We start from the raw sequence: 65,000 nt of genomic DNA, 5'->3' as shown, positions 1-65,000 counted from the left end.
CTCACAGACTCACCCAGAGCAACCTCCCGCCCGCCCTGCAAGCTCCATTCACCGTGAGTGCCCTGGCCGGGTAGGTGTCCCACTGCACAAAGACCTATCAGACCGCATTTCTTCCATTATTATAAGTAGCCATACATTCTTTTAGGACCGTAGCCGTAGGGTACACCTCCAGGCACAGTTGCGGGGGGGGGGGGGGAGAGGAGGGAAGAGGCCATTCTTCACGTATCGTTGGGTAGCACCGGGGCAGGGGAGGCAGTTTCCTCCTGCTCCTCCTCGTCCCCCTTCTCCCTGGATTTGCTTCTTCCTGGTTTTTTCTTTATTCCTCTCCCAGTTCCCCCTTCCATCGTCTTGACGGATTTGGATGAGACGTAGACATTTTCTATGTCAGGCTTTACTCATCCCGAGGGAGGAGGAGAAAAGTAAGCCGCCTACCATGACACAATGGAACGGAAGCTTGTGAGCCACTGACTGCTGTGGCATTCTGACACTTGGTGTTTTTCAGGACATTCTATATTTCCGCTATCCCACTAGAATATATCCCCTTGATCACTCCCGTGTACCCCCATCCCAGCTTTTTCGTGAGCCACCCTCAACGGCCGTGACAATGTGGTGCGGGGACTCCCTCCGTCTGGTGCCTTACACTCGCACATTTGGGGTTTCGTATCAGGATAGCAAAGTGATCGCCTTTCAATAACCTGGCTGGCCACGGTGGCTCATGCCTGTGACCCCAGCAACTTGGGAGGCAGAGACGGGAGCATGACTTGAGCCCAGCAGCCGGAGACCAGCCTGGGTAACACGATGAGACCTCGTCTCTACCAACAAAATATAAAAAAAGAAAAATTTTGCCTGGTGTGGCAGCATCTGCCTATAGTCCCAACTGCTCACAAGGCTGAGGCAGAGAGGATCACTTAAGCCCTGGATTTGGAGCTTGCCGTGAGCTACAATCAGGCCAAGGCGGCCTGGCTGGGAGAGGACAGAGTGAAAGGAATCCTGTCTCAAAAAAAAAAAAAAAAAAAAAAAGACAGAAAAAGAAAAGAGGAAAGAAAGTAAAAAGAAAAGAAGACCGACGACACAGCTTAGAAGTCTCGGTGTTACCGAAAACTCGGCCGCTTGCCCACGAGGCAAATAGCGAGGACAAGCTGTGTGAGGAGGAAGGAAAGAGGGAGTCTATTTGGCCGGTAAAGGAGGAAATCAGGTAGACCTTCCCATCTCAAACCCCCAAACTTCCCGAACAGAGGGCTAGGCAGAAATAGAGAGCTTTTAAAGGGCGCGGGAGGCGGGGGATGGGGGTGGGTAGGGATGGGTGGGGGGAGCGTGTGGTTCTCAGCTTTAGCAATGATTGAGGTTAATGATTTCAATGGTCCAGGCTCTGCCAAAAGCAAAGCCTGTGAACTCTGCCGGCCACCCACCTGGGGGGCAGGGGACCACTTGGGAGTTTTAAGAAAAGATTTAACCTGCCGTGGGGACATAGGCCAGACTACGAGTTCCCAAAAGTTGGGGGGGTTGGGGGAGGAGAGCGTAAAAGGACAGAACATCTTTCTGTCCCTTTTTGGTTTCTTCTTTTTTCCCCCCTAGGTGCCAAAAGATATGAGCCCGGTGCCGAAAAGAAATAGGTATGGGCGCCCACGTGCACACGCAGAGATATACGATCGAATACGTCGTGTTCACAGTGTTTCCGAGTCGAGGAAACTGGAAGATGATGGGGGAAGGATCACGGGCAACTTCGTATTTCTTCCAGGACAGGAAAATGGACCCGAAGAGAAAAACGCATCGTTCTCGGCGTAGGATAAAACGCTACGTCTTGTTATATAATATGAGGCATTCTGTGATTTAAATTTTTATCCGAGATGATATTCAGTAAGCCTACAAAACAAGATAAAAGAGAGACGAACACAAGGGTGAAAAAAAAAGAAAAAAACCTAGGGGCACAGGCCTATGGTCCCGGGAGGAGGCAGGGAGCGGGAGGAGGGGCGCCTCCCGCAGACAACAGGGCGGGTGGGCGGAGAGCCGCCAGAGGCGAGGGCTGCCTCGGGCGGGGCCCAGAGCTGCGGGCCCAGGAAGAAGGGAGTGGGACCGGTCGTGCTCTACTCCCCGCCGCTGATCCGAACCACGCCCCGCCCTCCAGCCCCCACCCCGCCCCGGGGAGTCAGCTCTTAAACTCCCAACGTCACCTGGCTTTCCGCGATCACGATGGCTGATCAGAGTGGCCGCTAGGTGACACCCGACAACCGGTGCCAGTGTCAGCCTGAAAAGAAGGGACCCTATGACGGGGGTGGGGAGGGGTGGGGGTGGGGCGCACAGTGGGCGGCCCGGTCAGCTCCCCTTCCTCCTTGGAGCGGATCGGATCATCTGGAACTTTATCCCGAGAGGAGAGAGTGACACTGGGTGTGTGCTAGGAGCCGGCGGGTTGGGACGGGGACCTACCCGAGAGGGAAGTCGAGTACAGGGAGTTTCACAGTTGACCCACTGACGATCTCAAGGCCCGGACAGTAGAAGCGTGGCAATATCTGTCACCGTGGAATGAACACTTGGCACCAAAGACCTTTGTCTTTGCTGGCCCCCTGTGCCCAGGGGGACACGTGGCCAGAATCTGACATCCTAAATGTCTTCTTAGAAAGAATTGGGGGGTGGGGGTGGGGGCGGGGGAGAGAGACAGAGAGAGAAAAGAAAGGGGCAAGAAACGGCTGCCACGAAACTATCAGAACAGACAAGCGATCGATGGGGCCTATCCGGTTAAGTTCTTTCCCTACCCAGAGAACGACTTAACATAGCTGGTGTCACTGCAGTCGGGCCACGTTCCGGTATATGCATGTACACCGACACACACACAGACGCACGCACACACACACACACACACACACACACACACACACACACAAACACACACACACATAAAATTAGTCGGGCATGCTGGCGCATGCCTGTAGTCCCAGATACTCGGGAGACTGAGGCAGTAGGATCGCTGAAGCCCAGGAGTTTGAGGTTGCGGTGAGCTAGGCTGCCACCACGGCACTCAGTCTAGCCCGGGCAACAGAGGGAGACTCTGCCTCAACAACAACAAAAAAGAAATCCCCCAATCGAACAAGGTATAGAAAAATTATGGTGGTGGTCGTGGTGGTGGCGGTGTGGGGGTAGGGGGGCGGGGGGGCTGCTGGTGTGGGGGGGTGCCGGTGCCGGTGCAGTGGTCACCGTCCTACTACTAAAAGGGAGAGCAGAATCAAGTTCTGGGACATAAAGTTCATACTGGAGCCACCGGTGGAGCGAGGGAATGTTTCTTCTACAGGACCAGTATTTCCTTTGCTGCCCCCTCCCCCAATGCCATAAATAATGTGTCGATGAGGACGTACACACCGTTGTCCCTGGTTGTGGGTCGGGGGTGGGGGTGGGGGTGGGGGCGGGGGCGTCGCAGGGGGTAAAGTCAAAGCGATGTTTTTGTAATAAAGAGACATACGGCCCCCCGGGATACAGGCTGGGGACTTCACCCGTCAGCTCTAGGGAGTAACACAGGCAAGCAGTGCTCACCGTCAGTCTTAACTAATTAAAAAAAAAAAAAAATAGAAAATAGAAAAAACGGCCGGGCGCAGTGGCTCCCGCCTGTAATCCTAGCACTCTGGGAGGCCGTGGCGGCAGGATCGCTCAAGGTCAGGAGTTGGAGACCAGCCTCAGCAAGAGCGAGACACCGCCGCCGCCCCGCCCCGCCCCTCCCCGTCCCTACAAAGAGAGAGAAATAAATTATCTGGAAAATTAAAAATAGATATAAACAACCTTAGCCGGGCACGGTGGCACGTGCCGGTATTCCCAGGTATTCGGGAGGCTGAGGCAGAAGGATCGCTTAAGTCGAGGAGTTTGAGGTTGCCGTGAGCTAGACTGACGCCACGCCACTCTAGCGAGGGCAACAGAACGAGACCCTGTGAGAAAGAAAAGAAGAAAGAGAAAGAAAAGAAAGAGAGAGAGAGAGACAGAGGGAGAGAAGGAGACAGGGCGAGAGTGACAGAGACAGAAAGGGAGGGAGGGAAGAGTAGGAGGAGGAGAGGGAGAGGGGGAGAGAGAGAGAGAGGGAGGGAGGGAGGGAAGAGAAGGAGGAGGAGAGGGAGGGGGGAGAGAGAGAGAGAGGGAGAGGGAGAAGAAGAGGGCGAGGGGGAGGGGGGGGAGAGAGACACGGGGGAGAGAGAGAGGGAGAGAGAGGGAGGGAGGGGGGGAGAGAGAGAGACAGAGAGAGGGAGGGAGAGAGAGAGAGAGAGAGAGAGAAGAAAACTATTAAAAATTCGGTACCAGATCCATCGGTCGGTACTCTGAAGCGTGACGATCGGGTGTTCCCGTGCACGTGTGAGATGTGTCTTCTCCCTCACGCCGCGTTTCTCACACACACACACCCACCCACACACACACACATCACCCATGTGCCGCGAAAAAAGCAACAAAAAGAGAGAAAGAGATGAAAAAGGGAGAATGGAAACAGGGAAAAAAGAGGAAGGAAGAAAGAAGTTTTGAACAAAAGAGACCAAAGTCACAGCGAGAAGGAAGAATACTGAGCGCGGAGCGACACCTAGTGACCACACCGTCAAGGGCACACTACGGCCCCAATTGGCCAGAGACATCTGGTGGACCCCAGGGCACTGCGCGAAGGGAAGCCGAGGGCAACCTGTGGCGGACCCGGGTCACGGCGTCTGCAGGCGATTACCAGGCGGCCACAGGAGGCCGGGGAAACTCATTCTCAGCGGGGGGTGGGGGGAGGGGAAGTGATCGCAAAGTCACACCCGACAGATCCCTTTCCAGTTCATAAACGTGGTGATTGCGTGTTCACACGCACGTGTGAGGTGTGCCTCCTGCTGTGTCGGCACATCCCCCGCGTGACGTGAAACCATGATTGGGGGGGGCGGTTTGCGATGAAAGTCACGCCAGGTCCCCGGGAGAGTTCGTGAGCCTGATAACTGCGCGCGTGCGGAGGAAAACAGGGGGCGGGGGGGGGGTTGGAAGCGAAGCAAGGAAGAAGGAGCGAGCGAGCGAGCTAGCGGGGGGGGGGGGGGGGGGCGGGGACGGGGCGGGAGGAGGGAGACGAAAAGAAAAGAGTGGAGAAGTCCGCGAGGACGGAGCCCTCTGGCGGTGACCGCTGGCATAGCGTCGAGGAGCCCGGCCCCGGCCGCGGTCCCGCCGAGACTGAGTGTGACGGGGACATCTGGTCGACCCCGCGTACCGCGGCGTCCGCGCGCGGCGCCGGCGGGGGGCGCGAGCGCGGAGACAGCGGGTCCCCGCCGTCCTACCCTCACGGGGGCCCGCCGGCCTCCTGGTCGACCCCGACTCTCGGGGGAAAGAAGGGCGGGGGGGACCGGCCGGTCCCCCGACCGGAGGGCCACCCCTTCCGCCCCCGCGGCGACGGAGAGGGCCGCGGCGGCCAGACCGGCGCGGCCCCTCCCCCGCCGGCGCCTCGGTCGCCCCGTCTCCCCCACCCACCGACCATCGCGCTCCTCCCGGGAACCCCGGTCCCAGCCCGGAGGACGAGCCCCGGCGGGTCGCGCGGGGAGGAGGCCGCGTGGTGGGGGTCGGGGTCCACCCCGAGGCGTGACTCCGGGCGCGGCCTGGAGGGGAGGGGAGGGGAGGGCCGCCCCCTCCACCTTCCCCGGCGCCCCCGACCGACACACCGCGTGCCCGCGCGCGCACCCCCCCCCCCGCCCCGCCTTAGCCCTGGCGCGGGAGGGGCCGAGGCAGCGCGGAGGGCCGGAGCGACGGGAGGGGCCGAGGAGGCGGTGACCGACGGACCCGGGGAGACCCGCGCCCCGAGGGGCCGCCGCCGGCCGGCCGGACGCGCGCGCGCGCGCGCACCCGCCCGCCGGGACAAACCCTTGTGTCGAGGGCTGACTTTCAGTAGATCGCAGCCAGGGAGCTGCTCTGCTGCGTACGAAACCCCGACCCAGAAGCAGGTCGTCTACGAATGGTTTAGCACCAGGTTCCCCACGAACGTGCGTTGCGTGACGGGCGAGGGGGCGGCCGCCCTTCCGGCCGCACCCCGTTTCCCAGGACGAGGGGCGCTCTAACTCACAGACTCACCCAGAGCAACCTCCCGCCCGCCCTGCAAGCTCCATTCACCGTGAGTGCCCTGGCCGGGTAGGTGTCCCACTGCACAAAGACCTATCAGACCGCATTTCTTCCATTATTATAAGTAGCCATACATTCTTTTAGGACCGTAGCCGTAGGGTACACCTCCAGGCACAGTTGCGGGGGGGGGGGGGGAGAGGAGGGAAGAGGCCATTCTTCACGTATCGTTGGGTAGCACCGGGGCAGGGGAGGCAGTTTCCTCCTGCTCCTCCTCGTCCCCCTTCTCCCTGGATTTGCTTCTTCCTGGTTTTTTCTTTATTCCTCTCCCAGTTCCCCCTTCCATCGTCTTGACGGATTTGGATGAGACGTAGACATTTTCTATGTCAGGCTTTACTCATCCCGAGGGAGGAGGAGAAAAGTAAGCCGCCTACCATGACACAATGGAACGGAAGCTTGTGAGCCACTGACTGCTGTGGCATTCTGACACTTGGTGTTTTTCAGGACATTCTATATTTCCGCTATCCCACTAGAATATATCCCCTTGATCACTCCCGTGTACCCCCATCCCAGCTTTTTCGTGAGCCACCCTCAACGGCCGTGACAATGTGGTGCGGGGACTCCCTCCGTCTGGTGCCTTACACTCGCACATTTGGGGTTTCGTATCAGGATAGCAAAGTGATCGCCTTTCAATAACCTGGCTGGCCACGGTGGCTCATGCCTGTGACCCCAGCAACTTGGGAGGCAGAGACGGGAGCATGACTTGAGCCCAGCAGCCGGAGACCAGCCTGGGTAACACGATGAGACCTCGTCTCTACCAACAAAATATAAAAAAAGAAAAATTTTGCCTGGTGTGGCAGCATCTGCCTATAGTCCCAACTGCTCACAAGGCTGAGGCAGAGAGGATCACTTAAGCCCTGGATTTGGAGCTTGCCGTGAGCTACAATCAGGCCAAGGCGGCCTGGCTGGGAGAGGACAGAGTGAAAGGAATCCTGTCTCAAAAAAAAAAAAAAAAAAAAAAAAAAAAGACAGAAAAAGAAAAGAGGAAAGAAAGTAAAAAGAAAAGAAGACCGACGACACAGCTTAGAAGTCTCGGTGTTACCGAAAACTCGGCCGCTTGCCCACGAGGCAAATAGCGAGGACAAGCTGTGTGAGGAGGAAGGAAAGAGGGAGTCTATTTGGCCGGTAAAGGAGGAAATCAGGTAGACCTTCCCATCTCAAACCCCCAAACTTCCCGAACAGAGGGCTAGGCAGAAATAGAGAGCTTTTAAAGGGCGCGGGAGGCGGGGGATGGGGGTGGGTAGGGATGGGTGGGGGGGAGCGTGTGGTTCTCAGCTTTAGCAATGATTGAGGTTAATGATTTCAATGGTCCAGGCTCTGCCAAAAGCAAAGCCTGTGAACTCTGCCGGCCACCCACCTGGGGGGCAGGGGACCACTTGGGAGTTTTAAGAAAAGATTTAACCTGCCGTGGGGACATAGGCCAGACTACGAGTTCCCAAAAGTTGGGGGGGTTGGGGGAGGAGAGCGTAAAAGGACAGAACATCTTTCTGTCCCTTTTTGGTTTCTTCTTTTTTCCCCCCTAGGTGCCAAAAGATATGAGCCCGGTGCCGAAAAGAAATAGGTATGGGCGCCCACGTGCACACGCAGAGATATACGATCGAATACGTCGTGTTCACAGTGTTTCCGAGTCGAGGAAACTGGAAGATGATGGGGGAAGGATCACGGGCAACTTCGTATTTCTTCCAGGGCAGGAAAATGGACCCGAAGAGAAAAACGCATCGTTCTCGGCGTAGGATAAAACGCTACGTCTTGTTATATAATATGAGGCATTCTGTGATTTAAATTTTTATCCGAGATGATATTCAGTAAGCCTACAAAACAAGATAAAAGAGAGACGAACACAAGGGTGAAAAAAAAAGAAAAAAACCTAGGGGCACAGGCCTATGGTCCCGGGAGGAGGCAGGGAGCGGGAGGAGGGGCGCCTCCCGCAGACAACAGGGCGGGTGGGCGGAGAGCCGCCAGAGGCGAGGGCTGCCTCGGGCGGGGCCCAGAGCTGCGGGCCCAGGAAGAAGGGAGTGGGACCGGTCGTGCTCTACTCCCCGCCGCTGATCCGAACCACGCCCCGCCCTCCAGCCCCCACCCCGCCCCGGGGAGTCAGCTCTTAAACTCCCAACGTCACCTGGCTTTCCGCGATCACGATGGCTGATCAGAGTGGCCGCTAGGTGACACCCGACAACCGGTGCCAGTGTCAGCCTGAAAAGAAGGGACCCTATGACGGGGGTGGGGAGGGGTGGGGGTGGGGCGCACAGTGGGCGGCCCGGTCAGCTCCCCTTCCTCCTTGGAGCGGATCGGATCATCTGGAACTTTATCCCGAGAGGAGAGAGTGACACTGGGTGTGTGCTAGGAGCCGGCGGGTTGGGACGGGGACCTACCCGAGAGGGAAGTCGAGTACAGGGAGTTTCACAGTTGACCCACTGACGATCTCAAGGCCCGGACAGTAGAAGCGTGGCAATATCTGTCACCGTGGAATGAACACTTGGCACCAAAGACCTTTGTCTTTGCTGGCCCCCTGTGCCCAGGGGGACACGTGGCCAGAATCTGACATCCTAAATGTCTTCTTAGAAAGAATTGGGGGGTGGGGGTGGGGGCGGGGGAGAGAGACAGAGAGAGAAAAGAAAGGGGCAAGAAACGGCTGCCACGAAACTATCAGAACAGACAAGCGATCGATGGGGCCTATCCGGTTAAGTTCTTTCCCTACCCAGAGAACGACTTAACATAGCTGGTGTCACTGCAGTCGGGCCACGTTCCGGTATATGCATGTACACCGACACACACACAGACGCACGCACACACACACACACACACACACACACACACACACACACAAACACACACACACATAAAATTAGTCGGGCATGCTGGCGCATGCCTGTAGTCCCAGATACTCGGGAGACTGAGGCAGTAGGATCGCTGAAGCCCAGGAGTTTGAGGTTGCGGTGAGCTAGGCTGCCACCACGGCACTCAGTCTAGCCCGGGCAACAGAGGGAGACTCTGCCTCAACAACAACAAAAAAGAAATCCCCCAATCGAACAAGGTATAGAAAAATTATGGTGGTGGTCGTGGTGGTGGCGGTGTGGGGGTAGGGGGGCGGGGGGGCTGCTGGTGTGGGGGGTGCCGGTGCCGGTGCAGTGGTCACCGTCCTACTACTAAAAGGGAGAGCAGAATCAAGTTCTGGGACATAAAGTTCATACTGGAGCCACCGGTGGAGCGAGGGAATGTTTCTTCTACAGGACCAGTATTTCCTTTGCTGCCCCCTCCCCCAATGCCATAAATAATGTGTCGATGAGGACGTACACACCGTTGTCCCTGGTTGTGGGTCGGGGGGTGGGGGTGGGGGTGGGGGCGGGGGCGTCGCAGGGGGTAAAGTCAAAGCGATGTTTTTGTAATAAAGAGACATACGGCCCCCCGGGATACAGGCTGGGGACTTCACCCGTCAGCTCTAGGGAGTAACACAGGCAAGCAGTGCTCACCGTCAGTCTTAACTAATTAAAAAAAAAAAAAAATAGAAAATAGAAAAAACGGCCGGGCGCAGTGGCTCCCGCCTGTAATCCTAGCACTCTGGAGGCCGTGGCGGCAGGATCGCTCAAGGTCAGGAGTTGGAGACCAGCCTCAGCAAGAGCGAGACACCGCCGCCGCCCCGCCCCGCCCCTCCCCGTCCCTACAAAGAGAGAGAAATAAATTATCTGGAAAATTAAAAATAGATATAAACAACCTTAGCCGGGCACGGTGGCACGTGCCGGTATTCCCAGGTATTCGGGAGGCTGAGGCAGAAGGATCGCTTAAGTCGAGAGTTTGAGGTTGCCGTGAGCTAGACTGACGCCACGCCACTCTAGCGAGGGCAACAGAACCAGACCCTGTGAGAAAGAAAAGAAGAAAGAGAAAGAAAAGAAAGAGAGAGAGAGAGACAGAGGGAGAGAAGGAGACAGGGCGAGAGTGACAGAGACAGAAAGGGAGGAGGGAAGAGTAGGAGGAGGAGAGGGAGAGGGGGAGAGAGAGAGAGAGGGAGGGGAGGGAGGGAAGAGAAGGAGGAGGAGAGGGAGAGGGGGAGAGAGAGAGAGAGGGAGAGGGAGAAGAAGAGGGCGAGGGGGAGGGGGGGGAGAGAGACACGGGGGAGAGAGAGAGGGAGAGAGAGGGAGGGAGGGGGGGAGAGAGAGAGACAGAGAGAGGGAGGGAGAGAGAGAGAGAGAGAGAGAAGAAAACTATTAAAAATTCGGTACCAGATCCATCGGTCGGTACTCTGAAGCGTGACGATCGGGTGTTCCCGTGCACGTGTGAGATGTGTCTTCTCCCTGACGCCGCGTTTCTCACACACACACACCCACCCACACACACACACATCACCCATGTGCCGCGAAAAAAGCAACAAAAAGAGAGAAGAAGAGATGAAAAAGGGAGAATGGAAACAGGGAAAAAAGAGGAAGGAAGAAGAAGTTTTGAACAAAAGAGACCAAAGTCACAGCGAGAAGGAAGAATACTGAGCGCGGAGCGACACCTAGTGACCACACCGTCAAGGGCACACTACGGCCCCAATTGGCCAGAGACATCTGGTGGACCCCAGGGCACTGCGCGAAGGGAAGCCGAGGGCAACCTGTGGCGGACCCGGGTCACGGCGTCTGCAGGCGATTACCAGGCGGGCCACAGGAGGCCGGGGAAACTCATTCTCAGCGGGGGGTGGGGGGAGGGGAAGTGATCGCAAAGTCACACCCGACAGATCCCTTTCCAGTTCATAAACGTGGTGATTGCGTGTTCACACGCACGTGTGAGGTGTGCCTCCTGCTGTGTCGGCACATCCCCCGCGTGACGTGAAACCATGATTGGGGGGGGGCGGTTTGCGATGAAAGTCACGCCAGGTCCCCGGGAGAGTTCGTGAGCCTGATAACTGCGCGCGTGCGGAGGAAAACAGGGGGCGGGGGGGGGGGTTGGAAGCGAAGCAAGGAAGAAGGAGCGAGCGAGCGAGCTAGCGGGGGGGGGGGGGGGCGGGGACGGGGCGGGAGGAGGGAGACGAAAAGAAAAGAGTGGAGAAGTCCGCGAGGACGGAGCCCTCTGGCGGTGACCGCTGGCATAGCGTCGAGGAGCCCGGCCCCGGCCGCGGTCCCGCCGAGACTGAGTGTGACGGGGACATCTGGTCGACCCCGCGTACCGCGGCGTCCGCGCGCGGCGCCGGCGGGGACGCGAGCGCGGAGACAGCGGGTCCCCGCCGTCCTACCCTCACGGGGGCCCGCCGGCCTCCTGGTCGACCCCGACTCTCGGGGGAAAGAAGGGCGGGGGGGACCGGCCGGTCCCCCGACCGGAGGGCCACCCCTTCCGCCCCCGCGGCGACGGAGAGGGCCGCGGCGGCCAGACCGGCGCGGCCCCTCCCCCGCCGGCGCCTCGGTCGCCCCGTCTCCCCCACCCACCGACCATCGCGCTCCTCCCGGGAACCCCGGTCCCAGCCCGGAGGACGAGCCCCGGCGGGTCGCGCAGGGAGGAGGCCGCGTGGTGGGGGTCGGGGTCCACCCCGAGGCGTGACTCCGGGCGCGGCCTGGAGGGGAGGGGAGGGGAGGGCCGCCCCCTCCACCTTCCCCGGCGCCCCCGACCGACACACCGCGTGCCCGCGCGCGCACCCCCCCCCCCGCCCCGCCTTAGCCCTGGCGCGGGAGGGGCCGAGGCAGCGCGGAGGGCCGGAGCGACGGGAGGGGCCGAGGAGGCGGTGACCGACGGACCCGGGGAGACCCGCGCCCCGAGGGGCCGCCGCCGGCCGGCCGGACGCGCGCGCGCGCGCACCCGCCCGCCGGGACAAACCCTTGTGTCGAGGGCTGACTTTCAGTAGATCGCAGCCAGGGAGCTGCTCTGCTGCGTACGAAACCCCGACCCAGAAGCAGGTCGTCTACGAATGGTTTAGCACCAGGTTCCCCACGAACGTGCGTTGCGTGACGGGCGAGGGGGCGGCCGCCCTTCCGGCCGCACCCCGTTTCCCAGGACGAGGGGCGCTCTAACTCACAGACTCACCCAGAGCAACCTCCCGCCCGCCCTGCAAGCTCCATTCACCGTGAGTGCCCTGGCCGGGTAGGTGTCCCACTGCACAAAGACCTATCAGACCGCATTTCTTCCATTATTATAAGTAGCCATACATTCTTTTAGGACCGTAGCCGTAGGGTACACCTCCAGGCACAGTTGCGGGGGGGGGGGAGAGGAGGGAAGAGGCCATTCTTCACGTATCGTTGGGTAGCACCGGGGCAGGGGAGGCAGTTTCCTCCTGCTCCTCCTCGTCCCCCTTCTCCCTGGATTTGCTTCTTCCTGGTTTTTTCTTTATTCCTCTCCCAGTTCCCCCTTCCATCGTCTTGACGGATTTGGATGAGACGTAGACATTTTCTATGTCAGGCTTTACTCATCCCGAGGGAGGAGGAGAAAAGTAAGCCGCCTACCATGACACAATGGAACGGAAGCTTGTGAGCCACTGACTGCTGTGGCATTCTGACACTTGGTGTTTTTCAGGACATTCTATATTTCCGCTATCCCACTAGAATATATCCCCTTGATCACTCCCGTGTACCCCCATCCCAGCTTTTTCGTGAGCCACCCTCAACGGCCGTGACAATGTGGTGCGGGGACTCCCTCCGTCTGGTGCCTTACACTCGCACATTTGGGGTTTCGTATCAGGATAGCAAAGTGATCGCCTTTCAATAACCTGGCTGGCCACGGTGGCTCATGCCTGTGACCCCAGCAACTTGGGAGGCAGAGACGGGAGCATGACTTGAGCCCAGCAGCCGGAGACCAGCCTGGGTAACACGATGAGACCTCGTCTCTACCAACAAAATATAAAAAAAGAAAAATTATGCCTGGTGTGGCAGCATCTGCCTATAGTCCCAACTGCTCACAAGGCTGAGGCAGAGAGGATCACTTAAGCCCTGGATTTGGAGCTTGCCGTGAGCTACAATCAGGCCAAGGCGGCCTGGCTGGGAGAGGACAGAGTGAAAGGAATCCTGTCTCAAAAAAAAAAAAAAAAAAAAAAAGACAGAAAAAGAAAAGAGGAAAGAAAGTAAAAAGAAAAGAAGACCGACGACACAGCTTAGAAGTCTCGGTGTTACCGAAAACTCGGCCGCTTGCCCACGAGGCAAATAGCGAGGACAAGCTGTGTGAGGAGGAAGGAAAGAGGGAGTCTATTTGGCCGGTAAAGGAGGAAATCAGGTAGACCTTCCCATCTCAAACCCCCAAACTTCCCGAACAGAGGGCTAGGCAGAAATAGAGAGCTTTTAAAGGGCGCGGGAGGCGGGGGATGGGGGTGGGTAGGGATGGGTGGGGGGAGCGTGTGGTTCTCAGCTTTAGCAATGATTGAGGTTAATGATTTCAATGGTCCAGGCTCTGCCAAAAGCAAAGCCTGTGAACTCTGCCGGCCACCCACCTGGGGGGCAGGGGACCACTTGGGAGTTTTAAGAAAAGATTTAACCTGCCGTGGGGACATAGGCCAGACTACGAGTTCCCAAAAGTTGGGGGGGTTGGGGGAGGAGAGCGTAAAAGGACAGAACATCTTTCTGTCCCTTTTTGGTTTCTTCTTTTTTCCCCCCTAGGTGCCAAAAGATATGAGCCCGGTGCCGAAAAGAAATAGGTATGGGCGCCCACGTGCACACGCAGAGATATACGATCGAATACGTCGTGTTCACAGTGTTTCCGAGTCGAGGAAACTGGAAGATGATGGGGGAAGGATCACGGGCAACTTCGTATTTCTTCCAGGACAGGAAAATGGACCCGAAGAGAAAAACGCATCGTTCTCGGCGTAGGATAAAACGCTACGTCTTGTTATATAATATGAGGCATTCTGTGATTTAAATTTTTATCCGAGATGATATTCAGTAAGCCTACAAAACAAGATAAAAGAGAGACGAACACAAGGGTGAAAAAAAAAGAAAAAAACCTAGGGGCACAGGCCTATGGTCCCGGGAGGAGGCAGGGAGCGGGAGGAGGGGCCCCTCCCGCAGACAACAGGGCGGGTGGGCGGAGAGCCGCCAGAGGCGAGGGCTGCCTCGGGCGGGGCCCAGAGCTGCGGGCCCAGGAAGAAGGGAGTGGGACCGGTCGTGCTCTACTCCCCGCCGCTGATCCGAACCACGCCCCGCCCTCCAGCCCCCACCCCGCCCCGGGGAGTCAGCTCTTAAACTCCCAACGTCACCTGGCTTTCCGCGATCACGATGGCTGATCAGAGTGGCCGCTAGGTGACACCCGACAACCGGTGCCAGTGTCAGCCTGAAAAGAAGGGACCCTATGACGGGGGTGGGGAGGGGTGGGGGTGGGGCGCACAGTGGGCGGCCCGGTCAGCTCCCCTTCCTCCTTGGAGCGGATCGGATCATCTGGAACTTTATCCCGAGAGGAGAGAGTGACACTGGGTGTGTGCTAGGAGCCGGCGGGTTGGGACGGGGACCTACCCGAGAGGGAAGTCGAGTACAGGGAGTTTCACAGTTGACCCACTGACGATCTCAAGGCCCGGACAGTAGAAGCGTGGCAATATCTGTCACCGTGGAATGAACACTTGGTACCAAAGACCTTTGTCTTTGCTGGCCCCCTGTGCCCAGGGGGACACGTGGCCAGAATCTGACATCCTAAATGTCTTCTTAGAAAGAATTTGGGGGTGGGGGTGGGGGCGGGGGAGAGAGACAGAGAGAGAAAAGAAAGGGGCAAGAAACGGCTGCCACGAAACTATCAGAACAGACAAGCGATCGATGGGGCCTATCCGGTTAAGTTCTTCCCTACCCAGAGAACGACTTAACATAGCTGGTGTCACTGCAGTCGGGCCACGTTCCGGTATATGCATGTACACCGACACACACACAGACGCACGCACGCACACACACACACACACACAACACACACACACACACAAAAACACACAGACATAAAATTAGTCGGGCATGCTGGCGCATGCCTGTAGTCCCAGATACTCGGGAGACTGAGGCAGTAGGATCGCTGAAGCCCAGGAGTTTGAGGTTGCGGTGAGCTAGGCTGCCACCACGGCACTCAGTCTAGCCCGGGCAACAGAGGGAGACTCTGCCTCAACAACAACAAAAAAGAAATCCCCCAATCGAACAAGGTATAGAAAAATTATGGTGGTGGTCGTGGTGGTGGCGGTGTGGGGGTAGGGGGGCGGGGGGGCTGCTGGTGTGGGGGGTGCCGGTGCCGGTGCAGTGGTCACCGTCCTACTACTAAAAGGGAGAGCAGAATCAAGTTCTGGGACATAAAGTTCATACTGGAGCCACCGTGGAGCGAGGGAATGTTTCTTCTACAGGACCAGTATTTCCTTTGCTGCCCCCTCCCCCAATGCCCATAAATAATGTGTCGATGAGGACGTACACACCGTTGTCCCTGGTTGTGGGTCGGGGGTGGGGGTGGGGGGTGGGGGCGGGGGCGTCGCAGGGGGGTAAAGTCAAGCGATGTTTTTGTAATAAAGAGACATACGGCCCCCCGGGATACAGGCTGGGGACTTCACCCGTCAGCTCTAGGGAGTAACACAGGCAAGCAGTGCTCACCGTCAGTCTTAACTAATTAAAAGAAAAAAAAATAGAAAATAGAAAAAAACGGCCGGGCGCAGTGGCTCCGCCTGTAATCCTAGCACTCTGGGAGGCCGTGGCGGCAGGATCGCTCAAGGTCAGGAGTTGGAGACCAGCCTCAGCAAGAGCGAGACACCGCCGCCGCCCCGCCCGCCCCTCCCCGTCCCTACAAAGAGAGAGAAATAAATTATCTGGAAATTAAAAATAGATATAAACAACCTTAGCCGGGCACGGTGGCACGTGCCGGTATTCCCAGGTATTCGGGAGGCTGAGGCAGAAGGATCGCTTAAGTCGAGGAGTTTGAGGTTGCTGTGAGCTAGACTGACGCCACGCCACTCTAGCGAGGGACACAGAACGAGACCCTGTGAGAAAGAAAAGAAGAAAGAGAAAGAAAAGAAAGAGAGAGAGAGAGACAGAGGGAGAGAAGGAGACAGGGCGAGAGTGACAGAGACAGAAAGGGAGGGAGGGAAGAGTAGGAGGAGGAGAGGGAGAGGGGGAGAGAGAAGGGAGGGAGGGAGGGAGGGAAGAGAAGGAGGAGGAGAGGGAGAGGGGGAGAGAGAGGGAGAGGGAGAGGGAGAAGAAGAGGGCGAGGGGGAGGGGGGGAGAGAGACACGGGGGAGAGAGAGAGGGAGAGAGAGGGAGGGAGGGGGGGAGAGAGAGAGACAGAGAGAGGGAGGGAGAGAGAGAGAGAGAGAGAAGAAAACTATTAAAAATTCGGTACCAGATCCATCGGTCGGTACTCTGAAGCGTGACGATCGGGTGTTCCCGTGCACGTGTGAGATGTGTCTTCTCCCTCACGCCGCGTTTCTCACACACACACACCCACCCACACACACACACATCACCCATGTGCCGCGAAAAAAAGCAACAAAAAGAGAGAAAGAGATGAAAAAGGGAGAATGGAAACAGGGAAAAAGAGGAAGGAAGAAAGAAGTTTTGAACAAAAGAGACCAAAGTCACAGCGAGAAGGAAGAATACTGAGCGCGGAGCGACACCTAGTGACCACACCGTCAAGGGCACACTACGGCCCCAATTGGCCAGAGACATCTGGTGGACCCCAGGGCACTGCGCGAAGGGAAGCCGAGGGCAACCTGTGGCGGACCCGGGTCACGGCGTCTGCAGGCGATTACCAGGCGGCCACAGGAGGCCGGGGAAACTCATTCTCAGCGGGGGGTGGGGGGAGGGGAAGTGATCGCAAAGTCACACCCGACAGATCCCTTTCCAGTTCATAAACGTGGTGATTGCGTGTTCACACGCACGTGTGAGGTGTGCCTCCTGCTGTGTCGGCACATCCCCCGCGTGACGTGAAACCATGATTGGGGGGGGCGGTTTGCGATGAAAGTCACGCCAGGTCCCCGGGAGAGTTCGTGAGCCTGATAACTGCGCGCGTGCGGAGGAAAACAGGGGGCGGGGGGGGGGTTGGAAGCGAAGCAAGGAAGAAGGAGCGAGCGAGCGAGCTAGCGGGCGGGGGGGGGGGGAGGGGGGGGGCGGGGACGGGGCGGGAGGAGGGAGACGAAAAGAAAAGAGTGGAGAAGTCCGCGAGGACGGAGCCCTCTGGCGGTGACCGCTGGCATAGCGTCGAGGAGCCCGGCCCCGGCCGCGGTCCCGCCGAGACTGAGTGTGACGGGGACATCTGGTCGACCCCGCGTACCGCGGCGTCCGCGCGCGGCGCCGGCGGGGGCGCGAGCGCGGAGACAGCGGGTCCCCGCCGTCCTACCCTCACGGGGGCCCGCCGGCCTCCTGGTCGACCCCGACTCTCGGGGGAAAGAAGGGCGGGGGGGACCGGCCGGTCCCCCGACCGGAGGGCCACCCCTTCCGCCCCCGCGGCGACGGAGAGGGCCGCGGCGGCCAGACCGGCGCGGCCCCTCCCCCGCCGGCGCCTCGGTCGCCCCGTCTCCCCCACCCACCGACCATCGCGCTCCTCCCGGGAACCCCGGTCCCAGCCCGGAGGACGAGCCCCGGCGGGTCGCTCGGGGAGGAGGCCGCGTGGTGGGGGTCGGGGTCCACCCCGAGGCGTGACTCCGGGCGCGGCCTGGAGGGGAGGGGAGGGGAGGGCCGCCCCCTCCACCTTCCCCGGCGCCCCCGACCGACACACCGCGTGCCCGCGCGCGCACCCCCCCCCGCCCCGCCTTAGCCCTGGCGCGGGAGGGGCCGAGGCAGCGCGGAGGGCCGGAGCGACGGGAGGGGCCGAGGAGGCGGTGACCGACGGACCCGGGGAGACCCGCGCCCCGAGGGGCCGCCGCCGGCCGGCCGGACGCGCGCGCGCGCGCGCACCCGCCCGCCGGGACAAACCCTTGTGTCGAGGGCTGACTTTCAGTAGATCGCAGCCAGGGAGCTGCTCTGCTGCGTACGAAACCCCGACCCAGAAGCAGGTCGTCTACGAATGGTTTAGCACCAGGTTCCCCACGAACGTGCGTTGCGTGACGGGCGAGGGGGCGGCCGCCCTTCCGGCCGCACCCCGTTTCCCAGGACGAGGGGCGCTCTAACTCACAGACTCACCCAGAGCAACCTCCCGCCCGCCCTGCAAGCTCCATTCACCGTGAGTGCCCTGGCCGGGTAGGTGTCCCACTGCACAAAGACCTATCAGACCGCATTTCTTCCATTATTATAAGTAGTCATACATTCTTTTAGGACCGTAGCCGTAGGGTACACCTCCAGGCACAGTTGCGGGGGGGGGGGGAGAGGAGGGAAGAGGCCATTCTTCACGTATCGTTGGGTAGCACCGGGGCAGGGGAGGCAGTTTCCTCCTGCTCCTCCTCGTCCCCCTTCTCCCTGGATTTGCTTCTTCCTGGTTTTTTCTTTATTCCTCTCCCAGTTCCCCCTTCCATCGTCTTGACGGATTTGGATGAGACGTAGACATTTTCTATGTCAGGCTTTACTCATCCCGAGGGAGGAGGAGAAAAGTAAGCCGCCTACCATGACACAATGGAACGGAAGCTTGTGAGCCACTGACTGCTGTGGCATTCTGACACTTGGTGTTTTTCAGGACATTCTATATTTCCGCTATCCCACTAGAATATATCCCCTTGATCACTCCCGTGTACCCCCATCCCAGCTTTTTCGTGAGCCACCCTCAACGGCCGTGACAATGTGGTGCGGGGACTCCCTCCGTCTGGTGCCTTACACTCGCACATTTGGGGTTTCGTATCAGGATAGCAAAGTGATCGCCTTTCAATAACCTGGCTGGCCACGGTGGCTCATGCCTGTGACCCCAGCAACTTGGGAGGCAGAGACGGGAGCATGACTTGAGCCCAGCAGCCGGAGACCAGCCTGGGTAACACGATGAGACCTCGTCTCTACCAACAAAATATAAAAAAAGAAAAATTTTGCCTGGTGTGGCAGCATCTGCCTATAGTCCCAACTGCTCACAAGGCTGAGGCAGAGAGGATCACTTAAGCCCTGGATTTGGAGCTTGCCGTGAGCTACAATCAGGCCAAGGCGGCCTGGCTGGGAGAGGACAGAGTGAAAGGAATCCTGTCTCAAAAAAAAAAAAAAAAAAAAAAAAAGACAGAAAAAGAAAAGAGGAAAGAAAGTAAAAAGAAAAGAAGACCGACGACACAGCTTAGAAGTCTCGGTGTTACCGAAAACTCGGCCGCTTGCCCACGAGGCAAATAGCGAGGACAAGCTGTGTGAGGAGGAAGGAAAGAGGGAGTCTATTTGGCCGGTAAAGGAGGAAATGAGGTAGACCTTCCCATCTCAAACCCCCAAACTTCCCGAACAGAGGGCTAGGCAGAAATAGAGAGCTTTTAAAGGGCGCGGGAGGCGGGGGATGGGGGTGGGTAGGGATGGGTGGGGGGAGCGTGTGGTTCTCAGCTTTAGCAATGATTGAGGTTAATGATTTCAATGGTCCAGGCTCTGCCAAAAGCAAAGCCTGTGAACTCTGCCGGCCACCCACCTGGGGGGCAGGGGACCCCTTGGGAGTTTTAAGAAAAGATTTAACCTGCCGTGGGGACATAGGCCAGACTACGAGTTCCCAGAAGTTGGGGGGGTTGGGGGAGGAGAGCGTAAAAGGACTGAACATCTTTCTGTCCCTTTTTGGTTTCTTCTTTTTTCCCCCCTAGGTGCCAAAAGATATGAGCCCGGTGCCGAAAAGAAATAGGTATGGGCGCCCACGTGCACACGCAGAGATTATACGATCGAATACGTCGTGTTCACAGTGTTTCCGAGTCGAGGAAACTGGAAGATGATGGGGGAAGGATCACGGGCAACTTCGTATTTCTTCCAGGACAGGAAAATGGACCCGAAGAGAAAAACGCATCGTTCTCGGCGTAGGATAAAACGCTACGTCTTGTTATATAATATGAGGCATTCTGTGATTTAAATTTTTATCCGAGATGATATTCAGTAAGCCTACAAAACAAGATAAAACACAGACAAACACAAGGGTAAAAAAAAAAAAAAAACCTAGGGGCACAGGCCTATGGTCCCGGGAGGAGGCAGGGAGCGGGAGGAGGGGCCCCTCCCGCAGACAACAGGGCGGGTGGGCGGAGAGCCGCCAGAGGCGAGGGCTGCCTCGGGCGGGGCCCAGAGCTGCGGGCCCAGGAAGAAGGGAGTGGGACCGGTCGTGCTCTACTCCCCGCCGCTGATCCGAACCACGCCCCGCCCTCCAGCCCCCACCCCGCCCCGGGGAGTCAGCTCTTAAACTCCCAACGTCACCTGGCTTTCCGCGATCACGATGGCTGATCAGAGTGGCCGCTAGGTGACACCCGACAACCGGTGCCAGTGTCAGCCTGAAAAGAAGGGACCCTATGACGGGGGTGGGGAGGGGTGGGGGTGGGGCGCACAGTGGGCGGCCCGGTCAGCTCCCCTTCCTCCTTGGAGCGGATCGGATCATCTGGAACTTTATCCCGAGAGGAGAGAGTGACACTGGGTGTGTGCTAGGAGCCGGCGGGTTGGGACGGGGACCTACCCGAGAGGGAAGTCGAGTACAGGGAGTTTCACAGTTGACCCACTGACGATCTCAAGGCCCGGACAGTAGAAGCGTGGCAATATCTGTCACCGTGGAATGAACACTTGGTACCAAAGACCTTTGTCTTTGCTGGCCCCCTGTGCCCAGGGGGACACGTGGCCAGAATCTGACATCCTAAATGTCTTCTTAGAAAGAATTTGGGGGTGGGGGTGGGGGCGGGGGAGAGAGACAGAGAGAGAAAAGAAAGGGGCAAGAAACGGCTGCCACGAAACTATCAGAACAGACAAGCGATCGATGGGGCCTATCCGGTTAAGTTCTTTCCCTACCCAGAGAACGACTTAACATAGCTGGTGTCACTGCAGTCGGGCCACATTCCGGTATATGCATGTACACCGACACACACACAGACGCACGCACGCACACACACACACACACACACACACACACACACACACAAACACACACACACATAAAATTAGTCGGGCATGCTGGCGCATGCCTGTAGTCCCAGATACTCGGGAGACTGAGGCAGTAGGATCGCTGAAGCCCAGGAGTTTGAGGTTGCGGTGAGCTAGGCTGCCACCACGGCACTCAGTCTAGCCCGGGCAACAGAGGGAGACTCTGCCTCAACAACAACAAAAAAGAAATCCCCCAATCGAACAAGGTATAGAAAAATTATGGTGGTGGTCGTGGTGGTGGCGGTGTGGGGGTAGGGGGGCGGGGGGGCTGCTGGTGTGGGGGGGTGCCGGTGCCGGTGCAGTGGTCACCGTCCTACTACTAAAAGGGAGAGCAGAATCAAGTTCTGGGACATAAAGTTCATACTGGAGCCACCGGTGGAGCGAGGGAATGTTTCTTCTACAGGACCAGTATTTCCTTTGCTGCCCCCTCCCCCAATGCCATAAATAATGTGTCGATGAGGACGTACACACCGTTGTCCCTGGTTGTGGGTCGGGGGTGGGGGTGGGGGTGGGGGCGGGGGCGTCGCAGGGGGTAAAGTCAAGCGATGTTTTTGTAATAAAGAGACATACGGCCCCCCGGGATACAGGCTGGGGACTTCACCCGTCAGCTCTAGGGAGTAACACAGGCAAGCAGTGCTCACCGTCAGTCTTAACTAATTAAAAGAAAAAAAAATAGAAAATAGAAAAAACGGCCGGGCGCAGTGGCTCCCGCCTGTAATCCTAGCACTCTGGGAGGCCGTGGCGGCAGGATCGCTCAAGGTCAGGAGTTGGAGACCAGCCTCAGCAAGAGCGAGACACCGCCGCCGCCCCGCCCCGCCCCTCCCCGTCCCTACAAAGAGAGAGAAATAAATTATCTGGAAAATTAAAAATAGATATAAACAACCTTAGCCGGGCACGGTGGCACGTGCCGGTATTCCCAGGTATTCGGGAGGCTGAGGCAGAAGGATCGCTTAAGTCGAGGAGTTTGAGGTTGCTGTGAGCTAGACTGACGCCACGCCACTCTAGCGAGGGACACAGAACGAGACCCTGTGAGAAAGAAAAGAAGAAAGAGAAAGAAAAGAAAGAGAGAGAGAGAGACAGAGGGAGAGAAGGAGACAGGGCGAGAGTGACAGAGACAGAAAGGGAGGGAGGGAAGAGTAGGAGGAGGAGAGGGAGAGGGGGGGAGAGAGAGAGAGAGGGAGGGAGGGAGGGAAGAGAAGGAGGAGGAGAGGGAGAGGGGGAGAGAGAGGGAGAGGGAGAGGGAGAAGAAGAGGGCGAGGGGGAGGGGGGGAGAGAGACACGGGGGAGAGAGAGAGGGAGAGAGAGGGAGGGAGGGGGGGGAGAGAGAGAGACAGAGAGAGGGAGGGAGAGAGAGAGAGAGAGAGAAGAAAACTATTAAAAATTCGGTACCAGATCCATCGGTCGGTACTCTGAAGCGTGACGATCGGGTGTTCCCGTGCACGTGTGAGATGTGTCTTCTCCCTCACGCCGCGTTTCTCACACACACACACCCACCCACACACACACACATCACCCATGTGCCGCGAAAAAAGCAACAAAAAGAGAGAAAGAGATGAAAAAGGGAGAATGGAAACAGGGAAAAAGAGGAAGGAAGAAAGAAGTTTTGAACAAAAGAGACCAAAGTCACAGCGAGAAGGAAGAATACTGAGCGCGGAGCGACACCTAGTGACCACACCGTCAAGGGCACACTACGGCCCCAATTGGCCAGAGACATCTGGTGGACCCCAGGGCACTGCGCGAAGGGAAGCCGAGGGCAACCTGTGGCGGACCCGGGTCACGGCGTCTGCAGGCGATTACCAGGCGGCCACAGGAGGCCGGGGAAACTCATTCTCAGCGGGGGGTGGGGGGAGGGGAAGTGATCGCAAAGTCACACCCGACAGATCCCTTTCCAGTTCATAAACGTGGTGATTGCGTGTTCACACGCACGTGTGAGGTGTGCCTCCTGCTGTGTCGGCACATCCCCCGCGTGACGTGAAACCATGATTGGGGGGGGCGGTTTGCGATGAAAGTCACGCCAGGTCCCCGGGAGAGTTCGTGAGCCTGATAACTGCGCGCGTGCGGAGGAAAACAGGGGGCGGGGGGGGGGTTGGAAGCGAAGCAAGGAAGAAGGAGCGAGCGAGCGAGCTAGCGGGCGGGGGGGGGGGGAGGGGGGGGGCGGGGACGGGGCGGGAGGAGGGAGACGAAAAGAAAAGAGTGGAGAAGTCCGCGAGGACGGAGCCCTCTGGCGGTGACCGCTGGCATAGCGTCGAGGAGCCCGGCCCCGGCCGCGGGTCCCGCCGAGACTGAGTGTGACGGGGACATCTGGTCGACCCCGCGTACCGCGGCGTCCGCGCGCGGCGCCGGCGGGGGCGCGAGCGCGGAGACAGCGGGTCCCCGCCGTCCTACCCTCACGGGGGCCCGCCGGCCTCCTGGTCGACCCCGACTCTCGGGGGAAAGAAGGGCGGGGGGGACCGGCCGGTCCCCCGACCGGAGGGCCACCCCTTCCGCCCCCGCGGCGACGGAGAGGGCCGCGGCGGCCAGACCGGCGCGGCCCCTCCCCCGCCGGCGCCTCGGTCGCCCCGTCTCCCCCACCCACCGACCATCGCGCTCCTCCCGGGAACCCCGGTCCCAGCCCGGAGGACGAGCCCCGGCGGGTCGCTCGGGGAGGAGGCCGCGTGGTGGGGGTCGGGGTCCACCCCGAGGCGTGACTCCGGGCGCGGCCTGGAGGGGAGGGGAGGGGAGGGCCGCCCCCTCCACCTTCCCCGGCGCCCCCGACCGACACACCGCGTGCCCGCGCGCGCACCCCCCCCCGCCCCGCCTTAGCCCTGGCGCGGGAGGGGCCGAGGCAGCGCGGAGGGCCGGAGCGACGGGAGGGGCCGAGGAGGCGGTGACCGACGGACCCGGGGAGACCCGCGCCCCGAGGGGCCGCCGCCGGCCGGCCGGACGCGCGCGCGCGCGCACCCGCCCGCCGGGACAAACCCTTGTGTCGAGGGCTGACTTTCAGTAGATCGCAGCCAGGGAGCTGCTCTGCTGCGTACGAAACCCCGACCCAGAAGCAGGTCGTCTACGAATGGTTTAGCACCAGGTTCCCCACGAACGTGCGTTGCGTGACGGGCGAGGGGGCGGCCGCCCTTCCGGCCGCACCCCGTTTCCCAGGACGAGGGGCGCTCTAACTCACAGACTCACCCAGAGCAACCTCCCGCCCGCCCTGCAAGCTCCATTCACCGTGAGTGCCCTGGCCGGGTAGGTGTCCCACTGCACAAAGACCTATCAGACCGCATTTCTTCCATTATTATAAGTAGTCATACATTCTTTTAGGACCGTAGCCGTAGGGTACACCTCCAGGCACAGTTGCGGGGGGGGGGGGAGAGGAGGGAAGAGGCCATTCTTCACGTATCGTTGGGTAGCACCGGGGCAGGGGAGGCAGTTTCCTCCTGCTCCTCCTCGTCCCCCTTCTCCCTGGATTTGCTTCTTCCTGGTTTTTTCTTTATTCCTCTCCCAGTTCCCCCTTCCATCGTCTTGACGGATTTGGATGAGACCTAGACATTTTCTATGTCAGGCTTTACTCATCCCGAGGGAGGAGGAGAAAAGTAAGCCGCCTACCATGACACAATGGAACGGAAGCTTGTGAGCCACTGACTGCTGTGGCATTCTGACACTTGGTGTTTTTCAGGACATTCTATATTTCCGCTATCCCACTAGAATATATCCCCTTGATCACTCCCGTGTACCCCCATCCCAGCTTTTTCGTGAGCCACCCTCAACGGCCGTGACAATGTGGTGCGGGGACTCCCTCCGTCTGGTGCCTTACACTCGCACATTTGGGGTTTCGTATCAGGATAGCAAAGTGATCGCCTTTCAATAACCTGGCTGGCCACGGTGGCTCATGCCTGTGACCCCAGCAACTTGGGAGGCAGAGACGGGAGCATGACTTGAGCCCAGCAGCCGGAGACCAGCCTGGGTAACACGATGAGACCTCGTCTCTACCAACAAAATATAAAAAAAGAAAAATTATGCCTGGTGTGGCAGCATCTGCCTATAGTCCCAACTGCTCACAAGGCTGAGGCAGAGAGGATCACTTAAGCCCTGGATTTGGAGCTTGCCGTGAGCTACAATCAGGCCAAGGCGGCCTGGCTGGGAGAGGACAGAGTGAAAGGAATCCTGTCTCAAAAAAAAAAAAAAAAAAAAAAAAAAAGACAGAAAAAGAAAAGAGGAAAGAAAGTAAAAAGAAAAGAAGACCGACGACACAGCTTAGAAGTCTCGGTGTTACCGAAAACTCGGCCGCTTGCCCACGAGGCAAATAGCGAGGACAAGCTGTGTGAGGAGGAAGGAAAGAGGGAGTCTATTTGGCCGGTAAAGGAGGAAATCAGGTAGACCTTCCCATCTCAAACCCCCAAACTTCCCGAACAGAGGGCTAGGCAGAAATAGAGAGCTTTTAAAGGGCGCGGGAGGCGGGGGATGGGGGTGGGTAGGGATGGGTGGGGGGAGCGTGTGGTTCTCAGCTTTAGCAATGATTGAGGTTAATGATTTCAATGGTCCAGGCTCTGCCAAAAGCAAAGCCTGTGAACTCTGCCGGCCACCCACCTGGGGGGCAGGGGACCCCTTGGGAGTTTTAAGAAAAGATTTAACCTGCCGTGGGGACATAGGCCAGACTACGAGTTCCCAGAAGTTGGGGGGGTTGGGGGAGGAGAGCGTAAAAGGACAGAACATCTTTCTGTCCCTTTTTGGTTTCTTCTTTTTTCCCCCCTAGGTGCCAAAAGATATGAGCCCGGTGCCGAAAAGAAATAGGTATGGGCGCCCACGTGCACACGCAGAGATTATACGATCGAATACGTCGTGTTCACAGTGTTTCCGAGTCGAGGAAACTGGAAGATGATGGGGGAAGGATCACGGGCAACTTCGTATTTCTTCCAGGACAGGAAAATGGACCCGAAGAGAAAAACGCATCGTTCTCGGCGTAGGATAAAACGCTACGTCTTGTTATATAATATGAGGCATTCTGTGATTTAAATTTTTATCCGAGATGATATTCAGTAAGCCTACAAAACAAGATAAAACACAGACAAACACAAGGGTAAAAAAAAAAAAAAACCTAGGGGCACAGGCCTATGGTCCCGGGAGGAGGCAGGGAGCGGGAGGAGGGGCCCCTCCCGCAGACAACAGGGCGGGTGGGCGGAGAGCCGCCAGAGGCGAGGGCTGCCTCGGGCGGGGCCCAGAGCTGCGGGCCCAGGAAGAAGGGAGTGGGACCGGTCGTGCTCTACTCCCCGCCGCTGATCCGAACCACGCCCCGCCCTCCAGCCCCCACCCCGCCCCGGGGAGTCAGCTCTTAAACTCCCAACGTCACCTGGCTTTCCGCGATCACGATGGCTGATCAGAGTGGCCGCTAGGTGACACCCGACAACCGGTGCCAGTGTCAGCCTGAAAAGAAGGGACCCTATGACGGGGGTGGGGAGGGGTGGGGGTGGGGCGCACAGTGGGCGGCCCGGTCAGCTCCCCTTCCTCCTTGGAGCGGATCGGATCATCTGGAACTTTATCCCGAGAGGAGAGAGTGACACTGGGTGTGTGCTAGGAGCCGGCGGGTTGGGACGGGGACCTACCCGAGAGGGAAGTCGAGTACAGGGAGTTTCACAGTTGACCCACTGACGATCTCAAGGCCCGGACAGTAGAAGCGTGGCAATATCTGTCACCGTGGAATGAACACTTGGTACCAAAGACCTTTGTCTTTGCTGGCCCCCTGTGCCCAGGGGGACACGTGGCCAGAATCTGACATCCTAAATGTCTTCTTAGAAAGAATTTGGGGGTGGGGGTGGGGGCGGGGGAGAGAGACAGAGAGAGAAAAGAAAGGGGCAAGAAACGGCTGCCACGAAACTATCAGAACAGACAAGCGATCGATGGGGCCTATCCGGTTAAGTTCTTTCCCTACCCAGAGAACGACTTAACATAGCTGGTGTCACTGCAGTCGGGCCACATTCCGGTATATGCATGTACACCGACACACACACAGACGCACGCACGCACACACACACACACACACACACACACACACACACAAACACACACACACATAAAATTAGTCGGGCATGCTGGCGCATGCCTGTAGTCCCAGATACTCGGGAGACTGAGGCAGTAGGATCGCTGAAGCCCAGGAGTTTGAGGTTGCGGTGAGCTAGGCTGCCACCACGGCACTCAGTCTAGCCCGGGCAACAGAGGGAGACTCTGCCTCAACAACAACAAAAAAGAAATCCCCCAATCGAACAAGGTATAGAAAAATTATGGTGGTGGTCGTGGTGGTGGCGGTGTGGGGGTAGGGGGGCGGGGGGGCTGCTGGTGTGGGGGGTGCCGGTGCCGGTGCAGTGGTCACCGTCCTACTACTAAAAGGGAGAGCAGAATCAAGTTCTGGGACATAAAGTTCATACTGGAGCCACCGGTGGAGCGAGGGAATGTTTCTTCTACAGGACCAGTATTTCCTTTGCTGCCCCCTCCCCCAATGCCATAAATAATGTGTCGATGAGGACGTACACACCGTTGTCCCTGGTTGTGGGTCGGGGGTGGGGGTGGGGGTGGGGGCGGGGGCGTCGCAGGGGGTAAAGTCAAGCGATGTTTTTGTAATAAAGAGACATACGGCCCCCCGGGATACAGGCTGGGGACTTCACCCGTCAGCTCTAGGGAGTAACACAGGCAAGCAGTGCTCACCGTCAGTCTTAACTAATTAAAAGAAAAAAAAATAGAAAATAGAAAAAACGGCCGGGCGCAGTGGCTCCCGCCTGTAATCCTAGCACTCTGGGAGGCCGTGGCGGCAGGATCGCTCAAGGTCAGGAGTTGGAGACCAGCCTCAGCAAGAGCGAGACACCGCCGCCGCCCCGCCCCGCCCCTCCCCGTCCCTACAAAGAGAGAGAAATAAATTATCTGGAAAATTAAAAATAGATATAAACAACCTTAGCCGGGCACGGTGGCACGTGCCGGTATTCCCAGGTATTCGGGAGGCTGAGGCAGAAGGATCGCTTAAGTCGAGGAGTTTGAGGTTGCTGTGAGCTAGACTGACGCCACGCCACTCTAGCGAGGGACACAGAACGAGACCCTGTGAGAAAGAAAAGAAGAAAGAGAAAGAAAAGAAAGAGAGAGAGAGAGACAGAGGGAGAGAAGGAGACAGGGCGAGAGTGACAGAGACAGAAAGGGAGGGAGGGAAGAGTAGGAGGAGGAGAGGGAGAGGGGGGGAGAGAGAGAGAGAGGGAGGGAGGGAGGGAAGAGAAGGAGGAGGAGAGGGAGAGGGGGAGAGAGAGGGAGAGGGAGAGGGAGAAGAAGAGGGCGAGGGGGAGGGGGGGAGAGAGACACGGGGGAGAGAGAGAGGGAGAGAGAGGGAGGGAGGGGGGGAGAGAGAGAGACAGAGAGAGGGAGGGAGAGAGAGAGAGAGAGAGAAGAAAACTATTAAAAATTCGGTACCAGATCCATCGGTCGGTACTCTGAAGCGTGACGATCGGGTGTTCCCGTGCACGTGTGAGATGTGTCTTCTCCCTCACGCCGCGTTTCTCACACACACACACCCACCCACACACACACACATCACCCATGTGCCGCGAAAAAAGCAACAAAAAGAGAGAAAGAGATGAAAAAGGGAGAATGGAAACAGGGAAAAAGAGGAAGGAAGAAAGAAGTTTTGAACAAAAGAGACCAAAGTCACAGCGAGAAGGAAGAATACTGAGCGCGGAGCGACACCTAGTGACCACACCGTCAAGGGCACACTACGGCCCCAATTGGCCAGAGACATCTGGTGGACCCCAGGGCACTGCGCGAAGGGAAGCCGAGGGCAACCTGTGGCGGACCCGGGTCACGGCGTCTGCAGGCGATTACCAGGCGGCCACAGGAGGCCGGGGAAACTCATTCTCAGCGGGGGGTGGGGGGAGGGGAAGTGATCGCAAAGTCACACCCGACAGATCCCTTTCCAGTTCATAAACGTGGTGATTGCGTGTTCACACGCACGTGTGAGGTGTGCCTCCTGCTGTGTCGGCACATCCCCCGCGTGACGTGAAACCATGATTGGGGGGGGCGGTTTGCGATGAAAGTCACGCCAGGTCCCCGGGAGAGTTCGTGAGCCTGATAACTGCGCGCGTGCGGAGGAAAACAGGGGGCGGGGGGGGGGTTGGAAGCGAAGCAAGGAAGAAGGAGCGAGCGAGCGAGCTAGCGGGCGGGGGGGGGGGGAGGGGGGGGGCGGGGACGGGGCGGGAGGAGGGAGACGAAAAGAAAAGAGTGGAGAAGTCCGCGAGGACGGAGCCCTCTGGCGGTGACCGCTGGCATAGCGTCGAGGAGCCCGGCCCCGGCCGCGGTCCCGCCGAGACTGAGTGTGACGGGGACATCTGGTCGACCCCGCGTACCGCGGCGTCCGCGCGCGGCGCCGGCGGGGGCGCGAGCGCGGAGACAGCGGGTCCCCGCCGTCCTACCCTCACGGGGGCCCGCCGGCCTCCTGGTCGACCCCGACTCTCGGGGGAAAGAAGGGCGGGGGGGACCGGCCGGTCCCCCGACCGGAGGGCCACCCCTTCCGCCCCCGCGGCGACGGAGAGGGCCGCGGCGGCCAGACCGGCGCGGCCCCTCCCCCGCCGGCGCCTCGGTCGCCCCGTCTCCCCCACCCACCGACCATCGCGCTCCTCCCGGGAACCCCGGTCCCAGCCCGGAGGACGAGCCCCGGCGGGTCGCGCGGGGAGGAGGCCGCGTGGTGGGGGTCGGGGTCCACCCCGAGGCGTGACTCCGGGCGCGGCCTGGAGGGGAGGGGAGGGGAGGGCCGCCCCCTCCACCTTCCCCGGCGCCCCCGACCGACACACCGCGTGCCCGTGCGCGCACCCCCCCCCCCGCCCCGCCTTAGCCCTGGCGCGGGAGGGGCCGAGGCAGCGCGGAGGGCCGGAGCGACGGGAGGGGCCGAGGAGGCGGTGACCGACGGACCCGGGGAGACCCGCGCCCCGAGGGGCCGCCGCCGGCCGGCCGGACGCGCGCGCGCGCGCACCCGCCCGCCGGGACAAACCCTTGTGTCGAGGGCTGACTTTCAGTAGATCGCAGCCAGGGAGCTGCTCTGCTGCGTACGAAACCCCGACCCAGAAGCAGGTCGTCTACGAATGGTTTAGCACCAGGTTCCCCACGAACGTGCGTTGCGTGACGGGCGAGGGGGCGGCCGCCCTTCCGGCCGCACCCCGTTTCCCAGGACGAGGGGCGCTCTAACTCACAGACTCACCCAGAGCAACCTCCCGCCCGCCCTGCAAGCTCCATTCACCGTGAGTGCCCTGGCCGGGTAGGTGTCCCACTGCACAAAGACCTATCAGACCGCATTTCTTCCATTATTATAAGTAGCCATACATTCTTTTAGGACCGTAGCCGTAGGGTACACCTCCAGGCACAGTTGCGGGGGGGGGGGGGAGAGGAGGGAAGAGGCCATTCTTCACGTATCGTTGGGTAGCACCGGGGCAGGGGAGGCAGTTTCCTCCTGCTCCTCCTCGTCCCCCTTCTCCCTGGATTTGCTTCTTCCTGGTTTTTTCTTTATTCCTCTCCCAGTTCCCCCTTCCATCGTCTTGACGGATTTGGATGAGACCTAGACATTTTCTATGTCAGGCTTTACTCATCCCGAGGGAGGAGGAGAAAAGTAAGCCGCCTACCATGACACAATGGAACGGAAGCTTGTGAGCCACTGACTGCTGTGGCATTCTGACACTTGGTGTTTTTCAGGACATTCTATATTTCCGCTATCCCACTAGAATATATCCCCTTGATCACTCCCGTGTACCCCCATCCCAGCTTTTTCGTGAGCCACCCTCAACGGCCGTGACAATGTGGTGCGGGGACTCCCTCCGTCTGGTGCCTTACACTCGCACATTTGGGGTTTCGTATCAGGATAGCAAAGTGATCGCCTTTCAATAACCTGGCTGGCCACGGTGGCTCATGCCTGTGACCCCAGCAACTTGGGAGGCAGAGACGGGAGCATGACTTGAGCCCAGCAGCCGGAGACCAGCCTGGGTAACACGATGAGACCTCGTCTCTACCAACAAAATATAAAAAAAGAAAAATTATGCCTGGTGTGGCAGCATCTGCCTATAGTCCCAACTGCTCACAAGGCTGAGGCAGAGAGGATCACTTAAGCCCTGGATTTGGAGCTTGCCGTGAGCTACAATCAGGCCAAGGCGGCCTGGCTGGGAGAGGACAGAGTGAAAGGAATCCTGTCTCAAAAAAAAAAAAAAAAAAAAAAAGACAGAAAAAGAAAAGAGGAAAGAAAGTAAAAAGAAAAGAAGACCGACGACACAGCTTAGAAGTCTCGGTGTTACCGAAAACTCGGCCGCTTGCCCACGAGGCAAATAGCGAGGACAAGCTGTGTGAGGAGGAAGGAAAGAGGGAGTCTATTTGGCCGGTAAAGGAGGAAATCAGGTAGACCTTCCCATCTCAAACCCCCAAACTTCCCGAACAGAGGGCTAGGCAGAAATAGAGAGCTTTTAAAGGGCGCGGGAGGCGGGGGATGGGGGTGGGTAGGGATGGGTGGGGGGAGCGTGTGGTTCTCAGCTTTAGCAATGATTGAGGTTAATGATTTCAATGGTCCAGGCTCTGCCAAAAGCAAAGCCTGTGAACTCTGCCGGCCACCCACCTGGGGGGCAGGGGACCACTTGGGAGTTTTAAGAAAAGATTTAACCTGCCGTGGGGACATAGGCCAGACTACGAGTTCCCAAAAGTTGGGGGGGTTGGGGGAGGAGAGCGTAAAAGGACAGAACATCTTTCTGTCCCTTTTTGGTTTCTTCTTTTTTCCCCCCTAGGTGCCAAAAGATATGAGCCCGGTGCCGAAAAGAAATAGGTATGGGCGCCCACGTGCACACGCAGAGATATACGATCGAATACGTCGTGTTCACAGTGTTTCCGAGTCGAGGAAACTGGAAGATGATGGGGGAAGGATCACGGGCAACTTCGTATTTCTTCCAGGACAGGAAAATGGACCCGAAGAGAAAAACGCATCGTTCTCGGCGTAGGATAAAACGCTACGTCTTGTTATATAATATGAGGCATTCTGTGATTTAAATTTTTATCCGAGATGATATTCAGTAAGCCTACAAAACAAGATAAAAGAGAGACGAACACAAGGGTGAAAAAAAAAGAAAAAAACCTAGGGGCACAGGCCTATGGTCCCGGGAGGAGGCAGGGAGCGGGAGGAGGGGCGCCTCCCGCAGACAACAGGGCGGGTGGGCGGAGAGCCGCCAGAGGCGAGGGCTGCCTCGGGCGGGGCCCAGAGCTGCGGGCCCAGGAAGAAGGGAGTGGGACCGGTCGTGCTCTACTCCCCGCCGCTGATCCGAACCACGCCCCGCCCTCCAGCCCCCACCCCGCCCCGGGGAGTCAGCTCTTAAACTCCCAACGTCACCTGGCTTTCCGCGATCACGATGGCTGATCAGAGTGGCCGCTAGGTGACACCCGACAACCGGTGCCAGTGTCAGCCTGAAAAGAAGGGACCCTATGACGGGGGTGGGGAGGGGTGGGGGTGGGGCGCACAGTGGGCGGCCCGGTCAGCTCCCCTTCCTCCTTGGAGCGGATCGGATCATCTGGAACTTTATCCCGAGAGGAGAGAGTGACACTGGGTGTGTGCTAGGAGCCGGCGGGTTGGGACGGGGACCTACCCGAGAGGGAAGTCGAGTACAGGGAGTTTCACAGTTGACCCACTGACGATCTCAAGGCCCGGACAGTAGAAGCGTGGCAATATCTGTCACCGTGGAATGAACACTTGGCACCAAAGACCTTTGTCTTTGCTGGCCCCCTGTGCCCAGGGGGACACGTGGCCAGAATCTGACATCCTAAATGTCTTCTTAGAAAGAATTGGGGGGTGGGGGTGGGGGCGGGGGAGAGAGACAGAGAGAGAAAAGAAAGGGGCAAGAAACGGCTGCCACGAAACTATCAGAACAGACAAGCGATCGATGGGGCCTATCCGGTTAAGTTCTTTCCCTACCCAGAGAACGACTTAACATAGCTGGTGTCACTGCAGTCGGGCCACGTTCCGGTATATGCATGTACACCGACACACACACAGACGCACGCACACACACACACACACACACACACACACACACACAAACACACACACACATAAAATTAGTCGGGCATGCTGGCGCATGCCTGTAGTCCCAGATACTCGGGAGACTGAGGCAGTAGGATCGCTGAAGCCCAGGAGTTTGAGGTTGCGGTGAGCTAGGCTGCCACCACGGCACTCAGTCTAGCCCGGGCAACAGAGGGAGTCTCTGCCTCAACAACAACAAAAAAGAAATCCCCCAATCGAACAAGGTATAGAAAAATTATGGTGGTGGTCGTGGTGGTGGCGGTGTGGGGGTAGGGGGGCGGGGGGGCTGCTGGTGTGGGGGGTGCCGGTGCCGGTGCAGTGGTCACCGTCCTACTACTAAAAGGGAGAGCAGAATCAAGTTCTGGGACATAAAGTTCATACTGGAGCCACCGGTGGAGCGAGGGAATGTTTCTTCTACAGGACCAGTATTTCCTTTGCTGCCCCCTCCCCCAATGCCATAAATAATGTGTCGATGAGGACGTACACACCGTTGTCCCTGGTTGTGGGTCGGGGGTGGGGGTGGGGGTGGGGGCGGGGGCGTCGCAGGGGGTAAAGTCAAAGCGATGTTTTTGTAATAAAGAGACATACGGCCCCCCGGGATACAGGCTGGGGACTTCACCCGTCAGCTCTAGGGAGTAACACAGGCAAGCAGTGCTCACCGTCAGTCTTAACTAATTAAAAAAAAAAAAAATAGAAAATAGAAAAAACGGCCGGGCGCAGTGGCTCCCGCCTGTAATCCTAGCACTCTGGGAGGCCGTGGCGGCAGGATCGCTCAAGGTCAGGAGTTGGAGACCAGCCTCAGCAAGAGCGAGACACCGCCGCCGCCCCGCCCCGCCCCTCCCCGTCCCTACAAAGAGAGAGAAATAAATTATCTGGAAAATTAAAAATAGATATAAACAACCTTAGCCGGGCACGGTGGCACGTGCCGGTATTCCCAGGTATTCGGGAGGCTGAGGCAGAAGGATCGCTTAAGTCGAGGAGTTTGAGGTTGCCGTGAGCTAGACTGACGCCACGCCACTCTAGCGAGGGCAACAGAACGAGACCCTGTGAGAAAGAAAAGAAGAAAGAGAAAGAAAAGAAAGAGAGAGAGAGAGACAGAGGGAGAGAAGGAGACAGGGCGAGAGTGACAGAGACAGAAAGGGAGGGAGGGAAGAGTAGGAGGAGGAGAGGGAGAGGGGGAGAGAGAGAGAGAGGGAGGGAGGGAGGGAAGAGAAGGAGGAGGAGAGGGAGAGGGGGAGAGAGAGAGAGAGGGAGAGGGAGAAGAAGAGGGCGAGGGGGAGGGGGGAGAGAGACACGGGGGAGAGAGAGAGGGAGAGAGAGGGAGGGAGGGGGGGGAGAGAGAGAGACAGAGAGAGGGAGGGAGAGAGAGAGAGAGAGAGAGAGAAGAAAACTATTAAAAATTCGGTACCAGATCCATCGGTCGGTACTCTGAAGCGTGACGATCGGGTGTTCCCGTGCACGTGTGAGATGTGTCTTCTCCCTCACGCCGCGTTTCTCACACACACACACCCACCCACACACACACACATCACCCATGTGCCGCGAAAAAAGCAACAAAAAGAGAGAAAGAGATGAAAAAGGGAGAATGGAAACAGGGAAAAAGAGGAAGGAAGAAAGAAGTTTTGAACAAAAGAGACCAAAGTCACAGCGAGAAGGAAGAATACTGAGCGCGGAGCGACACCTAGTGACCACACCGTCAAGGGCACACTACGGCCCCAATTGGCCAGAGACATCTGGTGGACCCCAGGGCACTGCGCGAAGGGAAGCCGAGGGCAACCTGTGGCGGACCCGGGCCACGGCGTCTGCAGGCGATTACCAGGCGGCCACAGGAGGCCGGGGAAACTCATTCTCAGCGGGGGGTGGAGGGAGGGGAAGTGATCGCAAAGTCACACCCGACAGATCCCTTTCCAGTTCATAAACGTGGTGATTGCGTGTTCACACGCACGTGTGAGGTGTGCCTCCTGCTGTGTCGGCACATCCCCCGCGTGACGTGAAACCATGATTGGGGGGGGCGGTTTGCGATGAAAGTCACGCCAGGTCCCCGGGAGAGTTCGTGAGCCTGATAACTGCGCGCGTGCGGAGGAAAACAGGGGGCAGGGGGGGGGGTTGGAAGCGAAGCAAGGAAGAAGGAGCGAGCGAGCGAGCTAGCGGGGGGGGGGGGAGGGGGGGGCGGGGACGGGGCGGGAGGAGGGAGACGAAAAGAAAAGAGTGGAGAAGTCCGCGAGGACGGAGCCCTCTGGCGGTGACCGCTGGCATAGCGTCGAGGAGCCCGGCCCCGGCCGCGGTCCCGCCGAGACTGAGTGTGACGGGGACATCTGGTCGACCCCGCGTACCGCGGCGTCCGCGCGCGGCGCCGGCGGGGGCGCGAGCGCGGAGACAGCGGGTCCCCGCCGTCCTACCCTCACGGGGGCCCGCCGGCCTCCTGGTCGACCCCGACTCTCGGGGAAAGAAGGGCGGGGGGGACCGGCCGGTCCCCCGACCGGAGGGCCACCCCTTCCGCCCCCGCGGCGACGGAGAGGGCCGCGGCGGCCAGACCGGCGCGGCCCCTCCCCCGCCGGCGCCTCGGTCGCCCCGTCTCCCCCACCCACCGACCATCGCGCTCCTCCCGGGAACCCCGGTCCCAGCCCGGAGGACGAGCCCCGGCGGGTCGCGCGGGGAGGAGGCCGCGTGGTGGGGGTCGGGGTCCACCCCGAGGCGTGACTCCGGGCGCGGCCTGGAGGGGAGGGGAGGGGAGGGCCGCCCCCTCCACCTTCCCCGGCGCCCCCGACCGACACACCGCGTGCCCGCGCGCGCACCCCCCCCCCCGCCCCGCCTTAGCCCTGGCGCGGGAGGGGCCGAGGCAGCGCGGAGGGCCGGAGCGACGGGAGGGGCCGAGGAGGCGGTGACCGACGGACCCGGGGAGACCCGCGCCCCGAGGGGCCGCCGCCGGCCGGCCGGACGCGCGCGCGCGCGCACCCGCCCGCCGGGACAAACCCTTGTGTCGAGGGCTGACTTTCAGTAGATCGCAGCCAGGGAGCTGCTCTGCTGCGTACGAAACCCCGACCCAGAAGCAGGTCGTCTACGAATGGTTTAGCACCAGGTTCCCCACGAACGTGCGTTGCGTGACGGGCGAGGGGGCGGCCGCCCTTCCGGCCGCACCCCGTTTCCCAGGACGAGGGGCGCTCTAACTCACAGACTCACCCAGAGCAACCTCCCGCCCGCCCTGCAAGCTCCATTCACCGTGAGTGCCCTGGCCGGGTAGGTGTCCCACTGCACAAAGACCTATCAGACCGCATTTCTTCCATTATTATAAGTAGTCATACATTCTTTTAGGACCGTAGCCGTAGGGTACACCTCCAGGCACAGTTGCGGGGGGGGGGGGGAGAGGAGGGAAGAGGCCATTCTTCACGTATCGTTGGGTAGCACCGGGGCAGGGGAGGCAGTTTCCTCCTGCTCCTCCTCGTCCCCCTTCTCCCTGGATTTGCTTCTTCCTGGTTTTTTCTTTATTCCTCTCCCAGTTCCCCCTTCCATCGTCTTGACGGATTTGGATGAGACCTAGACATTTTCTATGTCAGGCTTTACTCATCCCGAGGGAGGAGGAGAAAAGTAAGCCGCCTACCATGACACAATGGAACGGAAGCTTGTGAGCCACTGACTGCTGTGGCATTCTGACACTTGGTGTTTTTCAGGACATTCTATATTTCCGCTATCCCACTAGAATATATCCCCTTGATCACTCCCGTGTACCCCCATCCCAGCTTTTTCGTGAGCCACCCTCAACGGCCGTGACAATGTGGTGCGGGGACTCCCTCCGTCTGGTGCCTTACACTCGCACATTTGGGGTTTCGTATCAGGATAGCAAAGTGATCGCCTTTCAATAACCTGGCTGGCCACGGTGGCTCATGCCTGTGACCCCAGCAACTTGGGAGGCAGAGACGGGAGCATGACTTGAGCCCAGCAGCCGGAGACCAGCCTGGGTAACACGATGAGACCTCGTCTCTACCAACAAAATATAAAAAAAGAAAAATTATGCCTGGTGTGGCAGCATCTGCCTATAGTCCCAACTGCTCACAAGGCTGAGGCAGAGAGGATCACTTAAGCCCTGGATTTGGAGCTTGCCGTGAGCTACAATCAGGCCAAGGCGGCCTGGCTGGGAGAGGACAGAGTGAAAGGAATCCTGTCTCAAAAAAAAAAAAAAAAAAAAAAAAAAAGACAGAAAAAGAAAAGAGGAAAGAAAGTAAAAAGAAAAGAAGACCGACGACACAGCTTAGAAGTCTCGGTGTTACCGAAAACTCGGCCGCTTGCCCACGAGGCAAATAGCGAGGACAAGCTGTGTGAGGAGGAAGGAAAGAGGGAGTCTATTTGGCCGGTAAAGGAGGAAATCAGGTAGACCTTCCCATCTCAAACCCCCAAACTTCCCGAACAGAGGGCTAGGCAGAAATAGAGAGCTTTTAAAGGGCGCGGGAGGCGGGGGATGGGGGTGGGTAGGGATGGGTGGGGGGAGCGTGTGGTTCTCAGCTTTAGCAATGATTGAGGTTAATGATTTCAATGGTCCAGGCTCTGCCAAAAGCAAAGCCTGTGAACTCTGCCGGCCACCCACCTGGGGGGCAGGGGACCCCTTGGGAGTTTTAAGAAAAGATTTAACCTGCCGTGGGGACATAGGCCAGACTACGAGTTCCCAGAAGTTGGGGGGGTTGGGGGAGGAGAGCGTAAAAGGACAGAACATCTTTCTGTCCCTTTTTGGTTTCTTCTTTTTTCCCCCCTAGGTGCCAAAAGATATGAGCCCGGTGCCGAAAAGAAATAGGTATGGGCGCCCACGTGCACACGCAGAGATTATACGATCGAATACGTCGTGTTCACAGTGTTTCCGAGTCGAGGAAACTGGAAGATGATGGGGGAAGGATCACGGGCAACTTCGTATTTCTTCCAGGACAGGAAAATGGACCCGAAGAGAAAAACGCATCGTTCTCGGCGTAGGATAAAACGCTACGTCTTGTTATATAATATGAGGCATTCTGTGATTTAAATTTTTATCCGAGATGATATTCAGTAAGCCTACAAAACAAGATAAAACACAGACAAACACAAGGGTAAAAAAAAAAAAAAACCTAGGGGCACAGGCCTATGGTCCCGGGAGGAGGCAGGGAGCGGGAGGAGGGGCCCCTCCCGCAGACAACAGGGCGGGTGGGCGGAGAGCCGCCAGAGGCGAGGGCTGCCTCGGGCGGGGCCCAGAGCTGCGGGCCCAGGAAGAAGGGAGTGGGACCGGTCGTGCTCTACTCCCCGCCGCTGATCCGAACCACGCCCCGCCCTCCAGCCCCCACCCCGCCCCGGGGAGTCAGCTCTTAAACTCCCAACGTCACCTGGCTTTCCGCGATCACGATGGCTGATCAGAGTGGCCGCTAGGTGACACCCGACAACCGGTGCCAGTGTCAGCCTGAAAAGAAGGGACCCTATGACGGGGGTGGGGAGGGGTGGGGGTGGGGCGCACAGTGGGCGGCCCGGTCAGCTCCCCTTCCTCCTTGGAGCGGATCGGATCATCTGGAACTTTATCCCGAGAGGAGAGAGTGACACTGGGTGTGTGCTAGGAGCCGGCGGGTTGGGACGGGGACCTACCCGAGAGGGAAGTCGAGTACAGGGAGTTTCACAGTTGACCCACTGACGATCTCAAGGCCCGGACAGTAGAAGCGTGGCAATATCTGTCACCGTGGAATGAACACTTGGCACCAAAGACCTTTGTCTTTGCTGGCCCCCTGTGCCCAGGGGGACACGTGGCCAGAATCTGACATCCTAAATGTCTTCTTAGAAAGAATTGGGGGGTGGGGGTGGGGGCGGGGGAGAGAGACAGAGAGAGAAAAGAAAGGGGCAAGAAACGGCTGCCACGAAACTATCAGAACAGACAAGCGATCGATGGGGCCTATCCGGTTAAGTTCTTTCCCTACCCAGAGAACGACTTAACATAGCTGGTGTCACTGCAGTCGGGCCACGTTCCGGTATATGCATGTACACCGACACACACACAGACGCACGCACACACACACACACACACACACACACACACACACAAACACACACACACATAAAATTAGTCGGGCATGCTGGCGCATGCCTGTAGTCCCAGATACTCGGGAGACTGAGGCAGTAGGATCGCTGAAGCCCAGGAGTTTGAGGTTGCGGTGAGCTAGGCTGCCACCACGGCACTCAGTCTAGCCCGGGCAACAGAGGGAGTCTCTGCCTCAACAACAACAAAAAAGAAATCCCCCAATCGAACAAGGTATAGAAAAATTATGGTGGTGGTCGTGGTGGTGGCGGTGTGGGGGTAGGGGGGCGGGGGGGCTGCTGGTGTGGGGGGTGCCGGTGCCGGTGCAGTGGTCACCGTCCTACTACTAAAAGGGAGAGCAGAATCAAGTTCTGGGACATAAAGTTCATACTGGAGCCACCGGTGGAGCGAGGGAATGTTTCTTCTACAGGACCAGTATTTCCTTTGCTGCCCCCTCCCCCAATGCCATAAATAATGTGTCGATGAGGACGTACACACCGTTGTCCCTGGTTGTGGGTCGGGGGTGGGGGTGGGGGTGGGGGCGGGGGCGTCGCAGGGGGTAAAGTCAAAGCGATGTTTTTGTAATAAAGAGACATACGGCCCCCCGGGATACAGGCTGGGGACTTCACCCGTCAGCTCTAGGGAGTAACACAGGCAAGCAGTGCTCACCGTCAGTCTTAACTAATTAAAAGAAAAAAAAATAGAAAATAGAAAAAACGGCCGGGCGCAGTGGCTCCCGCCTGTAATCCTAGCACTCTGGGAGGCCGTGGCGGCAGGATCGCTCAAGGTCAGGAGTTGGAGACCAGCCTCAGCAAGAGCGAGACACCGCCGCCGCCCCGCCCCGCCCCTCCCCGTCCCTACAAAGAGAGAGAAATAAATTATCTGGAAAATTAAAAATAGATATAAACAACCTTAGCCGGGCACGGTGGCACGTGCCGGTATTCCCAGGTATTCGGGAGGCTGAGGCAGAAGGATCGCTTAAGTCGAGGAGTTTGAGGTTGCCGTGAGCTAGACTGACGCCACGCCACTCTAGCGAGGGCAACAGAACGAGACCCTGTGAGAAAGAAAAGAAGAAAGAGAAAGAAAAGAAAGAGAGAGAGAGAGACAGAGGGAGAGAAGGAGACAGGGCGAGAGTGACAGAGACAGAAAGGGAGGGAGGGAAGAGTAGGAGGAGGAGAGGGAGAGGGGGAGAGAGAGAGAGAGGGAGGGAGGGAGGGAAGAGAAGGAGGAGGAGAGGGAGAGGGGGAGAGAGAGAGAGAGGGAGAGGGAGAAGAAGAGGGCGAGGGGGAGGGGGGGAGAGAGACACGGGGGAGAGAGAGAGGGAGAGAGAGGGAGGGAGGGGGGGAGAGAGAGAGACAGAGAGAGGGAGGGAGAGAGAGAGAGAGAGAGAGAGAAGAAAACTATTAAAAATTCGGTACCAGATCCATCGGTCGGTACTCTGAAGCGTGACGATCGGGTGTTCCCGTGCACGTGTGAGATGTGTCTTCTCCCTCACGCCGCGTTTCTCACACACACACACCCACCCACACACACACACATCACCCATGTGCCGCGAAAAAAGCAACAAAAAGAGAGAAAGAGATGAAAAAGGGAGAATGGAAACAGGGAAAAAGAGGAAGGAAGAAAGAAGTTTTGAACAAAAGAGACCAAAGTCACAGCGAGAAGGAAGAATACTGAGCGCGGAGCGACACCTAGTGACCACACCGTCAAGGGCACACTACGGCCCCAATTGGCCAGAGACATCTGGTGGACCCCAGGGCACTGCGCGAAGGGAAGCCGAGGGCAACCTGTGGCGGACCCGGGCCACGGCGTCTGCAGGCGATTACCAGGCGGCCACAGGAGGCCGGGGAAACTCATTCTCAGCGGGGGGTGGAGGGAGGGGAAGTGATCGCAAAGTCACACCCGACAGATCCCTTTCCAGTTCATAAACGTGGTGATTGCGTGTTCACACGCACGTGTGAGGTGTGCCTCCTGCTGTGTCGGCACATCCCCCGCGTGACGTGAAACCATGATTGGGGGGGGCGGTTTGCGATGAAAGTCACGCCAGGTCCCCGGGAGAGTTCGTGAGCCTGATAACTGCGCGCGTGCGGAGGAAAACAGGGGGCAGGGGGGGGGGTTGGAAGCGAAGCAAGGAAGAAGGAGCGAGCGAGCGAGCTAGCGGGGGGGGGGGGAGGGGGGGGGCGGGGACGGGGCGGGAGGAGGGAGACGAAAAGAAAAGAGTGGAGAAGTCCGCGAGGACGGAGCCCTCTGGCGGTGACCGCTGGCATAGCGTCGAGGAGCCCGGCCCCGGCCGCGGTCCCGCCGAGACTGAGTGTGACGGGGACATCTGGTCGACCCCGCGTACCGCGGCGTCCGCGCGCGGCGCCGGCGGGGGCGCGAGCGCGGAGACAGCGGGTCCCCGCCGTCCTACCCTCACGGGGGCCCGCCGGCCTCCTGGTCGACCCCGACTCTCGGGGAAAGAAGGGCGGGGGGGACCGGCCGGTCCCCCGACCGGAGGGCCACCCCTTCCGCCCCCGCGGCGACGGAGAGGGCCGCGGCGGCCAGACCGGCGCGGCCCCTCCCCCGCCGGCGCCTCGGTCGCCCCGTCTCCCCCACCCACCGACCATCGCGCTCCTCCCGGGAACCCCGGTCCCAGCCCGGAGGACGAGCCCCGGCGGGTCGCGCGGGGAGGAGGCCGCGTGGTGGGGGTCGGGGTCCACCCCGAGGCGTGACTCCGGGCGCGGCCTGGAGGGGAGGGGAGGGGAGGGCCGCCCCCTCCACCTTCCCCGGCGCCCCCGACCGACACACCGCGTGCCCGCGCGCGCACCCCCCCCCCGCCCCGCCTTAGCCCTGGCGCGGGAGGGGCCGAGGCAGCGCGGAGGGCCGGAGCGACGGGAGGGGCCGAGGAGGCGGTGACCGACGGACCCGGGGAGACCCGCGCCCCGAGGGGCCGCCGCCGGCCGGCCGGACGCGCGCGCGCGCGCACCCGCCCGCCGGGACAAACCCTTGTGTCGAGGGCTGACTTTCAGTAGATCGCAGCCAGGGAGCTGCTCTGCTGCGTACGAAACCCCGACCCAGAAGCAGGTCGTCTACGAATGGTTTAGCACGAGGTTCCCCACGAACGTGCGTTGCGTGACGGGCGAGGGGGCGGCCGCCCTTCCGGCCGCACCCCGTTTCCCAGGACGAGGGGCGCTCTAACTCACAGACTCACCCAGAGCAACCTCCCGCCCGCCCTGCAAGCTCCATTCACCGTGAGTGCCCTGGCCGGGTAGGTGTCCCACTGCACAAAGACCTATCAGACCGCATTTCTTCCATTATTATAAGTAGTCATACATTCTTTTAGGACCGTAGCCGTAGGGTACACCTCCAGGCACAGTTGCGGGGGGGGGGGAGAGGAGGGAAGAGGCCATTCTTCACGTATCGTTGGGTAGCACCGGGGCAGGGGAGGCAGTTTCCTCCTGCTCCTCCTCGTCCCCCTTCTCCCTGGATTTGCTTCTTCCTGGTTTTTTCTTTATTCCTCTCCCAGTTCCCCCTTCCATCGTCTTGACGGATTTGGATGAGACCTAGACATTTTCTATGTCAGGCTTTACTCATCCCGAGGGAGGAGGAGAAAAGTAAGCCGCCTACCATGACACAATGGAACGGAAGCTTGTGAGCCACTGACTGCTGTGGCATTCTGACACTTGGTGTTTTTCAGGACATTCTATATTTCCGCTATCCCACTAGAATATATCCCCTTGATCACTCCCGTGTACCCCCATCCCAGCTTTTTCGTGAGCCACCCTCAACGGCCGTGACAATGTGGTGCGGGGACTCCCTCCGTCTGGTGCCTTACACTCGCACATTTGGGGTTTCGTATCAGGATAGCAAAGTGATCGCCTTTCAATAACCTGGCTGGCCACGGTGGCTCATGCCTGTGACCCCAGCAACTTGGGAGGCAGAGACGGGAGCATGACTTGAGCCCAGCAGCCGGAGACCAGCCTGGGTAACACGATGAGACCTCGTCTCTACCAACAAAATATAAAAAAAGAAAAATTATGCCTGGTGTGGCAGCATCTGCCTATAGTCCCAACTGCTCACAAGGCTGAGGCAGAGAGGATCACTTAAGCCCTGGATTTGGAGCTTGCCGTGAGCTACAATCAGGCCAAGGCGGCCTGGCTGGGAGAGGACAGAGTGAAAGGAATCCTGTCTCAAAAAAAAAAAAAAAGACAGAAAAAGAAAAGAGGAAAGAAAGTAAAAAGAAAAGAAGACCGACGACACAGCTTAGAAGTCTCGGTGTTACCGAAAACTCGGCCGCTTGCCCACGAGGCAAATAGCGAGGACAAGCTGTGTGAGGAGGAAGGAAAGAGGGAGTCTATTTGGCCGGTAAAGGAGGAAATCAGGTAGACCTTCCCATCTCAAACCCCCAAACTTCCCGAACAGAGGGCTAGGCAGAAATAGAGAGCTTTTAAAGGGCGCGGGAGGCGGGGGATGGGGGTGGGTAGGGATGGGTGGGGGGAGCGTGTGGTTCTCAGCTTTAGCAATGATTGAGGTTAATGATTTCAATGGTCCAGGCTCTGCCAAAAGCAAAGCCTGTGAACTCTGCCGGCCACCCACCTGGGGGGCAGGGGACCCCTTGGGAGTTTTAAGAAAAGATTTAACCTGCCGTGGGGACATAGGCCAGACTACGAGTTCCCAGAAGTTGGGGGGGTTGGGGGAGGAGAGCGTAAAAGGACAGAACATCTTTCTGTCCCTTTTTGGTTTCTTCTTTTTTCCCCCCTAGGTGCCAAAAGATATGAGCCCGGTGCCGAAAAGAAATAGGTATGGGCGCCCACGTGCACACGCAGAGATTATACGATCGAATACGTCGTGTTCACAGTGTTTCCGAGTCGAGGAAACTGGAAGATGATGGGGGAAGGATCACGGGCAACTTCGTATTTCTTCCAGGACAGGAAAATGGACCCGAAGAGAAAAACGCATCGTTCTCGGCGTAGGATAAAACGCTACGTCTTGTTATATAATATGAGGCATTCTGTGATTTAAATTTTTATCCGAGATGATATTCAGTAAGCCTACAAAACAAGATAAAACACAGACAAACACAAGGGTAAAAAAAAAAAAAAACCTAGGGGCACAGGCCTATGGTCCCGGGAGGAGGCAGGGAGCGGGAGGAGGGGCCCCTCCCGCAGACAACAGGGCGGGTGGGCGGAGAGCCGCCAGAGGCGAGGGCTGCCTCGGGCGGGGCCCAGAGCTGCGGGCCCAGGAAGAAGGGAGTGGGACCGGTCGTGCTCTACTCCCCGCCGCTGATCCGAACCACGCCCCGCCCTCCAGCCCCCACCCCGCCCCGGGGAGTCAGCTCTTAAACTCCCAACGTCACCTGGCTTTCCGCGATCACGATGGCTGATCAGAGTGGCCGCTAGGTGACACCCGACAACCGGTGCCAGTGTCAGCCTGAAAAGAAGGGACCCTATGACGGGGGTGGGGAGGGGTGGGGGTGGGGCGCACAGTGGGCGGCCCGGTCAGCTCCCCTTCCTCCTTGGAGCGGATCGGATCATCTGGAACTTTATCCCGAGAGGAGAGAGTGACACTGGGTGTGTGCTAGGAGCCGGCGGGTTGGGACGGGGACCTACCCGAGAGGGAAGTCGAGTACAGGGAGTTTCACAGTTGACCCACTGACGATCTCAAGGCCCGGACAGTAGAAGCGTGGCAATATCTGTCACCGTGGAATGAACACTTGGTACCAAAGACCTTTGTCTTTGCTGGCCCCCTGTGCCCAGGGGGACACGTGGCCAGAATCTGACATCCTAAATGTCTTCTTAGAAAGAATTTGGGGGTGGGGGTGGGGGCGGGGGAGAGAGACAGAGAGAGAAAAGAAAGGGGCAAGAAACGGCTGCCACGAAACTATCAGAACAGACAAGCGATCGATGGGGCCTATCCGGTTAAGTTCTTTCCCTACCCAGAGAACGACTTAACATAGCTGGTGTCACTGCAGTCGGGCCACATTCCGGTATATGCATGTACACCGACACACACACAGACGCACGCACGCACACACACACACACACACACACACACACACACACACACACATAAAATTAGTCGGGCATGCTGGCGCATGCCTGTAGTCCCAGATACTCGGGAGACTGAGGCAGTAGGATCGCTGAAGCCCAGGAGTTTGAGGTTGCGGTGAGCTAGGCTGCCACCACGGCACTCAGTCTAGCCCGGGCAACAGAGGGAGACTCTGCCTCAACAACAACAAAAAAGAAATCCCCCAATCGAACAAGGTATAGAAAAATTATGGTGGTGGTCGTGGTGGTGGCGGTGTGGGGGTAGGGGGGCGGGGGGGCTGCTGGTGTGGGGGGTGCCGGTGCCGGTGCAGTGGTCACCGTCCTACTACTAAAAGGGAGAGCAGAATCAAGTTCTGGGACATAAAGTTCATACTGGAGCCACCGGTGGAGCGAGGGAATGTTTCTTCTACAGGACCAGTATTTCCTTTGCTGCCCCCTCCCCCAATGCCATAAATAATGTGTCGATGAGGACGTACACACCGTTGTCCCTGGTTGTGGGTCGGGGGTGGGGGTGGGGGTGGGGGCGGGGGCGTCGCAGGGGGTAAAGTCAAGCGATGTTTTTGTAATAAAGAGACATACGGCCCCCCGGGATACAGGCTGGGGACTTCACCCGTCAGCTCTAGGGAGTAACACAGGCAAGCAGTGCTCACCGTCAGTCTTAACTAATTAAAAGAAAAAAAAATAGAAAATAGAAAAAACGGCCGGGCGCAGTGGCTCCCGCCTGTAATCCTAGCACTCTGGGAGGCCGTGGCGGCAGGATCGCTCAAGGTCAGGAGTTGGAGACCAGCCTCAGCAAGAGCGAGACACCGCCGCCGCCCCGCCCCGCCCCTCCCCGTCCCTACAAAGAGAGAGAAATAAATTATCTGGAAAATTAAAAATAGATATAAACAACCTTAGCCGGGCACGGTGGCACGTGCCGGTATTCCCAGGTATTCGGGAGGCTGAGGCAGAAGGATCGCTTAAGTCGAGGAGTTTGAGGTTGCTGTGAGCTAGACTGACGCCACGCCACTCTAGCGAGGGACACAGAACGAGACCCTGTGAGAAAGAAAAGAAGAAAGAGAAAGAAAAGAAAGAGAGAGAGAGAGACAGAGGGAGAGAAGGAGACAGGGCGAGAGTGACAGAGACAGAAAGGGAGGGAGGGAAGAGTAGGAGGAGGAGAGGGAGAGGGGGGGAGAGAGAGAGAGAGGGAGGGAGGGAGGGAAGAGAAGGAGGAGGAGAGGGAGAGGGGGAGAGAGAGGGAGAGGGAGAGGGAGAAGAAGAGGGCGAGGGGGAGGGGGGGAGAGAGACACGGGGGAGAGAGAGAGGGAGAGAGAGGGAGGGAGGGGGGGAGAGAGAGAGACAGAGAGAGGGAGGGAGAGAGAGAGAGAGAGAGAAGAAAACTATTAAAAATTCGGTACCAGATCCATCGGTCGGTACTCTGAAGCGTGACGATCGGGTGTTCCCGTGCACGTGTGAGATGTGTCTTCTCCCTCACGCCGCGTTTCTCACACACACACACCCACCCACACACACACACATCACCCATGTGCCGCGAAAAAAGCAACAAAAAGAGAGAAAGAGATGAAAAAGGGAGAATGGAAACAGGGAAAAAGAGGAAGGAAGAAAGAAGTTTTGAACAAAAGAGACCAAAGTCACAGCGAGAAGGAAGAATACTGAGCGCGGAGCGACACCTAGTGACCACACCGTCAAGGGCACACTACGGCCCCAATTGGCCAGAGACATCTGGTGGACCCCAGGGCACTGCGCGAAGGGAAGCCGAGGGCAACCTGTGGCGGACCCGGGACACGGCGTCTGCAGGCGATTACCAGGCGGCCACAGGAGGCCGGGGAAACTCATTCTCAGCGGGGGGTGGGGGGAGGGGAAGTGATCGCAAAGTCACACCCGACAGATCCCTTTCCAGTTCATAAACGTGGTGATTGCGTGTTCACACGCACGTGTGAGGTGTGCCTCCTGCTGTGTCGGCACATCCCCCGCGTGACGTGAAACCATGATTGGGGGGGGCGGTTTGCGATGAAAGTCACGCCAGGTCCCCGGGAGAGTTCGTGAGCCTGATAACTGCGCGCGTGCGGAGGAAAACAGGGGGCGGGGGGGGGGGTTGGAAGCGAAGCAAGGAAGAAGGAGCGAGCGAGCGAGCTAGCGGGGGGGGGGGGAGGGGGGGGCGGGGACGGGGCGGGAGGAGGGAGACGAAAAGAAAAGAGTGGAGAAGTCCGCGAGGACGGAGCCCTCTGGCGGTGACCGCTGGCATAGCGTCGAGGAGCCCGGCCCCGGCCGCGGTCCCGCCGAGACTGAGTGTGACGGGGACATCTGGTCGACCCCGCGTACCGCGGCGTCCGCGCGCGGCGCCGGCGGGGGGCGCGAGCGCGGAGACAGCGGGTCCCCGCCGTCCTACCCTCACGGGGGCCCGCCGGCCTCCTGGTCGACCCCGACTCTCGGGGGAAAGAAGGGCGGGGGGGGACCGGCCGGTCCCCCGACCGGAGGGCCACCCCTTCCGCCCCCGCGGCGACGGAGAGGGCCGCGGCGGCCAGACCGGCGCGGCCCCTCCCCCGCCGGCGCCTCGGTCGCCCCGTCTCCCCCACCCACCGACCATCGCGCTCCTCCCGGGAACCCCGGTCCCAGCCCGGAGGACGAGCCCCGGCGGGTCGCTCGGGGAGGAGGCCGCGTGGTGGGGGTCGGGGTCCACCCCGAGGCGTGACTCCGGGCGCGGCCTGGAGGGGAGGGGAGGGGAGGGCCGCCCCCTCCACCTTCCCCGGCGCCCCCGACCGACACACCGCGTGCCCGCGCGCGCACCCCCCCCCGCCCCGCCTTAGCCCTGGCGCGGGAGGGGCCGAGGCAGCGCGGAGGGCCGGAGCGACGGGAGGGGCCGAGGAGGCGGTGACCGACGGACCCGGGGAGACCCGCGCCCCGAGGGGCCGCCGCCGGCCGGCCGGACGCGCGCGCGAGCGCGCACCCGCCCGCCGGGACAAACCCTTGTGTCGAGGGCTGACTTTCAGTAGATCGCAGCCAGGGAGCTGCTCTGCTGCGTACGAAACCCCGACCCAGAAGCAGGTCGTCTACGAATGGTTTAGCACCAGGTTCCCCACGAACGTGCGTTGCGTGACGGGCGAGGGGGCGGCCGCCCTTCCGGCCGCACCCCGTTTCCCAGGACGAGGGGCGCTCTAACTCACAGACTCACCCAGAGCAACCTCCCGCCCGCCCTGCAAGCTCCATTCACCGTGAGTGCCCTGGCCGGGTAGGTGTCCCACTGCACAAAGACCTATCAGACCGCATTTCTTCCATTATTATAAGTAGTCATACATTCTTTTAGGACCGTAGCCGTAGGGTACACCTCCAGGCACAGTTGCGGGGGGGGGGGAGAGGAGGGAAGAGGCCATTCTTCACGTATCGTTGGGTAGCACCGGGGCAGGGGAGGCAGTTTCCTCCTGCTCCTCCTCGTCCCCCTTCTCCCTGGATTTGCTTCTTCCTGGTTTTTTCTTTATTCCTCTCCCAGTTCCCCCTTCCATCGTCTTGACGGATTTGGATGAGACCTAGACATTTTCTATGTCAGGCTTTACTCATCCCGAGGGAGGAGGAGAAAAGTAAGCCGCCTACCATGACACAATGGAACGGAAGCTTGTGAGCCACTGACTGCTGTGGCATTCTGACACTTGGTGTTTTTCAGGACATTCTATATTTCCGCTATCCCACTAGAATATATCCCCTTGATCACTCCCGTGTACCCCCATCCCAGCTTTTTCGTGAGCCACCCTCAACGGCCGTGACAATGTGGTGCGGGGACTCCCTCCGTCTGGTGCCTTACACTCGCACATTTGGGGTTTCGTATCAGGATAGCAAAGTGATCGCCTTTCAATAACCTGGCTGGCCACGGTGGCTCATGCCTGTGACCCCAGCAACTTGGGAGGCAGAGACGGGAGCATGACTTGAGCCCAGCAGCCGGAGACCAGCCTGGGTAACACGATGAGACCTCGTCTCTACCAACAAAATATAAAAAAAGAAAAATTATGCCTGGTGTGGCAGCATCTGCCTATAGTCCCAACTGCTCACAAGGCTGAGGCAGAGAGGATCACTTAAGCCCTGGATTTGGAGCTTGCCGTGAGCTACAATCAGGCCAAGGCGGCCTGGCTGGGAGAGGACAGAGTGAAAGGAATCCTGTCTCAAAAAAAAAAAAAAAAAAAAAAAAAAAGACAGAAAAAGAAAAGAGGAAAGAAAGTAAAAAGAAAAGAAGACCGACGACACAGCTTAGAAGTCTCGGTGTTACCGAAAACTCGGCCGCTTGCCCACGAGGCAAATAGCGAGGACAAGCTGTGTGAGGAGGAAGGAAAGAGGGAGTCTATTTGGCCGGTAAAGGAGGAAATCAGGTAGACCTTCCCATCTCAAACCCCCAAACTTCCCGAACAGAGGGCTAGGCAGAAATAGAGAGCTTTTAAAGGGCGCGGGAGGCGGGGGATGGGGGTGGGTAGGGATGGGTGGGGGGAGCGTGTGGTTCTCAGCTTTAGCAATGATTGAGGTTAATGATTTCAATGGTCCAGGCTCTGCCAAAAGCAAAGCCTGTGAACTCTGCCGGCCACCCACCTGGGGGGCAGGGGACCCCTTGGGAGTTTTAAGAAAAGATTTAACCTGCCGTGGGGACATAGGCCAGACTACGAGTTCCCAGAAGTTGGGGGGGTTGGGGGAGGAGAGCGTAAAAGGACAGAACATCTTTCTGTCCCTTTTTGGTTTCTTCTTTTTTCCCCCCTAGGTGCCAAAAGATATGAGCCCGGTGCCGAAAAGAAATAGGTATGGGCGCCCACGTGCACACGCAGAGATTATACGATCGAATACGTCGTGTTCACAGTGTTTCCGAGTCGAGGAAACTGGAAGATGATGGGGGAAGGATCACGGGCAACTTCGTATTTCTTCCAGGACAGGAAAATGGACCCGAAGAGAAAAACGCATCGTTCTCGGCGTAGGATAAAACGCTACGTCTTGTTATATAATATGAGGCATTCTGTGATTTAAATTTTTATCCGAGATGATATTCAGTAAGCCTACAAAACAAGATAAAACACAGACAAACACAAGGGTAAAAAAAAAAAAAAACCTAGGGGCACAGGCCTATGGTCCCGGGAGGAGGCAGGGAGCGGGAGGAGGGGCCCCTCCCGCAGACAACAGGGCGGGTGGGCGGAGAGCCGCCAGAGGCGAGGGCTGCCTCGGGCGGGGCCCAGAGCTGCGGGCCCAGGAAGAAGGGAGTGGGACCGGTCGTGCTCTACTCCCCGCCGCTGATCCGAACCACGCCCCGCCCTCCAGCCCCCACCCCGCCCCGGGGAGTCAGCTCTTAAACTCCCAACGTCACCTGGCTTTCCGCGATCACGATGGCTGATCAGAGTGGCCGCTAGGTGACACCCGACAACCGGTGCCAGTGTCAGCCTGAAAAGAAGGGACCCTATGACGGGGGTGGGGAGGGGTGGGGGTGGGGCGCACAGTGGGCGGCCCGGTCAGCTCCCCTTCCTCCTTGGAGCGGATCGGATCATCTGGAACTTTATCCCGAGAGGAGAGAGTGACACTGGGTGTGTGCTAGGAGCCGGCGGGTTGGGACGGGGACCTACCCGAGAGGGAAGTCGAGTACAGGGAGTTTCACAGTTGACCCACTGACGATCTCAAGGCCCGGACAGTAGAAGCGTGGCAATATCTGTCACCGTGGAATGAACACTTGGTACCAAAGACCTTTGTCTTTGCTGGCCCCCTGTGCCCAGGGGGACACGTGGCCAGAATCTGACATCCTAAATGTCTTCTTAGAAAGAATTTGGGGGTGGGGGTGGGGGCGGGGGAGAGAGACAGAGAGAGAAAAGAAAGGGGCAAGAAACGGCTGCCACGAAACTATCAGAACAGACAAGCGATCGATGGGGCCTATCCGGTTAAGTTCTTTCCCTACCCAGAGAACGACTTAACATAGCTGGTGTCACTGCAGTCGGGCCACATTCCGGTATATGCATGTACACCGACACACACACAGACGCACGCACGCACACACACACACACACACACACACACACACACACAAACACACACACACATAAAATTAGTCGGGCATGCTGGCGCATGCCTGTAGTCCCAGATACTCGGGAGACTGAGGCAGTAGGATCGCTGAAGCCCAGGAGTTTGAGGTTGCGGTGAGCTAGGCTGCCACCACGGCACTCAGTCTAGCCCGGGCAACAGAGGGAGACTCTGCCTCAACAACAACAAAAAAGAAATCCCCCAATCGAACAAGGTATAGAAAAATTATGGTGGTGGTCGTGGTGGTGGCGGTGTGGGGGTAGGGGGGCGGGGGGGCTGCTGGTGTGGGGGGTGCCGGTGCCGGTGCAGTGGTCACCGTCCTACTACTAAAAGGGAGAGCAGAATCAAGTTCTGGGACATAAAGTTCATACTGGAGCCACCGGTGGAGCGAGGGAATGTTTCTTCTACAGGACCAGTATTTCCTTTGCTGCCCCCTCCCCCAATGCCATAAATAATGTGTCGATGAGGACGTACACACCGTTGTCCCTGGTTGTGGGTCGGGGGTGGGGGTGGGGGTGGGGGCGGGGGCGTCGCAGGGGGTAAAGTCAAGCGATGTTTTTGTAATAAAGAGACATACGGCCCCCCGGGATACAGGCTGGGGACTTCACCCGTCAGCTCTAGGGAGTAACACAGGCAAGCAGTGCTCACCGTCAGTCTTAACTAATTAAAAGAAAAAAAAATAGAAAATAGAAAAAACGGCCGGGCGCAGTGGCTCCCGCCTGTAATCCTAGCACTCTGGGAGGCCGTGGCGGCAGGATCGCTCAAGGTCAGGAGTTGGAGACCAGCCTCAGCAAGAGCGAGACACCGCCGCCGCCCCGCCCCGCCCCTCCCCGTCCCTACAAAGAGAGAGAAATAAATTATCTGGAAAATTAAAAATAGATATAAACAACCTTAGCCGGGCACGGTGGCACGTGCCGGTATTCCCAGGTATTCGGGAGGCTGAGGCAGAAGGATCGCTTAAGTCGAGGAGTTTGAGGTTGCTGTGAGCTAGACTGACGCCACGCCACTCTAGCGAGGGACACAGAACGAGACCCTGTGAGAAAGAAAAGAAGAAAGAGAAAGAAAAGAAAGAGAGAGAGAGAGACAGAGGGAGAGAAGGAGACAGGGCGAGAGTGACAGAGACAGAAAGGGAGGGAGGGAAGAGTAGGAGGAGGAGAGGGAGAGGGGGGGAGAGAGAGAGAGAGGGAGGGAGGGAGGGAAGAGAAGGAGGAGGAGAGGGAGAGGGGGAGAGAGAGGGAGAGGGAGAGGGAGAAGAAGAGGGCGAGGGGGAGGGGGGGAGAGAGACACGGGGGAGAGAGAGAGGGAGAGAGAGGGAGGGAGGGGGGGAGAGAGAGAGACAGAGAGAGGGAGGGAGAGAGAGAGAGAGAGAGAAGAAAACTATTAAAAATTCGGTACCAGATCCATCGGTCGGTACTCTGAAGCGTGACGATCGGGTGTTCCCGTGCACGTGTGAGATGTGTCTTCTCCCTCACGCCGCGTTTCTCACACACACACACCCACCCACACACACACACATCACCCATGTGCCGCGAAAAAAGCAACAAAAAGAGAGAAAGAGATGAAAAAGGGAGAATGGAAACAGGGAAAAAGAGGAAGGAAGAAAGAAGTTTTGAACAAAAGAGACCAAAGTCACAGCGAGAAGGAAGAATACTGAGCGCGGAGCGACACCTAGTGACCACACCGTCAAGGGCACACTACGGCCCCAATTGGCCAGAGACATCTGGTGGACCCCAGGGCACTGCGCGAAGGGAAGCCGAGGGCAACCTGTGGCGGACCCGGGTCACGGCGTCTGCAGGCGATTACCAGGCGGCCACAGGAGGCCGGGGAAACTCATTCTCAGCGGGGGGTGGGGGGAGGGGAAGTGATCGCAAAGTCACACCCGACAGATCCCTTTCCAGTTCATAAACGTGGTGATTGCGTGTTCACACGCACGTGTGAGGTGTGCCTCCTGCTGTGTCGGCACATCCCCCGCGTGACGTGAAACCATGATTGGGGGGGGCGGTTTGCGATGAAAGTCACGCCAGGTCCCCGGGAGAGTTCGTGAGCCTGATAACTGCGCGCGTGCGGAGGAAAACAGGGGGCGGGGGGGGGGTTGGAAGCGAAGCAAGGAAGAAGGAGCGAGCGAGCGAGCTAGCGGGCGGGGGGGGGGGGAGGGGGGGGCGGGGACGGGGCGGGAGGAGGGAGACGAAAAGAAAAGAGTGGAGAAGTCCGCGAGGACGGAGCCCTCTGGCGGTGACCGCTGGCATAGCGTCGAGGAGCCCGGCCCCGGCCGCGGTCCCGCCGAGACTGAGTGTGACGGGGACATCTGGTCGACCCCGCGTACCGCGGCGTCCGCGCGCGGCGCCGGCGGGGGCGCGAGCGCGGAGACAGCGGGTCCCCGCCGTCCTACCCTCACGGGGGCCCGCCGGCCTCCTGGTCGACCCCGACTCTCGGGGGAAAGAAGGGCGGGGGGGACCGGCCGGTCCCCCGACCGGAGGGCCACCCCTTCCGCCCCCGCGGCGACGGAGAGGGCCGCGGCGGCCAGACCGGCGCGGCCCCTCCCCCGCCGGCGCCTCGGTCGCCCCGTCTCCCCCACCCACCGACCATCGCGCTCCTCCCGGGAACCCCGGTCCCAGCCCGGAGGACGAGCCCCGGCGGGTCGCGCGGGGAGGAGGCCGCGTGGTGGGGGTCGGGGTCCACCCCGAGGCGTGACTCCGGGCGCGGCCTGGAGGGGAGGGGAGGGGAGGGCCGCCCCCTCCACCTTCCCCGGCGCCCCCGACCGACACACCGCGTGCCCGTGCGCGCACCCCCCCCCCCGCCCCGCCTTAGCCCTGGCGCGGGAGGGGCCGAGGCAGCGCGGAGGGCCGGAGCGACGGGAGGGGCCGAGGAGGCGGTGACCGACGGACCCGGGGAGACCCGCGCCCCGAGGGGCCGCCGCCGGCCGGCCGGACGCGCGCGCGCGCGCACCCGCCCGCCGGGACAAACCCTTGTGTCGAGGGCTGACTTTCAGTAGATCGCAGCCAGGGAGCTGCTCTGCTGCGTACGAAACCCCGACCCAGAAGCAGGTCGTCTACGAATGGTTTAGCACCAGGTTCCCCACGAACGTGCGTTGCGTGACGGGCGAGGGGGCGGCCGCCCTTCCGGCCGCACCCCGTTTCCCAGGACGAGGGGCGCTCTAACTCACAGACTCACCCAGAGCAACCTCCCGCCCGCCCTGCAAGCTCCATTCACCGTGAGTGCCCTGGCCGGGTAGGTGTCCCACTGCACAAAGACCTATCAGACCGCATTTCTTCCATTATTATAAGTAGCCATACATTCTTTTAGGACCGTAGCCGTAGGGTACACCTCCAGGCACAGTTGCGGGGGGGGGGGGGAGAGGAGGGAAGAGGCCATTCTTCACGTATCGTTGGGTAGCACCGGGGCAGGGGAGGCAGTTTCCTCCTGCTCCTCCTCGTCCCCCTTCTCCCTGGATTTGCTTCTTCCTGGTTTTTTCTTTATTCCTCTCCCAGTTCCCCCTTCCATCGTCTTGACGGATTTGGATGAGACCTAGACATTTTCTATGTCAGGCTTTACTCATCCCGAGGGAGGAGGAGAAAAGTAAGCCGCCTACCATGACACAATGGAACGGAAGCTTGTGAGCCACTGACTGCTGTGGCATTCTGACACTTGGTGTTTTTCAGGACATTCTATATTTCCGCTATCCCACTAGAATATATCCCCTTGATCACTCCCGTGTACCCCCATCCCAGCTTTTTCGTGAGCCACCCTCAACGGCCGTGACAATGTGGTGCGGGGACTCCCTCCGTCTGGTGCCTTACACTCGCACATTTGGGGTTTCGTATCAGGATAGCAAAGTGATCGCCTTTCAATAACCTGGCTGGCCACGGTGGCTCATGCCTGTGACCCCAGCAACTTGGGAGGCAGAGACGGGAGCATGACTTGAGCCCAGCAGCCGGAGACCAGCCTGGGTAACACGATGAGACCTCGTCTCTACCAACAAAATATAAAAAAAGAAAAATTATGCCTGGTGTGGCAGCATCTGCCTATAGTCCCAACTGCTCACAAGGCTGAGGCAGAGAGGATCACTTAAGCCCTGGATTTGGAGCTTGCCGTGAGCTACAATCAGGCCAAGGCGGCCTGGCTGGGAGAGGACAGAGTGAAAGGAATCCTGTCTCAAAAAAAAAAAAAAAAAAAAAAAGACAGAAAAAGAAAAGAGGAAAGAAAGTAAAAAGAAAAGAAGACCGACGACACAGCTTAGAAGTCTCGGTGTTACCGAAAACTCGGCCGCTTGCCCACGAGGCAAATAGCGAGGACAAGCTGTGTGAGGAGGAAGGAAAGAGGGAGTCTATTTGGCCGGTAAAGGAGGAAATCAGGTAGACCTTCCCATCTCAAACCCCCAAACTTCCCGAACAGAGGGCTAGGCAGAAATAGAGAGCTTTTAAAGGGCGCGGGAGGCGGGGGATGGGGGTGGGTAGGGATGGGTGGGGGGAGCGTGTGGTTCTCAGCTTTAGCAATGATTGAGGTTAATGATTTCAATGGTCCAGGCTCTGCCAAAAGCAAAGCCTGTGAACTCTGCCGGCCACCCACCTGGGGGGCAGGGGACCACTTGGGAGTTTTAAGAAAAGATTTAACCTGCCGTGGGGACATAGGCCAGACTACGAGTTCCCAAAAGTTGGGGGGGTTGGGGGAGGAGAGCGTAAAAGGACAGAACATCTTTCTGTCCCTTTTTGGTTTCTTCTTTTTTCCCCCCTAGGTGCCAAAAGATATGAGCCCGGTGCCGAAAAGAAATAGGTATGGGCGCCCACGTGCACACGCAGAGATATACGATCGAATACGTCGTGTTCACAGTGTTTCCGAGTCGAGGAAACTGGAAGATGATGGGGGAAGGATCACGGGCAACTTCGTATTTCTTCCAGGACAGGAAAATGGACCCGAAGAGAAAAACGCATCGTTCTCGGCGTAGGATAAAACGCTACGTCTTGTTATATAATATGAGGCATTCTGTGATTTAAATTTTTATCCGAGATGATATTCAGTAAGCCTACAAAACAAGATAAAAGAGAGACGAACACAAGGGTGAAAAAAAAAGAAAAAAACCTAGGGGCACAGGCCTATGGTCCCGGGAGGAGGCAGGGAGCGGGAGGAGGGGCGCCTCCCGCAGACAACAGGGCGGGTGGGCGGAGAGCCGCCAGAGGCGAGGGCTGCCTCGGGCGGGGCCCAGAGCTGCGGGCCCAGGAAGAAGGGAGTGGGACCGGTCGTGCTCTACTCCCCGCCGCTGATCCGAACCACGCCCCGCCCTCCAGCCCCCACCCCGCCCCGGGGAGTCAGCTCTTAAACTCCCAACGTCACCTGGCTTTCCGCGATCACGATGGCTGATCAGAGTGGCCGCTAGGTGACACCCGACAACCGGTGCCAGTGTCAGCCTGAAAAGAAGGGACCCTATGACGGGGGTGGGGAGGGGTGGGGGTGGGGCGCACAGTGGGCGGCCCGGTCAGCTCCCCTTCCTCCTTGGAGCGGATCGGATCATCTGGAACTTTATCCCGAGAGGAGAGAGTGACACTGGGGTGTGTGCTAGGAGCCGGCGGGTTGGGACGGGGACCTACCCGAGAGGGAAGTCGAGTACAGGGAGTTTCACAGTTGACCCACTGACGATCTCAAGGCCCGGACAGTAGAAGCGTGGCAATATCTGTCACCGTGGAATGAACACTTGGCGACCAAAGACCTTTGTCTTTGCTGGCCCCCTGTGCCCAGGGGGACACGTGGCCAGAATCTGACATCCTAAATGTCTTCTTAGAAAGAATTGGGGGGTGGGGGTGGGGGCGGGGGAGAGAGACAGAGAGAGAGAAAAGAAAGGGCAAGAAACGGCTGCCACGAAACTATCAGAACAGACAAGCGATCGATGGGGCCTATCCGGTTAAGTTCTTTCCCTACCCAGAGAACGACTTAACATAGCTGGTGTCACTGCAGTCGGGCCACGTTCCGGTATATGCATGTACACCGACACACACACAGACGCACGCACACACACACACACACACACACACACACACACACAAACACACACACACATAAAATTAGTCGGGCATGCTGGCGCATGCCTGTAGTCCCAGATACTCGGGAGACTGAGGCAGTAGGATCGCTGAAGCCCAGGAGTTTGAGGTTGCGGTGAGCTAGGCTGCCACCACGGCACTCAGTCTAGCCCGGGCAACAGAGGGAGTCTCTGCCTCAACAACAACAAAAAAGAAATCCCCCAATCGAACAAGGTATAGAAAAATTATGGTGGTGGTCGTGGTGGTGGCGGTGTGGGGGTAGGGGGGCGGGGGGGCTGCTGGTGTGGGGGGTGCCGGTGCCGGTGCAGTGGTCACCGTCCTACTACTAAAAGGGAGAGCAGAATCAAGTTCTGGACATAAAGTTCATACTGGAGCCACCGGTGGAGCGAGGGAATGTTTCTTCTACAGGACCAGTATTTCCTTTGCTGCCCCCTCCCCCAATGCCATAAATAATGTGTCGATGAGGACGTACACACCGTTGTCCCTGGTTGTGGGTCGGGGGTGGGGGTGGGGGTGGGGGCGGGGGCGTCGCAGGGGGTAAAGTCAAAGCGATGTTTTTGTAATAAAGAGACATACGGCCCCCCGGGATACAGGCTGGGGACTTCACCCGTCAGCTCTAGGGAGTAACACAGGCAAGCAGTGCTCACCGTCAGTCTTAACTAATTAAAAAAAAAAAAAATAGAAAATAGAAAAAACGGCCGGGCGCAGTGGCTCCCGCCTGTAATCCTAGCACTCTGGGAGGCCGTGGCGGCAGGATCGCTCAAGGTCAGGAGTTGGAGACCAGCCTCAGCAAGAGCGAGACACCGCCGCCGCCCCGCCCCGCCCCTCCCCGTCCCTACAAAGAGAGAGAAATAAATTATCTGGAAAATTAAAAATAGATATAAACAACCTTAGCCGGGCACGGTGGGCACGTGCCGGTATTCCCAGGTATTCGGGAGGCTGAGGCAGAAGGATCGCTTAAGTCGAGGAGTTTGAGGTTGCCGTGAGCTAGACTGACGCCACGCCACTCTAGCGAGGGCAACAGAACGAGACCCTGTGAGAAAGAAAAGAAGAAAGAGAAAGAAAAGAAAGAGAGAGAGAGAGACAGAGGGAGAGAAGGAGACAGGGCGAGAGTGACAGAGACAGAAAGGGAGGGAGGGAAGAGTAGGAGGAGGAGAGGGAGAGGGGGAGAGAGAGAGAGAGAGGAGGGAGGGAGGGAGAGGAAGGAGGAGGAGGAGAGGGAGAGGGGGAGAGAGAGAGAGAGGGAGAGGGAGAAGAAGAGGGCGAGGGGGAGGGGGGAGAGAGACACGGGGGAGAGAGAGAGGGAGAGAGAGGGAGGGAGGGGGGGAGAGAGAGAGACAGAGAGAGGGAGGGAGAGAGAGAGAGAGAGAGAGAGAAGAAAACTATTAAAAATTCGGTACCAGATCCATCGGTCGGTACTCTGAAGCGTGACGATCGGGTGTTCCCGTGCACGTGTGAGATGTGTCTTCTCCCTCACGCCGCGTTTCTCACACACACACACCCCACCCACACACACACACATCACCCATGTGCCGCGAAAAAAAGCAACAAAAAGAGAGAAAGAGATGAAAAAGGGAGAATGGAAACAGGGAAAAAGAGGAAGGAAGAAAGAAGTTTTGAACAAAAGAGACCAAAGTCACAGCGAGAAGGAAGAATACTGAGCGCGGAGCGACACCTAGTGACCACACCGTCAAGGGCACACTACGGCCCCAATTGGCCAGAGACATCTGGTGGACCCCAGGGCACTGCGCGAAGGGAAGCCGAGGGCAACCTGTGGCGGACCCGGGCCACGGCGTCTGCAGGCGATTACCAGGCGGCCACAGGAGGCCGGGGAAACTCATTCTCAGCGGGGGGTGGAGGGAGGGGAAGTGATCGCAAAGTCACACCCGACAGATCCCTTTCCAGTTCATAAACGTGGTGATTGCGTGTTCACACGCACGTGTGAGGTGTGCCTCCTGCTGTGTCGGCACATCCCCCGCGTGACGTGAAACCATGATTGGGGGGGGCGGTTTGCGATGAAAGTCACGCCAGGTCCCCGGGAGAGTTCGTGAGCCTGATAACTGCGCGCGTGCGGAGGAAAACAGGGGGCAGGGGGGGGGGTTGGAAGCGAAGCAAGGAAGAAGGAGCGAGCGAGCGAGCTAGCGGGGGGGGGGGGAGGGGGGGGCGGGGGACGGGGCGGGAGGAGGGAGACGAAAAGAAAAGAGTGGAGAAGTCCGCGAGGACGGAGCCCTCTGGCGGTGACCGCTGGCATAGCGTCGAGGAGCCCCGGCCCCGGCCGCGGTCCCGCCGAGACTGAGTGTGACGGGGGACATCTGGTCGACCCCGCGTACCGCGGCGTCCGCGCGCGGCGCCGGCGGGGGGCGCGAGCGCGGAGACAGCGGGTCCCCGCCGTCCTACCCTCACGGGGGCCCGCCGGCCTCCTGGTCGACCCCGACTCTCGGGGGAAAGAAGGGCGGGGGGGGACCGGCCGGTCCCCCGACCGGAGGGCCACCCCTTCCGCCCCCGCGGCGACGGAGAGGGCCGCGGCGGCCAGACCGGCGCGGCCCCTCCCCCGCCGGCGCCTCGGTCGCCCCGTCTCCCCCACCCACCGACCATCGCGCTCCTCCCGGGAACCCCGGTCCCAGCCCGGAGGACGAGCCCCGGCGGGTCGCGCGGGGAGGAGGCCGCGTGGTTGGGGGTCGGGGTCCACCCCGAGGCGTGACTCCGGGCGCGGCCTGGAGGGGAGGGGAGGGGAGGGCCGCCCCCTCCACCTTCCCCGGCGCCCCCGACCGACACACCGCGTGCCCGCGCGCGCACCCCCCCCCCGCCCCGCCTTAGCCCTGGCGCGGGAGGGGCCGAGGCAGCGCGGAGGGCCGGAGCGACGGGAGGGGCCGAGGAGGCGGTGACCGACGGACCCGGGGAGACCCGCGCCCCGAGGGGCCGCCGCCGGCCGGCCGGGACGCGCGCGCGCGCGCACCCGCCCGCCGGGACAAACCCTTGTGTCGAGGGCTGACTTTCAGTAGATCGCAGCCAGGGAGCTGCTCTGCTGCGTACGAAACCCCGACCCAGAAGCAGGTCGTCTACGAATGGTTTAGCACCAGGTTCCCCACGAACGTGCGTTGCGTGACGGGCGAGGGGGCGGCCGCCCTTCCGGCCGCACCCCGTTTCCCAGGACGAGGGGCGCTCTAACTCACAGACTCACCCAGAGCAACCTCCCGCCCGCCCTGCAAGCTCCATTCACCGTGAGTGCCCTGGCCGGGTAGGTGTCCCACTGCACAAAAGACCTATCAGACCGCATTTCTTCCATTATTATAAGTAGTCATACATTCTTTTAGGACCGTAGCCGTAGGGTACACCTCCAGGCACAGTTGCGGGGGGGGGGGGAGAGGAGGGAAGAGGCCATTCTTCACGTATCGTTGGGTAGCACCGGGGCAGGGGAGGCAGTTTCCTCCTGCTCCTCCTCGTCCCCCTTCTCCCTGGATTTGCTTCTTCCTGGTTTTTTCTTTATTCCTCTCCCAGTTCCCCCTTCCATCGTCTTGACGGATTTGGATGAGACCTAGACATTTTCTATGTCAGGCTTTACTCATCCCGAGGGAGGAGGAGAAAAGTAAGCCGCCTACCATGACACAATGGAACGGAAGCTTGTGAGCCACTGACTGCTGTGGCATTCTGACACTTGGTGTTTTTCAGGACATTCTATATTTCCGCTATCCCACTAGAATATATCCCCTTGATCACTCCCGTGTACCCCCATCCCAGCTTTTTCGTGAGCCACCCTCAACGGCCGTGACAATGTGGTGCGGGGACTCCCTCCGTCTGGTGCCTTACACTCGCACATTTGGGGTTTCGTATCAGGATAGCAAAGTGATCGCCTTTCAATAACCTGGCTGGCCACGGTGGCTCATGCCTGTGACCCCAGCAACTTGGGAGGCAGAGACGGGAGCATGACTTGAGCCCAGCAGCCGGAGACCAGCCTGGGTAACACGATGAGACCTCGTCTCTACCAACAAAATATAAAAAAAGAAAAATTATGCCTGGTGTGGCAGCATCTGCCTATAGTCCCAACTGCTCACAAGGCTGAGGCAGAGAGGATCACTTAAGCCCTGGATTTGGAGCTTGCCGTGAGCTACAATCAGGCCAAGGCGGCCTGGCTGGGAGAGGACAGAGTGAAAGGAATCCTGTCTCAAAAAAAAAAAAAAAAAAAAAAAAAGACAGAAAAAGAAAAGAGGAAAGAAAGTAAAAAGAAAAGAAGACCGACGACACAGCTTAGAAGTCTCGGTGTTACCGAAAACTCGGCCGCTTGCCCACGAGGCAAATAGCGAGGACAAGCTGTGTGAGGAGGAAGGAAAGAGGGAGTCTATTTGGCCGGTAAAGGAGGAAATCAGGTAGACCTTCCCATCTCAAACCCCCAAACTTCCCGAACAGAGGGCTAGGCAGAAATAGAGAGCTTTTAAAGGGCGCGGGAGGCGGGGGATGGGGGGTGGGTAGGGATGGGTGGGGGGAGCGTGTGGTTCTCAGCTTTAGCAATGATTGAGGTTAATGATTTCAATGGTCCAGGCTCTGCCAAAAGCAAAGCCTGTGAACTCTGCCGGCCACCCACCTGGGGGGCAGGGGACCCCTTGGGAGTTTTAAGAAAAGATTTAACCTGCCGTGGGGACATAGGCCAGACTACGAGTTCCCAGAAGTTGGGGGGGTTGGGGGAGGAGAGCGTAAAAGGACAGAACATCTTTCTGTCCCTTTTTGGTTTCTTCTTTTTTTCCCCCCTAGGTGCCAAAAGATATGAGCCGGTGCCGAAAAGAAATAGGTATGGGCGCCCACGTGCACACGCAGAGATTATACGATCGAATACGTCGTGTTCACAGTGTTTCCGAGTCGAGGAAACTGGAAGATGATGGGGGAAGGATCACGGGCAACTTCGTATTTCTTCCAGGACAGGAAAATGGACCCGAAGAGAAAAAACGCATCGTTCTCGGCGTAGGATAAAAACGCTACGTCTTGTTATATAATATGAGGCATTCTGTGATTTAAATTTTTATCCGAGATGATATTCAGTAAGCCTACAAAACAAGATAAAACACAGACAAACACAAGGGTAAAAAAAAAAAAAAACCTAGGGCACAGGCCTATGGTCCCGGGAGGAGGCAGGGAGCGGAGGAGGGGCCCCTCCCGCAGACAACAGGGCGGGTGGGCGGAGAGCCGCCAGAGGCGAGGGCTGCCTCGGGCGGGGCCCAGAGCTGCGGGCCCAGGAAGAAGGGAGTGGGACCGGTCGTGCTCTACTCCCCGCCGCTGATCCGAACCACGCCCCGCCCTCCAGCCCCCCACCCCGCCCCGGGGAGTCAGCTCTTAAACTCCCAACGTCACCTGGCTTTCCGCGATCACGATGGCTGATCAGAGTGGCCGCTAGGTGACACCCGACAACCGGTGCCAGTGTCAGCCTGAAAAGAAGGGACCCTATGACGGGGGTGGGGAGGGGTGGGGGTGGGGCGCACAGTGGGCGGCCCGGTCAGCTCCCCTTCCTCCTTGGAGCGGATCGGATCATCTGGAACTTTATCCCGAGAGGAGAGAGTGACACTGGGTGTGTGCTAGGAGCCGGCGGGTTGGGACGGGGACCTACCCGAGAGGGAAGTCGAGTACAGGGAGTTTCACAGTTGACCCACTGACGATCTCAAGGCCCGGACAGTAGAAGCGTGGCAATATCTGTCACCGTGGAATGAACACTTGGCACCAAAGACCTTTGTCTTTGCTGGCCCCCTGTGCCCAGGGGGACACGTGGCCAGAATCTGACATCCTAAATGTCTTCTTAGAAAGAATTGGGGGGGTGGGGGTGGGGGCGGGGGAGAGAGACAGAGAGAGAAAAGAAAGGGGCAAGAAACGGCTGCCACGAAACTATCAGAACAGACAAGCGATCGATGGGGCCTATCCGGTTAAGTTCTTTCCCTACCCAGAGAACGACTTAACATAGCTGGTGTCACTGCAGTCGGGCCACGTTCCGGTATATGCATGTACACCGACACACACACAGACGCACGCACACACACACACACACACACACACACACACACACAAACACACACACACATAAAATTAGTCGGGCATGCTGGCGCATGCCTGTAGTCCCAGATACTCGGGAGACTGAGGCAGTAGGATCGCTGAAGCCCAGGAGTTTGAGGTTGCGGTGAGCTAGGCTGCCACCACGGCACTCAGTCTAGCCCGGGCAACAGAGGGAGTCTCTGCCTCAACAACAACAAAAAAGAAATCCCCCAATCGAACAAGGTATAGAAAAATTATGGTGGTGGTCGTGGTGGTGGCGGTGTGGGGGTAGGGGGGGCGGGGGGGCTGCTGGTGTGGGGGGTGCCGGTGCCGGTGCAGTGGTCACCGTCCTACTACTAAAAGGGAGAGCAGAATCAAGTTCTGGGACATAAAGTTCATACTGGAGCCACCGGTGGAGCGAGGGAATGTTTCTTCTACAGGACCAGTATTTCCTTTGCTGCCCCCTCCCCCAATGCCATAAATAATGTGTCGATGAGGACGTACACACCGTTGTCCCTGGTTGTGGGTCGGGGGTGGGGGTGGGGGTGGGGGCGGGGGCGTCGCAGGGGGTAAAGTCAAAGCGATGTTTTTTGTAATAAAGAGACATACGGCCCCCCGGGATACAGGCTGGGGACTTCACCCGTCAGCTCTAGGGAGTAACACAGGCAAGCAGTGCTCACCGTCAGTCTTAACTAATTAAAAGAAAAAAAAATAGAAAATAGAAAAAACGGCCGGGCGCAGTGGCTCCCGCCTGTAATCCTAGCACTCTGGGAGGCCGTGGCGGCAGGATCGCTCAAGGTCAGGAGTTGGAGACCAGCCTCAGCAAGAGCGAGACACCGCCGCCGCCCCGCCCCGCCCCTCCCCGTCCCTACAAAGAGAGAGAAATAAATTATCTGGAAAATTAAAAATAGATATAAACAACCTTAGCCGGGCACGGTGGCACGTGCCGGTATTCCCAGGTATTCGGGAGGCTGAGGCAGAAGGATCGCTTAAGTCGAGGAGTTTGAGGTTGCCGTGAGCTAGACTGACGCCACGCCACTCTAGCGAGGGCAACAGAACGAGACCCTGTGAGAAAGAAAAGAAGAAAGAGAAAGAAAAGAAAGAGAGAGAGAGAGACAGAGGGAGAGAAGGAGACAGGGCGAGAGTGACAGAGACAGAAAGGGAGGGAGGGAAGAGTAGGAGGAGGAGAGGGAGAGGGGGAGAGAGAGAGAGAGGGAGGGAGGGAGGGAAGAGAAGGAGGAGGAGAGGGAGAGGGGGAGAGAGAGAGAGAGGGAGAGGGAGAAGAAGAGGGCGAGGGGGAGGGGGGAGAGAGACACGGGGGAGAGAGAGAGGGAGAGAGAGGGAGGGAGGGGGGGAGAGAGAGAGACAGAGAGAGGGAGGGAGAGAGAGAGAGAGAGAGAGAGAAGAAAACTATTAAAAATTCGGTACCAGATCCATCGGTCGGTACTCTGAAGCGTGACGATCGGGTGTTCCCGTGCACGTGTGAGATGTGTCTTCTCCCTCACGCCGCGTTTCTCACACACACACACCCACCCACACACACACACATCACCCATGTGCCGCGAAAAAAGCAACAAAAAGAGAGAAAGAGATGAAAAAGGGAGAATGGAAACAGGGAAAAAGAGGAAGGAAGAAAGAGACCAAAGTCACAGCGAGAAGGAAGAATACTGAGCGCGGAGCGACACCTAGTGACCACACCGTCAAGGGCACACTACGGCCCCAATTGGCCAGAGACATCTGGTGGACCCCAGGGCACTGCGCGAAGGGAAGCCGAGGGCAACCTGTGGCGGACCCGGGCCACGGCGTCTGCAGGCGATTACCAGGCGGCCACAGGAGGCCGGGGAAACTCATTCTCAGCGGGGGGTGGAGGGAGGGGAA

At 58.8% G+C, this 65,000-nt stretch overlaps 10 pseudogenes; all 10 read left to right on the top strand.

Annotated features, from left to right (window-relative positions):
• The first annotated feature begins 4,764 nt into the window (after positions 1 to 4,764).
• LOC123629121 lies at positions 4,765 to 4,856 on the top strand (annotated as a pseudogene).
• Positions 4,857 to 10,801: 5,945 nt separating this feature from the next.
• On the top strand, positions 10,802 to 10,893 carry LOC123629120 (annotated as a pseudogene).
• A 5,925-nt stretch (positions 10,894 to 16,818) lies between these two features.
• On the top strand, positions 16,819 to 16,910 carry LOC123629119 (annotated as a pseudogene).
• Positions 16,911 to 22,852: 5,942 nt separating this feature from the next.
• LOC123629117 lies at positions 22,853 to 22,944 on the top strand (annotated as a pseudogene).
• Positions 22,945 to 28,882: 5,938 nt separating this feature from the next.
• Positions 28,883 to 28,974, top strand: LOC123629116 (annotated as a pseudogene).
• A 5,937-nt stretch (positions 28,975 to 34,911) lies between these two features.
• On the top strand, positions 34,912 to 35,003 carry LOC123629115 (annotated as a pseudogene).
• Positions 35,004 to 40,937: 5,934 nt separating this feature from the next.
• Positions 40,938 to 41,029, top strand: LOC123629114 (annotated as a pseudogene).
• Positions 41,030 to 46,942: 5,913 nt separating this feature from the next.
• On the top strand, positions 46,943 to 47,034 carry LOC123629113 (annotated as a pseudogene).
• A 5,936-nt stretch (positions 47,035 to 52,970) lies between these two features.
• On the top strand, positions 52,971 to 53,062 carry LOC123629112 (annotated as a pseudogene).
• Positions 53,063 to 59,006: 5,944 nt separating this feature from the next.
• Positions 59,007 to 59,098, top strand: LOC123629111 (annotated as a pseudogene).
• The last annotated feature ends 5,902 nt before the right edge of the window (positions 59,099 to 65,000 follow it).

Source organism: Lemur catta, chromosome Y (assembly GCF_020740605.2).
Source record: "Lemur catta isolate mLemCat1 chromosome Y, mLemCat1.pri, whole genome shotgun sequence".
NCBI lineage: Eukaryota > Metazoa > Chordata > Mammalia > Primates > Lemuridae > Lemur > Lemur catta.
Note: the sequence above shows the minus strand (reverse complement) of the source record. Positions and strands in the feature narration are given on the sequence as shown.